This window comes from Eimeria necatrix, genomic scaffold (assembly GCF_000499385.1).
Source record: "Eimeria necatrix Houghton genomic scaffold, Enh_scaff33, whole genome shotgun sequence".
Lineage (NCBI taxonomy): Eukaryota > Apicomplexa > Conoidasida > Eucoccidiorida > Eimeriidae > Eimeria > Eimeria necatrix.
Genome location: NW_013655328.1, coordinates 55,404 through 123,962, shown reverse-complemented (window position 1 = coordinate 123,962; position 68,559 = coordinate 55,404). Strand labels below are relative to the sequence as shown.

The following is a 68,559-nucleotide window of genomic DNA, read 5'->3' as shown; positions in this document are numbered from 1 at the left end:
TAGTTCGGAGCAGGGTTCCTTCATATAGTCACGGCGTGAGCAGATGGACCAGGCAATTGGCCAATGCTGTCTTTCCTGTCTACCGCGCTCGCTTTGTGTAGGGCTTGGCTGATTACCTTCGTAGGACGGAACGTGACTGTCACGGGAAGGTCGGCTTGCGGCTGCAACGTCCCATGGGATGGGCTAATAGTTAGCAATCCTCGATATGCATCCAAGTTTGAGAAACGGAATGTCATTGGCAGCTCACCAATGTTGGATAGGAGCACATCTCGAGATACCCAAGAGCCAATAACAACTTGACCAAAAGCGACAGAAGGGGGTCGAAGTCGAAGCTGAAGTAACGGCACACAAATAATGCAGTACAGGAAATATATCACCCGCACCCTTTTCTGCAGGCAGTTCCTCTGATGTAGGAAGATTTGTGTGAGCACTGCAAATGCACATCGCTCATGCACTAAACTATCTTCATTTCACTAGTTCATCCATTTTGACCTCTGCTTCGAAACACTTTCCAGATATATTGCACAGGAAAACTGGGACTGTCTGAAGGCCGTCAACGCTTTCAATTTGGCAATCTGCGACCAAAGGTAACTGGAACTCTTTGCATGCTGCAGTGGGTCGAAACAGAATTTCAGCCGAAATGCTTTGCTTTGGGAGCAACTTAATCGTCGACGAAGGCGAAGAATGAGGTCTCCAGCTGACACCATTTGCACTGAGAATGCACACAAAGGGAGTAACACAAGGAATCAAAGGAAGCTTTTAATGAACCGAAAATCACAAAAGAACCCATGCAGAGTTACGTTCTGCCGCAATGCGGCAACTTTGACTTTGTGTCAGACGTAATTAGCTCAAAGACCTGAGCTGTCCATCTGGGCTCTTTAAATAGAAAGATAGTGGCTTCTTAGAATGGTTGATAATGCGGATGACTTGGCATGAGCCTTTTCCGCGCAGCACTGGTTGAAGCTTAACGACGCCGTTGTCCGTGCCTTGTGCTTCCAGCCTGCCAGAAAATGAGCATATTGGCATTGGACTAAGCAGATGAGTACTCCTTGATTATGGGTGGCAGGAAGAAAACGCACGAATTTCCTCTTGAATGGAGGGTGCGCACCTCCTGTTCAGGATGGTGCAGTTTCATGGCAGAAGCTGACATGTCAGGATCTTTCGGGTTAATTTTACAGTAGCACAATCATAAATGGAGATTCACACCTGATGGAGGTACCCCTTCCGAAGACTTGTATTATGGCAGCGGGCTGGTCGTTGACGAAGAACGGGATTTTAGCCTGGTACAACTTCGCTTCTCGAGGGCTGAAAGTAATTGGGACTTCTATAATCTCTTCAGGAGACAAACGAAATTGTACTGGTTTAAAGTCGAAAATTGGCGTCGGCGAGAACGAGGATGAGATGGAGCATTCGTGATGGGCATCTGTGTTCGTTATCTTCAGAACAGCTCTAGAAGATATCCGCGGTGCAGGGAGCATGGCGTCATAATGCGCATCCATTGTATCCGGTGTGAACAGTATTCCAAAATCGTGGGTGGTGAATGAAAAGGACACTTTGGGGACTGTACTAGAGCCAACTAGCAGTAGACTACAAATTGCTTTCCCCTGGACATCGCATATTGCTTGCAAAGACTGCAGTGTGGTTGATGCGTCCGGGATGAAGGTAGCTGTGCAATCAAACACTTGTCCCTTCTGGACAAACCCTGACATCAAGGCACGGCAATACAGCTTGAACGCACAACGGGATGTAATGGTTCTGGCAAATAGACTGTCACAAAAACATTTTAGGTTGGTGTGCAAAATCTCGCTTCCACACAGAGTCCAAGCACACATTTGGATAGGCATTAGTTGAAAGCATTGTAAATGCACAATTTTATAGCTCTGTGAAGGCATGTGGAGGCGTAGAGCTGCCTAAACAGTGCTGGGGTGGCATGTTGTGAGCTGAACCTTTCTATTTTGTCATACCATGAACGGAAAATGTTGCAACTGATGTGAGACAAAGGTACGGAAGGCTATTTGAAGGCGTCTTCATGAGGCTTGGTGAGAGGTCGCGACACTGACTAAATTTGTTAATGAGCATTGTTACTTACTTTGCTATAGTCGTGCATCTGGGAATGAGTCAAGCAAGCTCTTTGTGATGAAGCCGGTCTGGCTGCTTACCTGCAGCTGGCTGGATCGTAATACGTTTGGGACTGTCGCCTTTCTTCTGGTCTTTTGTTATCCACTTGAAGCTAAAATCGTACTTTCCGTTGTTGCCTATCCGCAGGATGACCTGTTTAGTTTGCCCCGCTAGTACACACCCAAAGTCGAAACGCTCTGAAGTCCCCTGCAGGGGTCGTTCGGCCTCTGAGTACACAGACAAGAGCACAGCTTTTCTTCATGCCTCTTTTCATGCTTTGCTGCGAGCAGTACAAAGGCAGGAGACTAAACAATTGGGGCGTGCAGAACGACTGATATTGCAAAGAAAAGAACGTCTGCGACCGCTGTTAGTGAAGTGCCCATAGCTCACCTTTATCGACGAGCTTCACGAAGGGGACGAGGCAGTATCCTTCCCCTTTAATATCTAGCCTAAGTGTTCTAAACTTCTGTGCGATCCTGCAAGGAATGCTGACGCTTATGTTCTTTTGCTCCGTGAAGCACAGCTGCACCTTAATGACGGTGGAACTTTCCGGACCCACACTGCCACTAAGTGGCATTATTTTCAGCTCCGATCCAGTGTCCTTCAGGTGAGAGCTAAAAGGGGATACAGCAAAGGCCGAACAAATCAACGTCTTTGTCTCTGAGGTGGAGCGAAGGAAGCTTGTAGACTAGGCTAAGCAAGTGGTGGAGAAGAATGTAGCTAAACAAAGGCGAGTTCCCCGAAAAGCACTTCTGCCCAGGCGGCAATAATTAAATTTAATAGTTTTCTCAAACCAAATTTTTTATTTTATTGGATCTATTACTTGCTCAGACAAATTGTTTGGCGAACCCCTCAGATGCCATGGAGAGCCCTGTAGTGAAAGCTTCCTTCACAAGGATATGCCGCTCACCGATCAAATTGGAAAGTTATCGGAATGGATTCTCTGTTGCGCAGAATGATTGTCTCTTGGACAAGCCTCCCAGTCATCGTAGGCGGAAAGATTATTCGAGGTACTTCAAATGCAACGCGTGGCTCTGTAGTCCTCCCAACCAACAGCAGCATCTGTACCAGTTGCTTTGCTGAGCGCCCGTAGCACAATCCATCCAAGAAACCACTGAAAAGGTACCACTCAGGCTGTTTCGATTTCCATGCCTCGTTTGGTCCACTAATTGATCACGATATGCTCTGCTTAATAGAAGCGCAGAAGCGCCTTTTACGTTCTCACAGAGCTCCTAATTGGATTCTTGCTAGTGGCAAGCGGAAAGCTAGTAGGGTTATAAGGGCCATCGCTTTTTAGACCCTTACTGTTTACATACAAGGTATAGAGAATGCCCAGAGCCTTTCGCTCACACCAAGTTGTGTGGCGCTGTACTCAAAGATGAGTTCGGTCTTTCGACCAGCGAGAATACGGCCGCGGCGCGTCATACATTTGAAAGGCTGCATTGGCTGCATTGGCGAATCCTCGCCTCTAGGAGTTGCTGCGATTTGCTCAGGGCTATATGCTGGTTCGCACTCAAATTCAACGTCGTTGGCCGTTGGGTTGTGCACGTATATGCGGCGTATGTGTCGTACACCAACTCCGATGCCCTCAATCTCAACTACCTGCAACCGCCCAGACGTGCATTTGCGTAACTAGAGGGATGCATCACTCAGTTTACGCACTCTGTGAAAAGCGATATTATGTTACATTTCCACTTTTTCTTTTCAATGGCCGAAAGCCTTTACACCAGTACGCATTGAAGCAAAACACTGCTGCGAGCTGTGTGGGATTCCTGATGAGGCACTCACCGCTACATTGTCGTCGAGTGCAAGAGTAGCGTTCTGTGGGCGGCGTTCAAAGTAGTCCGTTGGCGGTATTTCTAGGTGACAAATCGGTCGAATAGCAGTGGCGTAGACTGGCACCGAAACACGGGATGATCCGTGGAGAAAATTCGGGAATTCGCAAACGAGGTTTCTGCTGAAATCCGTTATATCTTTGGGAGAAAATGTTATTTGCACTTGCTGCGAAGAGAGAAGGAAAGTGCTCTTTTAGTTTCCCGGCTTGCCTTCCAGCATCATAAAACCTACTCTTGGTAGCTCTAGTACTAAAGTGCCATCAGGCAAAAGTGCGCATTGCCACGAAAGTGATCCCCATGATGGTTCACTAGCAGTTGCTATTATGCCCCACATTCTTCCCTTGCTGGGACTCGTGTACACCGACAAAGATCTCACCTGCTGACCCCCACCAGGAATGCAGCCGCGAGAAGGTGCTACTTTATAAAAGCAAGGATCATCACGTTGACTGTCCCGCTCGAAAAAAAATTCATATGGTAAAGACACCGCAGAGGTGTTGTTCTGCGTCCAACACGCACCACAAGTCTCTGCATTATGTGTTTTACACACCATACAGTATTTGCAAAACGCTGGTAACGCAAAAATGAGCTTTACGGCTTGGAGAACATTCACGTCAATTCCACGCACCACCACAAAAAAAAATACGCGCGATTTTAGGAGGCTTGTATCTTCGAAGTCAATCCGTGAGACGTTCAGTTCGCATTGTCGAAAATCGCTTGCACCTGATATGTAAAGTATTAGTTCTTCCGGGTGCGGTGGGTCTTCTTTCCCTATAGTTGCCCCATCTATTCTAGCTTCGCTTTGCTTGCTCTTGCCTTTTCCCTTAGCTTTTGGAGCAGGCTTTGGTGCGGTCATACTACTTTGGAGACACTGCGCATATGAAGTTGAGAAGGTAATCGCGTGGCGAGAAACATTGAGAGGCTCTTCAGTTTTGAATGTAATGGAGACCTCGCATGCTTCGTTTGGAGCGAGCGTCCCTATTGCTGGTGCCAGGACTAATACGTCTTTTAATTGACCCAAAGACTCAGCGTTTAGCTCGAATGAGATGGCCTGCGTTGACAAGTTTCGAAGCGAAAGAATTTGTGCAGCTGTCTCTCCGAGTGGTACTTCGTTGAGCATCAGGTGATTTCCGTCAAGGAGTTCACCATCATTACTCTTCGGGCCACCTTGGCTGAGCGGAGGCGCTGCTGACCAAATAAGCTCTTCTGTAAAAGCTGCGCCTTTGAGGTGAATGTCCACATTTTCGAAAGGATTGGCATAAGTCGAGATGCGAAATTTGTATTCCCATTCTCCTGGCGTTTGCGGCCGGTAAGCTAGCTGAAACAGTTACAGAGCTCAAAATCTCGGCAATAACGGGAACACAAGATTTACAAGCGAGCCTAGGCAGTACACTGTCCTTGATACGTTACGCTGTGCTGGAGAAGTGAAGAAGCGTAATATAAAGGGCAGCTATCAGTTCACAAGACTTGGATGCGTTGGACCTACAGAGAAGGTACGCTCTTCTTTTGGCATCAGAGTGAGTGAGTGGGGCATGGTGAAATCAATGAAGTCACATTTTGGAAGCAGCAGCCGGGCTGTTGCGGGAATTACTCCTTCATTCTTGAGTAGAACAGGGATCGCCACGGTCCGGTGAACAGCGACCCGCCCGAAATCAAAATGTGGCAGGTGGCTCTTTGGCTCTGAATTGACAGTACACACCCTCTGGTTCTGGTGAACTAATAGCGAATAGCTTGGTTCACATGTCTGTACTCTGAAGACAACTGCTACCTCCTTGCACTTGCTGCTGTCAAGAACACCTCGTGATGCCAACGGCGGATTAACGTACTCGCGTCTCTTTGAGCAACAGAAGCTGGAAAGGAGAATGTTATACTTGGGAGAGTTCCTTCGCCACGTAGATCGAACTGGGCCTGCCCAGAGAGCGAGTTCGCAGACTTTTCGACCGCGATTCGCAAGCAGCAGCTGTACTGCTGCAAGGCTGTTGGCTTGAAAGATAGCATCACATATGCATAATCATGAGGAGCAACAGTTATACGCTTGGGTTCCACGTCAAATGGGCAGTCGTCCAACGCCACTTGCTGCACAAAGAGCAAGCAAAATCATTAGAGAAATGTTTTTGGGGGTACCGAATATCTACGCCTCTGAAGAAGAGAAAGATCTGCGGACTCCTCAGCAACAACTTGAACCCTTGTCAACATCTGAAGAACGTTCTACTTGCATTTTTCTCATGAAGCCCTTTAGCGGCCTGTTTAATTTCAAATACTATTTCTGCAGGAATAAGCTGTGGATTGTCTATCCGTATCGCTTCAACAACGCCTGAAGTTGATCCTGGCAGGCCGCAAATGACCGGTCCAAAACACAGACAGTTCTCTTCTTCCACGAAAATTGTTCCACTGCGTTTCTTCCAGATTGCATATGCCTCATCCATCGTAGATACTACTTCCTGCTCGTGGAAGAGCTGCTCTGGCTGCACACAACAGTTACAGCAAAACTTATATGGTGGTAAAAATCTGCACTTGATAGGCCTCTTTTTTGTCAGTGACTTCTCTTGCTGGCATACGGACTCTGCTTGAAAGCATCACAAACCTTTTAAAACGGTTTGAAACCGCTCAAGATTGATCATTTCGGCATTTGCCTAGCAATATGGGCTACGATGCGTTAGCTTTACAGATCATCCGTGCAGTCATGAGTTCTGTCTTCGTTTGACTCTAACTCACTTCGAGACTTATGCTTGGAATGCTGCTTTGGCCTTGAATGAAATAAGTTGCTGCTGGCTTGATGGGACCGTAGGCGTCAAAATCTATTGGTGAAAACGGATCGGCAAAAAATGCAGCGATAGGTCCAATAGAGCTAACAGAGACATTGCCACCTTGATCGACCTTCACACCATTGACCTGATCAGGTGCACACCATATCGAATTTTTGTGACTCTCATGGACTTAAAGAATAAGATGAGAGGCGTAGTAAGCTGCGCCTTGAAGCAAAAACACTACACACGAACTATTTGCATGATGCCTATAAGTCTTACTAACAATGCCAGATTGAGCGAGTGTGATTCATCTCCTTGTGCATTGTATTCGACTTGGATAAGCGCTTTTGTCCCAGGTTCCAGTTGGCCGCGAACGGGGACTACCCTAAAAGGCCCAAATGTTGCCCCAGGAAACTTTTCTGGAGTCTTTCCTTGAGATTTTGGCGGCTTTCCCTGCTTTGATTTCTCTCCCTTTTGAACGGCTTCAGCTCCACGTGTTGGTTCTTCAGGAGCAGTGAAAATGCAATCCTGGTTAGCCAGGAACCACTCGAATGTAAAACGACCCTTGTTCTCCAGCACGACAGGCCTGGAAACACAGTGAGCGACATTGCTTGTCTCTGGCTACTTCAAACACTAAAAGAGCGTTGTCCTCAAGTTAGGTTCTTCTTCTGTGGCAAAACGCTCTCCGCATGTACTGCCAGATACCGCCAGACCAGAAAAAGTCTTTTTCTATAGCTTCTATCCAATCTTAAATTTAAGAATTTCAGGTTCAAATATACGGCTTACAATGCGCTTGTTTTTCCGCTTTCCACTGGGCCAAAATTGAGGCCCCGAGGGGGAGATAATGATATTTCGTTGAACGCTACAAGCGCCATGACTTGAAGTGGCTGGAGTGGAGGCTCTATCTGCCAACCAGAATCACTATCTTGGATACTGACTGCAAGTTCTTCTGTGCCTGTGAGCTCAACTTCATGAGTGCAGCTAAGGCGTGCAACACACGTTCGTTGTTCCCCTGGCCTGATGTCCCCTCTCTGGGGACTTAACGTCAGCAAGTTTCGAAGCATTGGGCTACTGATGCTGAGATCACAAAAATAGGTTGAGCATAGGTTGAGCGACTCTCTATATTTGGGCGAGCAGCAAGCTATTAGGAACGTGTTGAGATCCAATCATAGTTTCTTGTGGTGCACAAGGAGAACACAACGAAGCAACTTTCTGAGCACGTACGTCTCGAAATTGCCGAATACTGACTGAAGTGTACAGCGGCCGGTGTTTCTATTGGGAGTTCCTGTGAGGAAAAGGGATGGGGAGTGCAAGTTTTTCACCACATGTAAGCAGGCTTACTTGACATCAAATTGGATGCTGTATTTCCCCCTGTTGAAGATAGTGTAGGGTATCTCAGCTTCTTGGTACGCTTGCACCTTGCCAAAATCGAGGATACGCGTTTTTGATGGCAGTTCGATTCCCGCATCGATGCAAAATGATTCTGCCGAAACTACCCAAGGAAACACAAAGATTCTCACAGTGCCATGAGTTTTAAAAGCTTGCAGTCCTGAAGCATTAAAAGCAAAGTGGCTCCCGTTTGAAAACTGCCCGTATGTTCCCTTGCGCAACTTCTCAGTGTCAAAGGGTGGTGCAGTGAGGTCAACTTGACTTGTTGCTGATCACTGAGTAATGGGTATTGGAACTATGGAGAGAACAGCTTACAGCAATGCCATGAGACCGCTTAAGCTGAAAAAAGGCTTTGCTGTCTGATGTCGTTGCTGCTCACTTGCCAAGAATTTCACTTCAGAGCCGTTGGCTATTCCCTCAGCATCACTACACTTAAAAGTGAGACGGCACTGCGCAGTAGAAGCCTTCAGAGAAGCTTCGTAGGAAATATCAAGCGGCTGGCTGGAATATGGTTCCAATGTACCCCCTTGCTCCGGGTAAAAGGAAAAGCACTTTATTGGTATTTCTTGAGTAGAAAAGCTCCATCGCACTGCGAAACCAGTCGGGTTCTCAATTAAGATTCTCCTGAGCGTATTAAAGGTCACAAAAACAACCAGTCGTTCTCATGACTAGAAGCCCGCTTTCAAGTACGCCGCCGCAAATCTTGGATGGGTTTCAAGGATTCATGAATTTCGTAGTCTGGATGATACTTATGAGCCCTCACAAATGAAATTTTAGTGGCTTGTTCATGAGTCACGGGAACCAAGAATAGGGCGTTCGGGCTAGTAGCATTTTGCCCAAGAATGCTAATGTGCTCTCGTTTTCGCCAAATGACTAACCGCTTTGCAATGTGGCCCGCGAGTATTCTTCCGAACGCGACGCTGTCTGTTTGCAAGCATATTTTAGGCGCTATGCAGCGAGACAAAAGCTTTACCTCAAGCGGCTGGTGATTGTCTGATACGCTCAAGATTAGCTTGTCTGCAACCTCGCCTTCGTACTTGGGTAGACACCACAGGTGCATGCGTGCTGTTCCGTTAGGTGGAAGCGTTACTTCAGAAGGAAATAATGAAAAAGTAGGATCTCCTGCTTGACCTTTGGGAGTCCTACGGCTCCTTATCGCCTCAACTGAATAACAGCACACTGGTTACTTATTAAAGCTTTTATTTATTGGTAGGTATTTTGTGGGAGCTTACAGGAACGTTCAGTCTTTCTGACGAGGCATGCACACATGGCGATCACCTATTCAAGCAGCGTATTTTGATATCTATTTAGAGTTCGCGCGAATGCAATTAAAATAGTTTGTGCGAAAGTTTTCTAATCACCTCACCTCCATCTGTGTTCGTTCCTCCAGCAAAGCTCCCCTTCACGGTAGTTGTGAACGGCGACCCGTTCTTCAATGTAAGTGAGGTCATGAAATCCAAAAGCTCTGGGGGTACTTGCATAAGGTTTATTTCTTCAGCTGAAATCACCTTGGAGTACAGAGACTTGACATTTGCTGTCGAACGCCCAGAGAGAAGCTCCCCCCAATCAAAGACGCCCTGCGTCGTAAATCAGGTTCTCATACAAGATGATGCCAAGCACGTTTTAGCATCTGCTATTGCCCTCCCCATCTGTTCTTCTTGCAAGCCTTATGGAGGTGCAACGGCTCATATTTTAAGAATTCTCGAAGGGTGGTGCAAGGTACTGCAAGCACGATTCGTAAGTTAAGCTACGGCACAGAGCCTCTCAGCTATTCGTAACACTCTACAGGCGCCCCAAAAGGTTTGTAAAAATCTTGGCACGGTTCCTAGCGTATGTTTATCACCATATTTCTAGAACCATGGTGCGAGAAGTTCGGTCTTGCCATAAGCACTTGTAACAGTGACTAGGCTGGCTGAAATTTAGGTGGAGGCGTGATCTCAAAATCTCTTTGAGCAGGTCGAGGCGCATATTCACCTCGTCGGTTATGTACGTCTTCTTCAAACCACAGTCAGCTGGCCTCTCCTGCACACTACGCTCGAATAATCCTTCGGGGAAATTCAGGAGCCGCGGTACAGAACAGGTGGCCTTTGTTTCTAGCCGAAATACTTCGGGGTCGCCAACTACAGAAAAGTGAAGAGTGCAAACAAACTCTCCCTCTTCATCAACAAAGCACTTAAGGAGAAACCTCTGCTCGCTTTGAGGCTGCAAAATCCACCTTGCTGCCTTCATGAACCCTGGCTCCACTGCCAATCGTGCAAGTAATCCATCTTCTTCTCCGCTGCACAGCTCATTCACTCTATGTCAAGGACTCTTCCAAGGGCATTTGATAGTGAATATTTTGCGACAGGAAAGCACAACTATTTTGAATGCCTGTGGCGTGATTGTTATAATGCGGTACTGCAGAGATATTATCGGTTTTTTGAGGCATTACCTTCTAACTGCGCAGAAGCTTACTAGCTGTTGCTCTTACCCTCTGTCTTGCTTGGATTTTGACCGAGTATTGGTTGATTGTCCTGAGTCTCTTGCTTTCCTCGACTTGTTTCTCACTTCATCTTCTTCAGGCTTTTCTTGCGCGGAAGAAGGGAGAGGTGTTAATAACAGAAGCTTCGATGGGGGTTCCACTTCAAGTGAGCGGGAAGGGTAATGAACGACTTCCTGGATGTCCGGGACCGGTATCGGTGGCTCATTTGGGATAATTGGCTCTCTGAGAGGCTGCAGTTGTTCAAGGAGCGACTCAATAGGTAACGCTGAGCTCACATACCCCGAAGAGAATGTAATAACGCGAGATGGTGCTCCTGAAGACGACTTGCGACTGCCCCTTCTTGAATTACTACAAGAAGAGGCAGGAGCTGAGGACTCTTCCAGTTCATTCTTGGCTTCTTTCAACATTTCGTTCTCTGCAGATGAGTAAGCCGAGATCTGATCCTGTACAAATGATTGTGCCGCTCTGGTCGAGCTTAGGTAGGCTTCAATTCTCTGGCGCGCCTGTTGAAGAACGTGGTACTCTTGCTTCAATGACTCCGTAATTTCTTCCGTAACATGTGAGGGCAACTGAGAATTTTCCCCCTCTGAGGCACTTGGCGGTCGCTTGCGTCTAGAATCCAACGTTGACGCGGACGCTGAGCCTTGGCCACAGTCGAGTTGCTCCATTATTTCACGTTCTCGCTGAAGCTGTTTCGTTAAAAGTCCCCGGTAAAACGCCACGCCATCTGCAACTAAATTGTGCGCTGATTCGCCTTCGCGGTGAGACATTGCTGGCTGTCCGAACTGTGACAGTCAAAGCAAGACAACAGTGGTCAGTTAGAAAGCGCAGTTATGCCAATAGCTGGGGCACTACGCTTTCAGGTATTAGATTTTCTTATCAGTAATTTATATCCGCACCTTGCATGCTTTTGAAAAGCCTTATAGCTGTAGCCTCACCTTCACAATAACAACCATAATGTCTTCATTAATAAGACCTCTGGCAATGGAAACCGCTCCATCTGCAATTGACGGACAATAAGAGCTTGGCTCAACGCGAAAAACTGTCCCAGCAAAGCAGTCAGGCTGTGCTACACGAAGCTTTACTGCTGCCGTGAGACAGTGAAGTGGAAGCCCTGGGTTAGTGCCCTCTGCGCGGCGGTCAGCTTTTCCGGGCCTTGCCTTGTTGTCTGGATAACACAGTAGATATTTTTTGCATTACGGGCTTTTCTACTTGCGCTTAAGATGCTGGAAAACTTTAAATTAGTAGCTGTTCCTTGTGGGATGTTGCTAGTAATATTTTGCCGCAGTTTGCCCGTGGCAAACATTGTAGACAGTTGGAACGCAGCAAGCAACTGCCACCCTACTCCTTTTGCCGCCCATTGCTTCTCCATCGCCTTCCTGAACTTCAAGAAGCTTAATCATCTCCTCAATAACGCTAGCGTTCTCTGCACCAGCCCCTCGAAGCTTATTTTTCTTTCCGGCAGCAGATAAGGCCCAATCTACGCATTCATCAAGGGTTAACTGTTTCCGCATCTCACCACCAATGTAGGAAGCAACATGGCGCTTCCCACTGCTAATTGGGCCTACGATTATAGCACTTTGCCTGAGCATGCACTCACATCCGCCTAGTTATCTGTCGAACCTTTTTCGTTTCCAATGCCGGTTTCATCTTGAGCCCTAAAGTCATGAATAATCAACTATTGGCCTGGCCCTGGATGCTCTGTCTACTTATCTCTAGAGCAGGCTCAATCATTAGATCTGCTAGGCAGGCAGAATTTTGATACAAGACTGTGAAACTCACCTGCAGGGCGGCAAAACTCTATAAGGAAACCCCTGAGGAGCTTCGTAATCAGATTCGTCGCTGCTTATTTCCAGTTGTTGACTTTGTTCGGTTTCAGGTTCCCTCGCAACACCTTGGAGCCCACCTCGTGCGCTATTAGGAGTTTCAATTTTTGTCAGAGTCCCATCTGATTCCCTAGTAGCGGCATTTAGAGCCTTTCTCATTGCAGCTTTGCGCACTCTAGACCAGCAGGGCTTTCCCGGAGGCCTGAACGCAAGCAGTCCACCCGGACTGTTTAACGATGAAACAAGTCATAACACTGCTACACAACAAGTGAAATCAAGAGAAGCAGGGAAAGAGCGTTCCGTCGGCGTTTTGAGGCGAACAACTGTATTTTGTGTGGCGACTACAGTTGTAAGTCCGCCACAACCAAAAAATTGACAGTATGAAATATACCCTTGTGTGGGTAATCTTTATTTAAGACGCCTTGCTTGCCGTGAATATCACCTGACAGGCAATAAGGTGATCCCCAACTCATCGAAACCATCGAATTCGCGAAGCAAAGCATTTGTTTGCCTGTACAAATCGTCGAATTCCAGAGAAAATATCTCGTAGGTCTCGTCGGAGTTATTTCGGAGTACTACTTCTTGCCGCAATGTGTGCATAGGGAGGCTGTATCCAAAATCCACAAGGGACGGGACGAATTCCAGGCAAGGAAGCGCCGGAGCCCCTCTTGCTACTACACATTTCCATTTGGGGTTGTCCTCAATGCAGAAAATCAGTCGAGCACAGACTTCGTCGCCAGCTCTCTCTGGGGAAAAGTGAACCTTCAAGTCAATCCACTGACCTGAAGGCAACTGCTGCTATGGAATCTTTTGAATCGAAGAAATAAAAGGGCGTTGCTCAAGCTTTCTCCAGATACTCACGCAGCATGAGCCACACATCGAAAAATATTTTGCAGCATACTTATGACATCAAAGTTCTAAAGGCGTGCTCAGCTGCAGGCACACCTGGTTCAACAACCGACTGTTTCGGTTCAACTGTGAAACACCTAAGTGCTTCACGTTGGGCCCTATCACCCTTGTCAACCGTGTCCCGATATCGCCACTGAGCAGGCACGCTTTTCTCATTGCGGAGTCTCAACGTCACTGTTTTGCGGAATCCTGAGTCACCGCAGAATACACCGCTGCCACTGCCAAAAACAGTCTTCCCAAGATTATATCTTGTTTCAAGAGTTAGTACTTAGGCACGTGCGCATGATGCAAATTGTGGAGGAAATTGTGACAAACTGTGGCCTGGCGAGTAACCTTCCTTACTCTACCGCAATCTATCCAAGCTTTCTGTTTTTCGAAACATGAAACTCGATTGGGTGGCCAGCAGGACAATAAAATTGTTGCAAATTCTTTTCTCAGGACCAGAAAAGCTACTTGATGCCTGGCGCGCCTCACCCCTTTTGATGCTTTGAAAGTCAAGTGTGTCTGTCGACAGGGAAAGGTCGGGCACAACGAATTTGGCTTTAAGAATTATTTGGTAGCTAAGGTTTCCTGAAACAAAGGCTGTGAGTGGAACATTAGCATCTTCTTCTTTATCCTGCTTGGCTGTGACAGTAATTGTCGTCTTCTCCTTGGGTTGCAGACGGTTTATCACTTCTGGCTCCACACAAAATCCAGTTCCAGATAAATCCTGAAGTGAAAGAGGGAAGTTGTGAAGCCAAATATATAATAAATATACGATGTAAAGGCACAGGGCGCATATTGCAGAGAAGACAAGTGTCATATTGTCGAAAAGCAATTATGTTTGCTGTTGTGACAGGCTGCCAAATTTCGTGTTTGCTGCCAAAACACGTGCATCTGCCAAGCCTAGGCAATTTTTCCAACCTTTTTATTAATCTTGACTCCATACGCCTGGGAAGAAGCATTGCGCAGCTGCACTACTCTTGTTTTCGATTGGCCGACGATAACGCTTCCAAAGTCAAGCACATATTTCCCAGGAGTTGCAGCGAAAGCTCGTTCCTCCCCAATAAGCCGAAAATTAGAAATCGTTGCTGACTGAGAGTGGAATCACAATAGATGCTCCTTGAGAAAGTTCCTTTACCTGGCTTGCAGCTATGTTATCCATTTGAAGGCGGGCTAAAGAACGCACATTAGGCTTGCACGTTGTAATTCAAACCAGTCAGCAGTGAGCATTATAATTCGGCTTATCAAGCTAACTACCAGCCTCACACATAAAGATGAGCTGGAAGTCTGCTTAACGGTCGCCTTGTCATTTTCCCCACCACTAGGAATGTTCAGCAAATCCACAGTACACTGCCCTGAGTTACACCTGGACGTCGATGTCGTAGCCTTGCACCACAGCGCAATCAATGCCTTCAAAACTTTTTCGAAAGCGGCTAAAATTTCCGCTGTTCCTCAGAGAAGCATCAGTAGTCTGTGAAACCTAACAAGCAAGTGACATTTGGCAGCGTACTCTGTTGTAATACTCGAGCATTATTTTGCAGAGGCTCTGCCGATCAATCTCTGCCGCTTGCTGCCAAGTAGGCAAGGCCGTCCCTATTTCGACGGAATCACAGGCATCTGCTTCAAATACATACATCGCAAGAGAGCAGATAAACGGAGCGATGCTAATTTTGTGACGAAGCGATTGATTGCTACGAATCGCTGTATTTCGCGATAGCGACTCAGCGCCCAGACTGCACTCTTTGAAAGGCATCAACACCCACTCTGGTCTAATTTGTCGCAATCACCATCATCAGGTGCTCGAGGGAGTCCCATTAAAAGGCATCGATATGTTCCTCTGGCGCGAAGCGTGACAGCAATAGGGTCACAGTGATCGACTTCCACGAAGACTTGTTCGATAACTTCATCTGGTATTCCTGCAATGGGAAACGCACAACCAAGAAGTTTCACACATATACTTGTCGGTTACTCGATCGATTTCTGACTTATACGAAAGAATAGTGACAGGTTGTATGGCTAGGAGGGAGGGAAAAAGTCTTTTAATGGGACCCCCTCGAGCAGTACTACTTGCCCGCAATAAATTTTATTTCGAGCTTCATCTTTTCATTTGCCCTAATAAGTCCCTCTCTTTTTGGTACCTCAATGCTCCATGGTCTGGTGACGCGTCCCATGTCAACGGCAAAGCTAAGGTCAACGTACCCGCCGTTCATCAAATTTACCTCTGCAGTGACTGGTTTGAGGTATGGCAGCTCGCCAAAATCGAATTCAGTCTGGCCGACCCTTAAGCGCGGAAACGACGCACGGCCTACCACTCAAGGCACCTAAATAACGGCAAAGCCCTAATTTATCAAATGTTCTGATACTAGACTTTAAACAGGTGCATCGATTTTGTCCTTTATTGCGAAATTAGTCTGGTTCAGTTGAATGCCTGCCCTGAAGCTGCGTACCTATGAGGCGCACAGGATATTCAGGTCCATGACTCACGCTGCATAAGGCAACAGCGGAGACCTGGTGATTAGGCAGCCCCCAATACCGGACATTAACTGTTTCAGAAGCTCCTGGCCCAATACTTCCTGTAAAAGGTGCAAAATCGAAGACTTTATGGATGGAGATAGAGGAGCCTTCTGATTCCACGGGTTCATTATTCTCAGCACCTGCAGGAATGACACAGTTTTCCTCAAGCTGCTTTCTTTTTCTACTGCTACATTTTCAAAAGAAAAGTGGACGGCCCGAAGCCCACGGCACACCGTGTTGAAATACGTGTTGCTGTACATTTGAGGTTATCGATTGAGTAAGCGTCTGTCAAGAACCAGCTGTACGTCACCGGTACGCCACTGGTGTTTCTCATGCGTAGAGGAATTCTCTTTGTTGTCTCATTCACAATAAACCCGAAATCAAGCACGTTTTCCTCCAGCTCAATGTTTGGAAACTCTGTCTCTGCCTCCAGTGACACCACGTCTATTCGTGGATGTTCTTTGGAGCTAATTTCTAGTGATCCCCTGTGCGCGCAGCCACCGCACCCCCCAATGCGTGCAATGAAAATCTTTTCTCAAGGTAAGCTCGATTTTTTGTAGGCCCTGGCCCTTCTCATCACTACTTTTAGGGAAGAGCAATGGCTTCTGGGGAAAGTGTTGCTCAGAAACTAAGGTGCCAAAGGCTTGGTTAGGTGCTTATGTGATGCGACTGCTGTGTTATGTCAAAGCTCACTTTGTTCGGGATGAATGCCTGCCATTGTGGTAAGTGTCAAAGGAGACAGTCACTTGCGATGATTCTTGCGGGCCTAATGAGAACACTTTAGGCTCTACGTCAAACGGAGGTGTTGCCTTCCCCTTGCATCGAAGAAGGATGGGAGAGTTATTGCTTATGGTGATCGACTGTCGAAGAATACCCGTTTCATTTTCCAGTCGCCAAACATGCCTTGTAGACAACACAAAAAGCTTCAGCGGCATAGTCTGGGGAACTTCAAGGCTCGGAATAACCAACTACCACAATAGAAAATACATGGCATTTAGACTACTTTCGAGGCTCCTTCATTTTATCAGAGCAAGCTTCATCTTGCAATGTCTCACTTAAACGATAAAGAAGAAGGCGTCGCAACAAGATTGGGCGTGAAAAAGTCTGCTGTTGCGAGGGTTCGAGCTACGCGCACAGGTGTGGTCCCAGCACCCAGTGACTCTTGGCAAATAATGACTTGCGAAGCTCTACCTGGAAATGTGCTGAGGGCTTCAATTACAACCTGCAGCAAGACTTGAACTTTGCAGCTCTTGAAATGAAGGGCAAATACACTGAGGATGACGCCTAATACCCAATTTTAATTTCGCCAGGAGGAAATGCCTCACCTGCATCGAGCTGTCTGGGCCAAGGGGGAACTCGTTCGGCTGCACCATGAATTTCCGCTGTGATTCAGGGGTCTGCCGAGAGTAAGCGCTTCTTGACCCATCTAGAAAGTGAATATGACGCATGCGGCTGCCCCTATTAAATACTTTGAATGTTTTGCGCTTGGCATTGCTAGTGCACACCTGCTGGAAATCAGTGCAGGGCCCGAAATCCTCCAGGACGACGGGCGAACCCACAGCCTGAATACACCAAATTATGCGTATCCAACATGCTTGGAACGCTATAACTTCTTTAAAGTGACGCTGTGTAAAAGCTCCGAGTACTCGGGGAATAAATACGGAGTTGAAGCATAACTATCTTATACCTGTCCTTTCAGGTACACAATAAAGCTCTGTCCATCAACTGCAGACACTGTTAATTGCCCGGTGGCAGCAACTGCTTCACGGAACATTGCCACAATGAAGATAGCCGCTGACGCCCCTCCATTCAAAGTCATTTCGGGGTTTTTGGCCGTAAAGTAGCCGTGCTTGCTCCGAATGCAGCAACGAATCGATGCTGGAATAGGCGAGGTATTTGTCACCTCGACTTGCTGTATCACTTCGTCAAGGCATTTAATCTGTCAGCAACATATGGCAAAAAAGTTTCAAATATAAAAGTAGCCGATGCTATGTACAAGAGCTTTTGACCTGCCGTCCAAAGCATTGTTTATTAGATCCTTTTGGACGGCGGGATGCTAGGATCCCGACATTGTAGATCAAAGAACGTTGTGGGTGGTAGATGAAAGCATACGGATCGCGTTTGAAGCTGAAGTGGTCACGTTCACCTTGCAAAGCCTCACCTTTCCCCATTGAAGCTCTTTGGGCTCAATTTTAAGCTTAGGTCCAGAAGCGCAAGCGTGCACTTCCAACTGGAATGGAGTGTCTAGCCCTGCTATGTGTACCAAGCAATTGAAATTTATGTCACCAGGCGCAGTAGGGTAGAAAATTATTAAAACGGAGACTTCTGAAAGGGGAGGAACCAATCCCTTTGACGGCGCTGCCCTTGCGTTGACGTGTTCTCCACCCTGTTGCAAAGACCAAAAATATACCTACAAATTCACAGTGCGAGTGGCGTCCTGTCTTTGTATCACCTGAAATGGTACTGGAATTCAGAGCAAACAGACTGGCAACGCCTTTTTCGACGTTGTAAAGCCTAACCTCCAGGGTGACAGTAAATTGAGCAGAAAGACGTGAAGTATTTCTTATAGTGAATGACTTCGTCGCTGCAGTGTGTATAAAAACGTCTTCTAGTACAAGAGAGCTATCCGGCTCCAGAGCAACGTGTGGAGTCTTGCTTGAGCCCCGAAGAGGCAGTGTAAGGTAGTCTTCAATTAAGCCAGGCAGACCAAAGGCAACCTCTTCTAAGTACGTTTGGGCCTTGGAGGGGCAAAGGATGACGTTGAAACTGCCAAGTGCCCCAGCTGGGATTGTCAGAACATCGGGGCTAATCTTGATATCGCAGTATGTATCGTCGGTTCTCTTGACCACTTTCGCGTTGACCATTTGCGTCGCACTGCTGGTGTTTTCTAAGGTGATAGAGCGCACTTCTTCAAACCCAAAGGGGATGATTCCAAAATCAACACATGAAACGTCAAAGTTAATCTGAGGAGGGATAGCTCTGCCCTGAAACCAGATAGACCGAGCTGGAATAGTAACCAGATAGACCGAGCTGGAATAGTACACGCGCGCACTGCAGATAGTGACAGCCATTGCATTCTCATGCAAGAGAAGTGCAATGATGGGAGCTCTGCAGTTTAGTTATATGCGTGACCAGTATGTTGAATCCAAAGTGGGCCTGCTTATGAACCGAAGTTTACCTTCAGCTTTAACAGGATATCTTCTGGAGAAGACTCAATCGCCCATGGCACAACAACTTCGAATTCACCCACAAATGCTGGCTTCAGAGATATCTGTACTCTTTCAGCCTTGTTGATGGAAATGCATCCGCCACTAGGAATAAAATTAATTTCTGTGCCCGCAGGGAACAAGCCTACGAGCGGCTTTACCAAATATGTTGCTGCAATATCTCCCTGCCAGACGCAAAATTAGACATTGGAATGTGCATTGCTATAGTTGTAGCCAGACAAAAATGCTCCAGACGAAGTGGTTGTCTCAAAGGCATTTTACGCTGATGTAGGGTCCGTGGCCTATCCATCTCGGAGCATTTTAGGACTTGTCACCACGCTGCCAGCTTTTGGACAGCAGCAAGGAAATCCCTCGAAGTGGCAGACGTACTGTGTTCACGATTTCGACGTCAAGCGTCTTGTTTGTATACACAGCAACGTCCCCAAAATCTAGTTCCGCTTTCGTGAACTTGGCTTGAGGGCCTGTGCCCGTTCCACAAAGCTGCATCTTGAGACTCTTTTCTCTGCGTTCCACCACAAGGACATAATGTAATCAGTAAGTAATCAAAATGGAATCACCATTGCTTAAGGTAACCCTGTTGTTCATTCGTTATACCTCGTGCTCATTCGTTATACCTGGAAACGTTGATTCTCAAGCACTCAGTTGCCCAAGCTACTGCCTCAGTACTACGTTATTTCACTTAGTTTTCTCGAAACGATATGGAGTGCAAACAGAACAGTTCAAGAAGTCACCTCCCAATAATATTCAAGATAGCCGTAGAGTTGTAAGTTGTCGCCTGGATTGGCGTGAACTGAACGCGAATATGCAGCGTAGAGTTAGCCCAAACTCTCCCAGATGCCGGCTTTATTGCGAACGAGCCGGAAGACACCGTTTCAAGAATTTCATCAAATTCCTCCAGGCGTTCTTCGGAAGCCCCGAACGACCATCGAAAAGGCAGGTGCTCGTTGGAATTGTTTTGTATGCATAGAGATCTTTCACTGGTCAAGTTAACAAATGTTGTGTCAAACTTAAGAAGGGACGTTGAAAGGGTAACAGCAGCCTCAACCACTGTGCATTCCAGCTGCTTCACTTCCTCGCGACCCTAAGGCACAGTACAGCTCGTAGACCACACCATTCGTATGACAGCGGTTGCACGTCTGCTAAGATACCGCAAGGCTTGCCGTCATAGCATGGTGTGGAAAAAGCCGTGTATTGGCTTTCCGTTTGCACTCAGAAACACACAAACATTCTCAAGAGTGTGCAGAGCACCTTAGCTTACATCATCGTATTTTATCTCCAAGGGCGTGTCAAACGTCCCGCACCGGCATGATTTCACTGAGAAAACTACCTGCTCAAACCAATTATCACATCACATTGATGGTTAAAGACAGTGCTGCATGAATTTGCTTGGCTCGCATATGCCAAGAATAGTTCCGACCAACCTTAGCGTTGAGCATTTCCTTCAAGTGCCCAGCACAAGGGGCGCCCAAGTGGTGTGGCTCTAATGTAACACATCTAGGTAGCCTACTGGGCTGCTCTAGATTAGCATTACATTCTGTGAGAAGGTGCTTACCTGTTGTGAGCCACCTATGGGGATTGGGAAACAACCGGGCTGAACTTCGAATGGAGGTGATACTAGTAGTGTTACATTGGAGTCTGCATTGCCATTGTTGGTCAGAAACATCGTTTTCTCCTTTCGTTTCCCCACGATTGCGGTTTCCAAAGAAACCACGGGCGGAATATTCAAGGAGCACAAGCCTTGGAACGCCCGCAGTGGGACTAGAAATGTTTCCCGCTGTGTCATAACGCACACAATCATGGGAGTATCTAGTGAGACTGAATGCGAAGCGCCAGGTAAAATGTTTCCTCGTATCTCCCCAAAGCTCTGCCTCTTGAAGTTTCGGCGTGACTCCCGAAACCTGGCAATGCATCGCCGAAATGACGTGCAGCAGGCAAGTTTATCGGTGCAGCCGTTTGCGCTGAATGTAGGAAGGCCGCTTTATATACCTCTGTTTCAAGATGTAAGTCGCATGCATACGTTTTCTTATCGCCAGCGCGGAATGTTACCTGCACGGCCTTCACATGCTGTGCATGCTTGTCAGCAAAAAGAGTCTTTCCAGGCTTTTCTAGCAATTCTGAAAATTCCGTACTTCACTTTTATTGTCTGTGCTCACCAGAAAGTAAGTACTCATTCCTGGGGCTACCTGAACTCCAATCCAACAGCCACAGCGGTTGCAAGACAATGAAGTGCTTTGACTGCTGTTTTCACGTGTATATAGCTACGGATGAGAGATGAATGCTGATTTGAGCGTGGACCGAATTAGGAAGCTGAAGTTTTCTCAATGCATGACATCTTTTTGTCACGATTGCTAATCCGATTGTTGTTCCATGTGTTTATCAGCTTTGGTGTCGTTTAACGACACAGTCTCTTCCATTTCAGAAGGAGGACTGTCCGTTCCAAAACGCAAGATGCTTGTCTTTTTGGCGCGAAAAACAGCCCATGAATTCAGCGAAGCCACTTCACGCAAAATTTGTGTTCCCAATTGGGAACACAAATTTTGCTTGAAGTGGCTTCACTGAATTCGTGCGCTTTCGAAGGATTAAAGGCAGTACTTTAGAAATTTCTTACTGCTGTAGAAGCCTTTTCTTCCTTCATTGCCGTCACTGAAAAGTGTAGCGAGTCTGGAGTGAGTGCCAGCACTCGACGGGAAATGCGATCCTTGTTCCTATGAGCAACAACTCAGTAGGGCCCTCGTGAGCCGCTAAATGTTCATAGAGTCTTCTATTTGGCGTTTAACTTTGTATCAAGCGCTAGACTGGCTTTTGCGCATTTCAGTTTTGCTGAAGCTTTACTGAGCCAACCTGAGTTTGAAAGCAGCATGGTAGACTTTGGCAGCTTCGAAACCCACAAAAAATACGGCTGGAGGAAGAGCCTCAAATAATGGCGATCCGATTGGAATTGCTGATTGTCCGAACAGCTCATTTCTCTCCGCCACAGCTACAACCTTGTGGAAAAGGGGTTGCAGGGAAGGCACCGAAGGCAACAAGAGGCGGAATATTTTGGCTGATGTAAGTGCATCAAGCATGCCAGCTCCTGCGTGAGAGAGAAACTGCTGAAGAAAACGCGCCGAAGAGGAAAACAAACGAACCCTCTACAGCAGTAATGGAGAGCCAGCTTTTGCGCTTTGCGCCATTATCTTGTGTGCAGTTTCAGTCGTTGTATAGGCTGGTAGTGTGAGGTTCATTCTGCGCCTTTTTGAAATCAGCTTACTTCGATCTTCTGAGGAGACATCGCCTGCGGTGCAGCACAATTTTCACAGTCTGAATTGCCCTTGCTTCGAGAAGCTGTGCACGTATTTACGCCGGTATTGCCCAGATGTTGGATTTTGTTTTTGAATGATACCATTTTCGTTGGCCCACATGAAAGCTGATGTTCTTCATTTTCCACGGCATTTTCCCTGACACTTGAGAGGAAAAAAGAGTCTTCGTCTCCCAGATTCTTCATGCTGAAGGCCTTCGAGTACTATTTTGACCGTTTGTATGATAAATCATACACGCATGAGCAGTAAAGAGCCTGTGCGTGGATTCTGGCCAAAGACCCCTAAGACAATTGCCTGTTATGCTGTTTTTCCTGCATTCAACCAAGTTTAAGGGGAGACTGGAGTTTCTCAGTACTCCTCCTCGAACCGATTTAAGGCTGACCGCTTCTAGAATGGTTTTTGGTCTAGTTGCGATGGCCCCTCAGGCATTTCCTTGATCAAATTTTCTTTTCCAGGCAGCTCGAATGAATGCACATTAATGAGAAGTGAGTGCTATATTTAATCTGCTGGAGAAAGGACCGCGTTCATAGTTAGGGTTCCTCGATTCCCCTGAGCTGGGACGCTTTGTTGCTGCGAGGTCACCCCTGACTCTAAAAGGATAACTCCCTAAATTGATGAAAAAGCAAGGTTTGGAAATCTCTTTTGCGGCTAGGAAGCAAGAAAGCTGTGCTTAAGACCTCACGAACTAGGATGCCAAACCAAGGAAGCAGACTTCCCAGAAGCAGAAACCAGTTCTTGCTGCGGCCTGCAGGCAGCCATAGTTTCTGAGTCAGACCTATGACTAAGTATCCGTTACTTTTGCCCATTTGTTACAGAGTTATGAGCTGAATAGCGGTTCAGCACCACTTCCGCGTTGGTGCGCAGATCTTTGCAGCGCGTTATTCCCCACAACCAGCAATGTCAGGGGTCTTTCGAGGCACGAAATGATGTTTCACGTGAAGTGACGACAAATGCACTGGAGTGCTATTTAAAGCCAACAGTCAGCGTGCCCCTTGACTCTATGTGCTCTGTGGTAAAGTTAGCGCCGCTTTACTGGTGACCGGTGAGCTAGTCTGCTGGTCAGACGGCTGTCGAACTGCAATGCAACATAGGATCCAATACTAGATATTCAGAATTAGCAGAAAGTGCTATGTAAGTATTATGCATGCAGAAAAATTTTCAGCCCTTGATTGGCGGCCATAACCCCTAAGGAAGTAAGGGCGCATATGCGCAAGAGCAGGTCACCTCCTTGTGTATCCTGTTAAAGGAAACATACTTTGCCGTCCCAATTTCTTTGAAACCTCCACTTCTTACATCGAGTCCCCTTTCTCCGCCGTTATACTCTCTTAGCCACAGACAGGAGTCCACGCCTCGCTACTCAACAGCACGCCCCCGAACATTAGACCTCGACACTGCTTGCACTCAGTGAGGGGCTGCAAGTAGTATCTTTGGATCTTTGCGCCCCCTAAAAGGCTACAAAAAGAGCTTTTAATATTTTCGAAGAGATGCCACATTATTGTGTCGAAATCTTGAGAGGTATTTAGCACACTGTCTCTTGCTACGAGAGTGGTGGTACCTAAATGTGGCGATAGCTGGATTTTCGCGCTCCACGAGAAATTGCACTCTACAATCAACTATAGGAATCAGAAAGAACCTTTCTTTAATTCACGATATAGAATTTTTGTGGGGTTCACGATTTACGCTGCTGAGTGCGACTTAGTAGGCTAAGGTGGCGTTAATCTCCATGTGTTGAAGGGAGTGTTCCCACCATTTCACAACAGTTCTGATGGGAAATCTTAATAGACTACTAGGTTGCAGATGTCTCCATGCATTTAGCATTTTATGCAGCTATGAGATCCTCTAGGTTTCGAAACTGAGACTGGTTTCCACTTTGGACCAAAGACAATCGTAAGCTCCAAATTTTTAGTTTGAAACCTGTTCGTTCTGCTCCTCGGACTCTTTTACATTTCATTTTTGTGTTTCATTTTCTCCAAAAATCGTTTTCACTCCAGTGTTTTTCCCCTCCTGCGGGGCAACTAAACATCCTGTACACGATGCTGTAGATTTCGATCTTTCCCACCCCTCTCTTCGATCCCCCCAAGCCTCCGCCTCCTTGAGGGAAATTCCAAGCTACCTTTGTGTGTTTGACAGCTCCTGTGTGCCTTCGTGTGTTTGACAGCTCCTGTGTGCCTTCGTGTGTTTGACGGCTCCCGTGCGACTTTCTCCCCGTTGCGTGCCTCATGCGTGTAGCCCGAGGTATTCTCATCCATTTGATAACCTCGAGCGAGCTGGGCCTGGGGCAACTCCACGAGGATTTCCTTGCTTTCTTTCCTTCGGGGGCATCCAGAGTCCACAGAAAAGTGTGGTCCGCTTTCTTTTTCCAGTAGGTCATTACCCAGCTGTAGGGCACTTGGTGCAAAACGTGTCGTACTCCAGCCAGCTTGGGAAGCGGCCTTTACTACAGCATAAACAGCGCTGGCACGCGAGTAAGAGGGGCTCCAATAGCAGCACTACGCGCAATGTGTACTCCGAGAATGCTGCTCTGCTAGGCTGTCGGACCGTTTAGCCGATAAATGGTATCTGTGCATAACAAAGCATTACAATCTACCAGGGGCTGCTGCCGGTTAGAGCTCAAAGATCTGGACCTCTGTTTGCTCTCTGGAAAAATTGCGGTGGTTTCGCTTCATCACCAATTTCCTTGGCAAAATAGTTGCCTTACTTACACTCGCAATAGGGTACTCGACTGGCTACTCTTACAAGCAAAGCAAACAAAATGGCAACAAATGAATACAACACTTGCCATACTCACAGGCGCCCTTCAACAAAGGTGTCTGGTACAAGCAGCATTAGGTGCTCCCTAGCATCATCATACGCCATGCGAATAGTCTTTTAATACTACAACGAAGTGGCTCCCTGTTTCTTCTAGGTTTTTGTCTTTGAGTTGATCCAGCTCCTTGTGTCAAATGTGCGGACACGAGGTTTAACCTTAGTATGCAGTGCGATACTGCCTAGATCTCTGCGGGTGAGCAATAACATTTTCTGGGTTTCTTCGCACCCCTACTCTACTCATAAACGATATGAAAAAGTTCGTTGGACTGCTATCTCGCGCACAGAATGTCCCACTCAACATTTAGGTATGTCGCCACCAGAAACCCAATAGAGTTAGGACGTTTCAGAAGCAGGCCTCCTGGAACATCCTAACAATCCTAAATGATGTGTACAGGATTGTTAAAGCACAGTGGATGGACGGGCGAAAGACAAAAGGCGCAACGACGAGACCTTCCGGGATAGGCAGAAGACCCCACCACCTGGAAAAGTTTCTGAACATTAAAAGCGTCGTAGCAATGAACTCCAAACTGATCTTTCTATTTGAGCTACATGCTTCGGCGGTGTGCCGGGGATGGCGCACACGCGAGAAGAGACTGCTCCCCATGCATCTACGTTAAGGTACTGAGACGGTATGGCACTCACCTATGGAAGTTTTCGCCGCCTTTTTTCCGATTTTCTTGTTGCTCAAAGAGCTTAGTCATATGAGGGATGAAAGTAGAGTGCCAAAGCGCCGACAATGTCAAGGTCAGCAGCTGTGAGAGATTTCTGACCATTCGTGGCCTTTCAAGCAGAAAGCCGGTGCAAGAGTCAATGGCCATGTTTTTTGCCAGTTCAAGGGCCATAAAGTGACTCTTCAGTACTTTTCACCTGAGTGTGCGTTTCTCCAAAGCATCTCTTTCGACTTGCGATTAACAACGTGTTCAGCTTGCCATTTTGTCTAGGGATGGCGTGCTGAAAACAAACAGTCCATTATGTTAAATTCGGTGCATAAATGCTACCGTTGGTGTAGCTGGGATTGGTGGTCTTTGTCACAATTTAGGGCTTAGGGGAAACTGTGGCAGTGAACGAGACGGTCTTTAAACAGCTCGACGATGTGTGCTGGCGTCGACGCCTTCTTAATTGGGACAAAGTGGGCCATCTTGCTGAGGAGTAACGGTAATGCGAATAGAGCTATCAAGTGAAGCAGTGAAGGGCAGGTTAGTGATGGGGTGCAGATCTAGCACTGCTCGCTTTCGTGTTTGAAAGTGTTTGGAAAGCTTGACAGTAAACACACGGTTCCACATATGGTGTTGTACAGGCACGCATGCTTTGCCAATGATAGTATTTGCTGGATGCAGGGAAGGCCCTTTCTTGCCCGCAATGCCTGGCTCTTACTCAATCATGGTGATTGTGAAGAACACGGTTGAGGAATTTATGGAACTGCGGCATGCAAGTTGGCTACAAATCGTTATTACGAAGGCTCCCATGATGAGCGTTGAAGGAATAAATCAATTGGCCGTTGCGGAGCTTGCTTGGAGTGATTTCTCCAGATCGTTGCCTTGCTGCACGGTACAAGGAACGGAAGACCTTGCACTTTGTGTAAACGGAAGTCCATGTCCAAGCGGAAAGGTGACTCTAACTCTTAATCGCGGATATTGGCTTTGGCATTGTAAATGACTACATTTCCGGTGACGAGAGACGCGTGTCTCGGGACGGCATGTGCTACGCAGACGTAAAGAGAGTGTAGTGATCTTATCAGGCCGCATGTGGGAGAACAGTGGGCGGAGGTATAGGGGTTCTGCGTAGACAAGCATGCTTGATGCGTATGCGTGGTGGTGCGCTGTATTTGCTCGGGCGCCTCCGGGTGTAATGGGACGTTTGGAGTCGCTTGAGCATGAGCTTAAACCCAAGGAGCGCACCCTGAGAAGTGACGGGAACCATATACGTCTCCCTGAGGACAGAGGACGTATGATGTTGAGTGTGGCGAGGGAGCGCAGCCTCAGCAGTGACGGAAACCATAGACAGCTCCCTAAGGGCAAAGGAGGTAGGATATTGAGTGAAGCGGCTAGCGCAACTCCAACCTGGCTGCGTTCGCAAGTAATGGTAAAGCGCCGGAACTCGGCGAGCAGGTCAAGTCAACAAGCAGGACGACCACAAAGGTTTAGATGTGTTGAGCTGCTGTGAATGATTAGGCGCTTTGTGTTCGGTGTACGCCATAATCTTCGCCTGGACATAGTAAATGGCCATTTGTCATGAGCAGTAATCAAGGCAGAAGCTCTATATATAACTGGGGGAATCGGTATATAGCTCGAAGGGCTTCGCGGTGTCTGGGACCTGCAGAGTTATGCAGTCAATAAAATGCTGCGTGAGGTAGTGTGCAGCTTGCATGTGAAGCATCGCTCTGTAGAAAGGAGCATGCTTGCTAACGATATAAACAAGAGGTTGACAATGCCGGCGTAATCAGGGCGCAGAAATACACGGCAATAGTCTCCAGTCACCAGGAAAGTGCGTGCTTGTGTCTCGTTGGTCAACACCTCTAGCCACGCAGGAAAAGCGTATGTCCTTTCCCCTGCAGGTTTTACACCCTAAGAGGGTGTAGCCGAGGTCTATGCTTTTTTTCTTGCAAATTTGCGCTTGTGGACCTTTTGGCAAAGCTGGGGCTTGAGCAACGTGCTGAGCATTTGCTGAAGGAATTGGGCTTGCGTAGTGAGGTCGGAGCTGTGCATCAGTATCTCACCAAGATAAGTGATAAAACCGTGTCCTAATAGAGATTGGAAATAGAAATTGATATGAACGTGGCAATCAACTGGAGCGCTGTTGAAGCCGAGGAGCATAACCTTGTAATCGAATAATCCAAGGACTAAAACGCCCTCTTCCACGGTTTTCCTAGGCCATTCGGACTTGGTGGAACCGGCCTTGGGATCGAGTACAGAACTGTATTCAGCTTTTCCCAGCATTTCTAAAGTGTTCTGGGGGTGAGGGGGCTGCAGAACAAGTTGAGGAACAATTGTAATGGTACTATTGCTTACCTACCACCATTCCCATTTTGCGCCCGCCTGAAGCATCGTTGTGTTTGTCAACCATGATGATCGGAGTACAGATTAAAGAATAGGTCAGACATATTCACCTACAAGAACATAACTTAACTTAGCTATTTCTCGTCCGCTTGTGTTTGCCTGTGAACCTGAACTGATCCGGTGGCATGTGGTATATAGAGGCCGCACTAGGCAGATGGCCCCTTAAAAAAACAAGGTGGTCACATTTTAAGCGCTTCAGTGGTAGTCCTACTGCTGTGCTGTCTAAGAGCAGTTCCTTATGCTCCTTAAGGGCCGTGAGTGAGTGTCCTTTAGAGTACTGTCTGCTCCTCTGATCGTATCTGCTCCTCAAACCGCGTACCTCTAAGGGTAGCCGTAGTTGAGGTGAGCTCTCATCGTCCGTCTCCCTTCGAGGGATACTAGTGGCAAATTGTGTGGTTGTCTAGAAGGGGCCAGCTACACTGCAAGGCGATAACGCACAATAAGGGCCCCTGCTGCACTGTGTAGAGCTAGACGACTGCAACCGCTCGGGAAATTCAATATGGTGTTTAAGTTACGCAATACCGCCTTCAGGAGCAGTGTTGCCTTGCGCCTGACGCAATAGCTCTTGAAAGAGGATACTAACATTGGCCCTAAGGTGTCCCTTGTATCGCGTCTTGCCAGGGTGGAGGGCTCACGCCACGATGTCGGGATTTTTTCCATTTCTTCACCATCAAGAACATCATGCATTCAGTTCCTGCCATCAAAAATAGAAGTTATTTGGTGAACAGCCCTCTAAGCGGCTTGCTATATTTCTGTTTGGCACTGCAGCGTCAGCCATTCTGTACTGCTTTGGGATCGAATTTGCGTGAAATATGCACAGGTAATTCAGAGGGGAAATGTAGGAATTGAATGATGTTTTCTTGAGTGTGGTGCTCTCTTACGATTAGCACCAAAACGCAACAGCAGCATTTCTGCGTAGGATGCCACGCGCCCCATATCGCAACGTATCCGACACCAAAAATCAACTATTTTTTGCGATAGAAAAATATTCTTGCTCCGGCACGCGTATTTTTAGTTGGCACTTGGCGCAGGTTTAGAACCTGCGCAAACCAGTGTCGGTAGCGGTCTGGACTGTACAAATCTGAGACAAGCATCCCACGCTGGCTCGAATTACTGGTTAGACGCCAGCTCGAGATTCGAATTCTGCTCGCAAATATAGACTGAAGCTAAGTTGTTTTTTCCCACACATATCAGGGATATACATTTGAGATGCCTTAGTTAGTGGCGAGATCTCCTTGCTGGAGAGCAGCGAAGTGGTTGGTTACTCTTGCGTGCTCGACGACTCGAAGTTCGTGGCCATCCTCTGATGGCCACGAACTTCGAGTCGTCGAGCACAATCCATAGGCTTTTCCTCAGCTACCGGGGAATCTTTGATATATTCTTTTGAACACATGCTGCTGTGTTTTTAAAGGGCAAATTCACCTGTGTGGTCAGCCGACGTGGTTGCGTATGCCAGGTCAGGGGGCTGTTTAGTTTCTGAAGGGGCTGTTTGTGCGAACAGCAGCAGCCCGGCCCCTTTTATTGAGGAGGGAATGCTTCCATTTGCTCAGAGCGTCCCCGGCTACACTTCGAGGTATGCTGGGGCCGGCGAACGCGGACGGCGCCGCGATGCGCGGTATGAAAGATACGACGTAGCAGAGAGGGCGCCCGCCTCCACAATATTTTTTTCCAAGCCGACGAAGCCTAAAGAGAAACTTACACTTGACTTCACTCCATCAGCTCTGGCGGCTGAAAGTGGACTTCGCAGCGACAGCTTTGACGTACATTTGGAAGAAGAGGCATCAGAATGTTTCCGTTTGTATGATAGAGATGGAGATGGGCTTGTCCTTGTTACCGAGGTAACGGCGATGCTACGAAGTCTCGGTTTCGTGGTTCTTGTTGAGCAGCACAAAGTATTCGAAGCGGAGATGCGCCGGCTGAAGGTCACCTCAATCAATTTCGAAACATTTTTATCAATCGCACGTAAAGGGTTTCCGAAAGCCGTAGATCCAGTGGAAATCCTTGCTGCGTTCAACTTGCTCGATCGAGAGAAGAAGGGAAGCGTCAACACTGAAGAATTGCATCACCTAATGACGACAGTTGGAGACCCGCTAAGTGAAGCAGATTGGCAAAAGCTGCTCATGAGGACTTTGACGACGCGAGAGAGCGCAGCACCGGTATCCATCAAAAGGAACACCTTCCTCACGTTAGTTTGCGATCCAGTTGACGGCGAAAGCGAGTGGGCTGCGTCCGCACCGTTGCACCAAGCTCGGCGTATGCAGCCGAAGTAATCTCTCTGCGTCCCTTCTTACTCCATACTTCTGCGGTGCACTGCTGCAATAGCTGTGTCGCAGATTTGGACTTTTAGACAGCACATAAGTCACTGGCTTAGCATGTATCTGCGTGGGGCGGTGGTTCTGGGCAGCAGAGAACACGAAACTGCGCAGAGGTGCGGCTCGCCCTCAACACCAATTAAACTGTTACTCCGAACTATGTAACCTGCGCCGCGTCAACACGGCGCAACGCAGCCTTTTCTAGTGGATAGAAACCTCCATTTCTACAGTACAACGGACGCCGCGACGCCAGTTGTGTCCAATTAGCTTGTTGCACCACCCGAACTGCGTTGTCCAGTCCCAGGCAGCAGCGTACATCATGCATGCTAAAAGTGACGGTGACACCCCCGCTTACAAAAAGCTTGTGATTTCGTACTTGCGGTTTGAATGTGCGGGACGCGATACCGCTCACTCCCACATCGAAGAGAAAGAAAGCACCAGCCGCATGTAGGGTACAGGGGCATGCTTAGGAAGGCGCATTGAAACATGGAAGCGTTACTAATCCGCGAAGTAACATGAATTGAAGCGGAATTCACAGCCATACTGGCCCGTGAATCAAGCTGGCGAGTCACGACTGCACGTGATTGGGCAGACGGTTGAATACGACCACTCCACATGAAAAACAGCTGCGCATTTTCAGCTGCTCAGCACAAGTAAACACCGCCTAAGGCACGCGCCGTTGGCTCCTTGCTTGCATGCAGGCAACTCTCGTGTGCATTAATGCATTAAAACTATCTATTTGCCTGACACGCTGCTGCTCTTGCTGCTTTGCACTTCAACTCCGTCTGTTGGCCCTGGTGGAGTGTGTGCCAGCTTATTCTTGTCGACGTCGCCGACCTTTCGTTTAGTGCTAAGTTGGTATCTCAAAGTCGTACCCTGAAGCACTGTGGTTTTCTTCGTTAGGCTCAAAGAGCTCTGCTACCGCGAGCTGCTCTACCGGGAGCGGCGGGAAGTCTTTTGCATCGGGAATCTGCGAAGCGCCAGCTGGGTAGTTCTCTTGAAAGCCATCCGGTGCTGCCTCTGCAGGCAGGGCTACAGCTGCAGCAGCTGTCGACAAAACTGGTTTTGCAACACTTTGTTCTTTGAGACGAGGGCGTCCAGCAGACAGTTGCCAGTCTCCTAGAACACTGGAAGGGTTCATACCGCTTTCATCGTCGCCGCCAGCAGTTGCAGTGACTTTCACGCTCCCATGCTTCTCCGCGGTTGTAGTTGAGTCCAAGGTAGCGGATACTGGCCTGTCATCATCACCAGGCACCGATGTGGCTACGTCCAACAATTTAGGTAGAACGGGCGGCTCTGAAATCATGCTTTGGTTCTCTCCAGCAGCAACTGCTCCACCCTTTGACTTTTTAAGGGTGTTCTCACCCCGCACTCGTTTTCCAGTTTTCACGCGTCGCCCAGAAACGCGTTCCCTTATGCCTTTAGAAGCCCTATGGGGCTCCTGGTCCACGCTTTTCGCTACGTACTCGCCGGCTCGCATATGTGGCTGCACATACTCTTGTTGCAAGTTTTCTTGCCTTGTTGACTTGCTCTCCGCTGACGTAGCTGCCATTTGTAACGGATGGCGAGGCGTTTCCTGTGGTGTCTCCTCATTGTGCACCTCCGGGGATCCACTGTTCGGAACACATGTTTCAGTTGCCTTAACGGTGTCCGGCGGCAGCGTTAACCTCTCCACCAGTTTCATCTCTTTCTTTCGCCGCACAGGAATTCCTGTTTTGCTTTCATTTCGGCACTTTGTACGTCCGGCTACAACAGAGCTTCCAACCAAATTCGCCTGGGATGGAGATGACAGATGGAGTACGTGCTGCTCCCGCGGCAAAACCTGCCAAAAACGAATACAGTCGAGCAGCCATTGTGCGGAAATGGTGATGGGGCGAGCCCCTGCCTCTTCTTGCAACCTCCAAAGACCCCTAGCCTGCCAACGGCGCAACGCTTCCTTATCTTCGAGCAGCCAGATAGCGGAAGAGTTGTCTCCTAAGGATCCGCCAGCTGCAGCAGCCTGCAGCAGCAACAATCCCAATAGAAAAGTCCCTCAAAATGCTCCTAAGAAGCTGTCATGGAGGCAGATATCTGTGCCTGAGCTAAGGATACTGTAACTGAACAAGGGAAGTTGCAGAAGACAGAGCCGTCAACTAGGTCCATACCAGTGACAGCAACTGTTGCTTGGAAAGGCCAGCTGGACGGTAGGGTCCGTAGATACAGACAGAAAGGCCCCTCAACAGCCAGCGAGACTCTTCTCTGAGCTCTACTGGTGGAAAGTCAGCCCGCTGGAACTGACAAGGATCTGGCCACGCCTATCGCAGCAGCGGCAGGAAAAGACAAGCTTTGTGTCAGCACCAGCACCCACAGCGCTCCAGGCCTTCGCAGCTGCATGCTCTCGGATCCAGCGAAGCTCGTATTTTCTCACCTTCTTCCTCCTGGCTTCCTGGAGAAACTCCTCATTCAAAATGAAAGCACCGCTCACCAAGGCGAAATAAAGCTTTACTGTAGGTCTCTGAGTAGCACAGCCAATCCACCGAACAGCAGCACGCACTTTGCGAGCAGGACGTACATTGACACGTCTGCACACTGAAGCTGCGACAGCCTTGCCTTCATGAATGACTAGAAGGATCACCGCGTCCATAGCTTCACAAACCCACAAAAACGGCAGTAGATTTGACCCAGCAACACTGCTGCACTCACTGTCAATTTATTACTGCAAATAAGATGGGTGATTTTTTCAGGGTTCTCCGGTTTCCAGTCAAACGCTGTTGAGACTCCTCCCAGAGTTCCTAGTCGCCGCACAATTCCTGGCAGTTCGTTCTGCACGCCGGCTCCCTCTGGAAAGCCCGTTGTGGAGATAAGAGCCTGCAGGACCCATCAAGGCGACATAATGCATAAGCTCGCAAAGCTTCGTCACTGACAAAGCGCTACTGTCACACAGTAATTATGGAGGCCTGTTCATTCGCTGAGCCCCTGACAATCCTACCCGCATGCTTTTGTACGCAGACTGTCGTTTAAGTTCTGCATCAAAGCGGGCCCTGACGGCCGACATTGAAGACTCCCATTCCCGAAATTCTGCTTCTTTGCTACACTGATCATCAGCCCCGCTTGCTGCTCGAAGCTGTTGCTTCTGCTGCTCTTTTCTTGGTCGCTCTTGAGGCGCAGGCAGTTCTGCAGGTTTGTCTGTGTCCCATTTTCTCTCTGTGCCGACTCTATGACTGCACTTCCTTTTTCCACCCTTTACTGAGACACTACTAGTCTGGTGCTCCCGCTTAGGGGGTAATTCTCTTGAATGTTGCTGCGCTTGCTCCGCAGTTTTGGCAGCGGTTGCTGTGAATGAAGAAATAGACGCAGGTGCAACCGCTGTATTTCCAGTAGAGCACGCGACCGGCGCCGGCCTTTTCAGTCCAGAGACGCGAGGCGCACGAAGGCCCTTGTAGATAGCTGGCTTCATACTCTGGAACGGCACCGCTTTCGTACGGGTTCCCGACTCGCTTGTTGGTTTTTTCGTTGCAGTTGCAGCAGCTGGGCCTGAATCAGCAGCAGCTTTGTCGTGATGCGCGCCTGCTGACGCAGTGTCTTCTTGCTCTTTGCTTGTACATGTTCTAGCTGCAGCTGAATCGGCACTAACTGTGTCGTGCTGCACGCCCTTTTTGAGGCCCGCAGCAACTGTCTTCAAGGCAGACAGGAAGGCTTCTAGGCGTTCACCCTGCTGAGGCTTCGTGAGGGAAAGAGCACACGCAAATTGTGAAGGATGCATCTCTATGAGCGCGGACCCGCCAACCTGTGAGTAGAAATTTCAAAAGCGCAGCGCACTTTCCAAAACAAGCTCCACAAACTCGCCTAGAATCAGAAGACGAGCACCTTTTAGGGCTGCTTACGCATTATTCGATTTTAAAAAACGAAGATAACCGAGAGAAACACCCTAAATTTGTTCTTTCTGTCACGTACTTCTTGCAGCTTTACAGCGACAACCGCCTCGCTTAAATTTGGGTCCAACTTGAGAAGCCGCGCCACGCCTGCGTAATCCAGGTGACCAAAGTCTGTAAAACGCAGCAACATCGAGGAGCCTATGGATCTGATTGTAAGGCAGTATTTACGAAGAGACGAAAAGCACATAGGCAGGGCGCGACCTAAGCATGCATTGGGCAGGACAGACACGATTAGCATCGTGTCTGTCCTGCCCAATGCATGTGCAAAGTGAAGCAGGGGAGCGGTTACTGGCTCGGCGTGGAATATGCTAAAGCGAGGACCACACGTTTTAATACATATGTGTGCACTAATTTGGACCGCCGGCGCTTCTTACCCTGCAAGTCTGCTTCCGATACTTCGCCATCGTCCAACGCCCGCCGCAGAAGAGCTTCTGCAGCGGACCTCATGGCAAATGGTTTGGTTAACCTGGCGTAAAGACTACCTAATACGTGCTAAAAACAAAACATCATGACCGCCTTAGGGCAATACACAGAAAAAGAGGCGCTGTCCACACTGACCAGTGAAGATTGAGGCAGGGCTCCACTCCACACAATCAGTCCACCAAAGTGGGTTAGACTTCAACTTGCCAAAGCTATTCTGAATCTGTCAGTCCCTATATATCGATATTTTTTATGACAGGGGGGCGTGCCGCAGAACGTACATTTTCGCCAGTCGACCTCCCTGAATAACCAGTGGCAACCCCACCAACCAGCCCCACCAACTTGCTGGATCATGCAGAGCCAGCGAATTGAAAGCTTTTCACTGTAACAAGAACAAATCCAACATCCATTCCTGTCTTCTGCTTGAGCTTTTGCAGCTATTTTTTATGTTCTCCGAAGTAAAGAAGGGCGGAAAATGGCCGAAGTAAGCGGTTGCACTCTGATGCAGCTCATATGCTCGGTGCCGCTCCAGTAGTATTGTGCATGTAACTTTCCAAAAAGTGACATATTTCCCCGATACCCTTCGGGGTGATTCTGCGCGAAGGCACGGTTCTCATATGCACTCGCCAGGCGATGACGACAATGCTCAGTGTCACAGCGACAAGACCCGGCACACACACACAAAAAGAGCATCTTTTGCCCTACAGTGAAGTGATTTAAGAGCCTTCATGCCCCATATCAGTGACCCTAGCTGCTTGCCTTGGGGCCCTGGGTCTCCTGGTGCCCCTTCGGCAGCTCGTGCAAGTGGCGTCACTCCAATAAGGCAGCAATGCATGTACTTCTGCGCAAAAAGGCCTGCTTAACCCGCGGCGCTCCTTTAGTCTAGGTTGTCAGTGCCGCTAAAATCCAGTAAAATGCGAGAAAGCTCTGAATGTAGGCGGTGAGACAAACGCCCCTACCTCTGCAACCTAAACTGTGTGTCTGATCGCAAGAGGAAAAAACACCCTGTCTTTTCGTTGTACGGACGAACAACTCAACTTGTTCAGTGTCATATCTACACAACGAGCCCTCCAAAGGGCCTAAAACTGTAGTAATAGCAGTGCTCTACGGCATTTTCCAGGCATTTTTTTCTCCTGCATGTAGCCAACAAGCTTTGGAATGCACCTCATAATAATGAACCGCACAGCGTCCCAAACACCTTCCTGGACGAATTATGTGTTCGTGTGGTAAGCTTCTGTTGAGTGTATTAAAGCAACGAGCTACCCAAATCGGCATTGTGCTGTCGATTTGAGAAGCGTGGGCCTGGGCTACGGCGCTACGGAGGTGCCCCAGGATTCCAGCGAGGAGCCTAGAGGGACGACGCTCAGTCTGCAGTCGACAGACACCGCCTCCTCCGTCTTCCTGGTACGCTGTCATCCGCCATCATTTTTCTTGCATTTTTAAATTATTGATTTTCATCGGGATACTGTAAGGAGCCGTTCTCAAGCTTGACTGAACTGAACTAGTTCCACTTCCCACAGACAGCCCATATTCGTGTAACAAGAAATTTCATTACGGGGAAAAATTGATTGGATTCTTCAATCTGTAAATATCCGCGGCAAATTTGCTCACGAGTCATCAGTCTGCCGTGTCTGAGGCTCTTCTGGATTAACGGGCCACCGGTGATGTCCTTAGAGAAGCGGCATCAACTACTCCTGGGATAAAAACCAGAGACTAGCATTTTAAACAACTGAAAAGTAACCAAAAATCAGTATGGGCATTATTACAAGTGCTTTGCAGCGGGAACACCAATGCATTTTGCGCTGCGCATTCAACAGGCAGTTGCAAGCAGGGTCCCTTGAGTGCTCACTCTTCTTCACTCATTATTGTCATGCATGCGCAACAGATTTACCACCCTTTCTGTTTCTCGGCTCGTTATGCTGACGGGATACTTGTCACAATGGCACCAACGACAGGCTTGGGCAATCACTGCAGGCTTCAATGCAGAGCTTGTGTCCCTCTTTCGTCCTTCGTCATACCCCTGGGTTAGCGCATAGAGCTTCAGAGCATAAATTGGATTAGCGGCACATGATTTTATGCTATTAATATGGTTTTGGAGTCAACGTGACAATTTTTGGAGGTTGTGGAGGCCAAGTCCGTTGCATAGAGTGTTCCACTAGGCAGCAGCAGGAGTATCTCTGATTAAGTAGCGTGATGAGGAGGTTCGAGGGCTTCTTCCTGGCTCAGATCGCCAGTTTCAACCCAAAATACACTCATTAACACCAAGGGCAGCTCTTCAGGCAGCGTTCGCCCTGCTGCTTGTACCCAAGCCTACACGCACGGGTTGCAACTGCGAAGCATAAACTTTGTATGGCTAGTGTGCTCCGTAATTTCGCGTGAATGCTCAATGGTGTTTCCGCTTGCGTGTACGTGGCTTCACATCGTTTTAAGAGCAGGCCAAATAGCAGGATCGCCATGTTGAAGCTTGTCCATGTGGACAGCTGAAAAAAATATGAAGGTTCACAATCGCTTTCCGATGTTACAGTTTCTGCGCGCAAAGTGGTTTTGGAGAAAACGTACAGCTGAGGCAATACCGCAGCGAAGTTCCGGACCTGAGAGTCCCAAATAATACATTTGCGCTGCGTTGCTGAGCTGGCTGGCCATCTCTTTGGTGTGCTTTGCTAGGGTTCTTTCAGTCTGAAGGTGGTGGCAGGACTTCCATATCCAGAAACACCTCACTCCGCTCACCAGAAGCGGGTACTTTTGGGTATATGGCACGCAGGAGAAGCTCTAGGAAGGCCTAAGGATAACAACATCTGGATGCTCGTACATCATGCTGCTCTTGTACCAGTAGCTGAAGCGGCACTCTAGCTCTCACCTGAAAACAGGTCCTGTGGGCCTTTAGGCCAACAAGTTATGCCACATAAGATGGAGCAGATCAACCCCCGCATGCCAATAAAAAGTATTGAACATTAACAAAGCAAGTCGCGCGGCACAAATACCAATACGAATATTGATTGTGTGCGACAAGAACCTAATTTCGAAGTGTTCCACGCGCTGCTTCAAATCTGTCTACCGGAGGAATTCTTCTTAGACTCTGTCATCGAACATTGCATCCCTAGGCCAACTGCCATGCCCAGGGACGCTGGCATGAAGGTGTCTTTGCAATTTTCGCTCCTCCCCACTGCAGCATAGCGTAGCAATAGGCATTTGCTGTGCTTTCTGAAGCGCATACCACGAAAATCTTTGGTTTCAGGGGCGCCCCAGCTCAATTTTACTGCGAATGACACTTAAGTTGTGCGAATCTTTTGCCAGGTGGTTCCGCGCCTCTGTCCACAGCAGCACTGCGTGTGTGTAAATAGTGACTTGTCTGCGGCGAGAGAGCATGGGACACACGAAGCAAACGCAGCCAACCAGCCGCAGCAACTCGCCAAAACCGTAGAAGCAGTCATTAAAGGAATATAAAATACAGTATGGGCGTCTGGAGCTCTATGCTTATTGTCAGATTTAGCGCTCCGGCGATTATGGCCTCGGGGCGCTAGAATCGTGAGACTGCGACAGGCCTCGGTTGAGTACGGAAACCCAAAAACCTGCAGGATACAAACTCCAGAGCTAATCCTAGATCCTGAACTATCAATTTAATCTAGGCGCACGGAGCGGGAAGCTATACACTGAACCGTATGCACAAAACGCCAGACGACAGGCGATGCCCTGCGACGCCGTTGATGAAGTGAGCGGGTGGAGTGCGTCTCGCAGGGTGTCCCTTGTAAACACAGCCAGTCAAAAAGTTTTGCATGTTTCGATTTTCCGGCTTAGATACTTCATAAGCAGCGCAGACGCTTCAGCCTGAATTCTCTAGTGACGAACACCAGCGAAGTTTCCGTCCAGGTGGAGCAGCGCAGCGCCGTCTCCCTGCGGGGTCTCCTTTGCGAGTGACCTGCTAAAGCGGAAAAGTACGCTATCACTTGTTGGCATTTAAGCCTTTAGGGAAAGACACCGAGTTTGCGAAGAAGTCAGTCTTTACCTCACGGTGGGTCCACGCGGAAGCGAGACCAGACAGCAAGAGGGCGGGGATATGTGGTTTCGTCCAAGGGTTCGGTTGTGTCTTCAGATGAAATTCTCGAACGGGCTTGGTATCAAGAGCTTCCTAACGATAATTACCGCCAGCAGCCTTACCTTGCTGGTTATCCAGTATTGCAGAACCAGAGTAAGTGCTCGGAAGGCCTCAAGCTGTGTTGAGTAGTGTGGGAAAGCCCTTGACTAGAACTACTTGCAAGGAGCGCTGCAGTTTAGAATTTTATGCGTCCAGGACCCATGGAATTACTATGCGCTGACATACACGGACTTCTTTTCCTTTGTCGTTGGGCTTATTGGACATCCCGTCATTAGTCGCTTCTTTACGCCAGATGAAGCTTTCTGGAATACACCTGCAGAGGTAGGCCGTCATTGCTCAAATGAGCAAAGTGGACGTTTTTGGTAGTTGGGTTCGCATATTCTCGTGGTTCTCTCTGCACTAGAGGGGAACGCATGCAATTCAGTTGACGCATACGCCTAACGATCGATAGCCGAGTGCCCAGCGTAGAGGATGTTGGGTTGATGCTCCAGGTTCCTGGAATACAGTCTACGATTAAAATAGGACACGACAAATATGGGCTTCCCTACTTGACTGCATCCAGCCGTGAGCTCCCTGCACTCACAATTGCCTTTGCGTACGCTGCTGGCTACGATTTTCGGCTGATAGCCAGGAGCTATTTGCTCTTCAGATTTACGACTGAGGCAGTTAGTGTTTGTTGTGCTTCTCAGGGGAGGATCTCTGCTTCGGTCAGGGATATTTGCATGCAATGGGTAGGTTGTGGTTCTTCGCTGTTCATTTTGCACTAGTCCTTGCCACCGGCCAGGGTTTGACAACTGCTTTAAGAGTAATAACTCTCGATAAGGAGATTAGAGGGTATACTGTGTACACAGAGAGGCCCGTGCAAGTCGAACTATTGAGATTAGTGGCAACAGGAAAGTCTGCAGCCGTCCTTGGAGCTTCAATGACCGACACTGACATGATTACCAGGTAAGAGTTTATGGTTTAGGCGGCTGTTGGGCATTGAGCGAACATTTAGCTGTAGTACCTGTCTCTGTTCATAGAAACATCGGCCTTCAACTCTTTCCACGGCAAAGGCTTCAGGATTCACGTCTACGGTGTTCATGAGGTCTGAGGCCTGATGCTCAAATCCTGTGAATTTCGGGCTTTCAGGACTGTCATATCCGAGGAGGCACTTTTGTGGAAGCTACGGAAACTGCCGCGTCACGGCGTGACTTGCTTAATTGCTTACTCTCGAGGCAAGCCAAGGCTAAGTCACAGGCTGCAGGATCCTATGCTGCTCCTTTTCGGGGAGCATTATTTCGGCAACCTCACTGCACCATGCAAAGCCCTTATGAGGTCCGTATCTGGCCATGAGCAGTTAACGGTGGTATGTGAATGCTTTTCAATATGCTTCTCAGGGGTAACTGAGGCCTTCAGGTCACTGCCTGCGCGACCCGTCGAGTTCGTTCTTTTGGGACACACGCCTTCCTTGCCGTTTACTGTCTTTGATGTAGCCGCTATCTCCACAATTTATTCCATGATGCTTAACAGGGGACTGACGAGGGATTTTGTGAGAGTCCACCTCAAAGAGTCGCTGGGCGACAAGTGGAAGGTAAACACCTGAGGATGGGGAATGCAGATTCTGCAGTCTGGAGCATAGAAGACGTTTGCCTCTGGATACCGCGCAGTATACGCCTGGTGACTGGTTGATCCTTTTCTGCTGCAGTTGTTCGATTTCGGCTTTCCTGAGGGGGTGCCCCCTCTTAATCCTGAAGGCAGCGGCCCCAGCCTCTACGACCTCGAGGGTAACTCAAAGAAAACCTAGGTTGTTGTATTGTTTATCGACTGGCAAGGCCAGTAGTGACAAAGCGCAAACTCTGGCTTGGATCGCCTCTGCACCACTCTCTTGATTGTTGAGGCGTATTTTCTGTGGTTCAGGCAAGCCAGTTGCATTCCCTTCAGTGGAACTAAAGGACACTGAATGGTCAACCAGAGGCCCCTCGGCGTTCCCAGAAATGACAGAAGGGCCCCACTCCCTCAATCCGGAATTTGGGGGCCCCATGCACGACAGAGATCCCAGTCCCAAAATGACACCAGAGCGCATGCACCAGTTCAAAGAGGACATGCAGAGAGCGGAGGATTTCTATGACCTGAAGCACCCGAAGCCGTGGACCACAGAGCAACAGCCACAGCACTCTAACACCTTCAGCCTCAAAGTGGTAAGCTGGCAGACTGCGTTTCTGCATGCGCGCTGAGTCTCTGCATGCAATCTCACGTTGTGAGAGTAGGCACCTGCTGCATGCGAAGGGCCTCGCAGGGATGCTCGTGCGCACGTGCTTAAACTGGCGTTTCCGTACATTTGCAACGGCATGCAGGATGGCAGCAACGGCTGGGCCGTATCGGGCAAACTTACAAAGACCGGAATGCCTCTTTTGGCTGGCGATCCCCATGTTGAAGTTAATGCCCCAGGTGGGCTACTAGGGTCCAGATTTGTAGGTTTCGTGGGGTGCTTCTGCTTTTAATATCGCAACCCCGTCTTACAGCAGCCGGAACTCTTGCATAGACCGTGTGACCAATGCGCCTAGGGCTCGATGCACACGCTGCACATGATGTGTGCTTGTTTGGACACAAGGATTCTGGATGCCAATGTGGCTGAAGTCGGACGGCAAGCTAGACGGCTTTCCTGTCCGCGGCGTGGGCGCCACCGCGGTGGGGATTACGGGCATGTTCATAGGTGCATCAGAGTTCTGTAGCTCTTCATGCCCCTGCTATGTAGTGTCTGCTATTCCTCGCTTGTCTTGTCGATTCGCTCTACGCAGTGGTCGTATCGCCAAAAGACGAGACTTTATAGTTCGTGGTGGGCGGTTTGCGGCTTGCGTCGCTCGCAGGTCATAATGACTACGCTGCCTGGACTCAGACAGTGGCACACACTGACATAGAGGATCTCTTCTTAATAGAGCTAAATGAAGAGGGGACCCACTACTACTATGGCGGCAAACAGTACCCGCTGAAGTTCATCGAACACAACATCTATGTTAAAGTGAGCTTGAATCCAAAGTGTCTTGGTTTGAACCTAGGCTTCTTGGCCTGATACTTCTTAGGTTATGTTTAGGAACTCGTGGGTCTCGATGAAAGGCTGCGTTCGGGTTTCCATCGTTTGTGGTCAGGGGCGTCCAAACCCTATCCGGCATATATCTCGTTACAGCCATCACGGTCCTCTGTTCTCTGATGCTGTCCCTCCTCTTCGCAAGCGCATTGGAAAAAACCAGGCGCTTGTTCTTGCTTCCGTGGCATGTAAGTGTTGAATACCAAGGACTTTTCAGCTGTTGTGCCCTGAACACATATTGGAGCGATACAGGTTTTAGCGCAAAGTTTCAATTGCAAGCATTTTTCTTGCGAAGTCCTAGAGACAACGTGCCCCACTCAACTAGTGAACAGCCTTCACTCCCTAAAAATGCGCGCAAGGCGGCTCAAGGTGTGATTGTGTTGATTTGTGAGCAGTGCGTGCCCCGCTGCCTGTGGCTTGGGCTGAAAAGATGCTCTTTGGGAAGGAGTGGAAAGACTACATCGAAATGGTCAGCGCATGCCATGTATGAGTACAATTTTTCAAGTCAGGTGCACAGCACCTACGCAGATTCTGGAAGGTGGTTTTGTGTTGTTCACTTTTTTTGGGGGATGCAGGGACAGAATGCCCAGATGAACGAGTTTGTTTGCGTCTGGGCAACGAAGGACGGTGCTATAGGCGCGTCTGTGACGGGAGCAGTGCCTGTTAGGCCTTTCTCCACTCTTCCTGAATTTAGGGATGGGTCAGACCCTAAACAAGACTGGAAGGTCCGCGATCATTTGTGCCTAGAACCTTACCGCATGAAGCAAGCGTGGCTGCAGAAGGTTGTAATGCGTTTAGGCTGAGACGCGGCCAAATATTATACTTTAGCAGTGCACTGAGGTATCTCGCCATCGCAGACCACATGTGCGTCAGCTAGGACAAGAGAATTGTGGCAGCAAAATCCCAAAATCCCTTGAGATTGCTCGAGCAAAGGCTGCGGAGTTATGGGTGACCCTTCGGTTGCAGGGAGTGCTCCCTCAAGAACAAATTCCGTTTGTGATGAACCCCAAAAGCGGAATCATCGTTGCGGGGAATTCAGTGCTCGCGAATGACCCGAAAAGACTATTCGGAGAAGTGTTTGTTCCAGGGTGGGTTTAGTCACGATGCTGCCTGGAGTTTCAGCTTGATCTCTTTAGCCGGACTTCGGTGGTTTGAGTTTCTTTGATCACACCTTGGGAGTACAGCGTTGCAGCTATCTTGACAGAACATGCAGCTCTTCATGCTCATGGCATGTGTCTAGAGGTTTTCTTGTCCATTCTTGCGTTGAGCGTGCAGACACCGAGTCCGTCGCGCGCATCAGTTGCTGGCTGATCTGAAGAGCAAGAAAGAAATAGAAGTTCAGGATCTCATCAAGATGCAGGTAGGGCGAAGTGTCCACATGCAAGCCGCATTCTCAACGATGCAACATGGTAAAAGTTAATGCATGGTTCTTTAACTCACGCGGTCCAGTCCCAGAGCTGCCGCCCTCATCCCACAATCAATTTTCAGTCTCGAGGTGAATTGAGTTCAGATGATGGTGTCTAAGCGTTTTCACAGGAGGACCAGTACAGCGAACACGGATGCGAGTTCAAGGATTTTGTCTTGAAGGAATTCCTACATCGATTTGATCTTAAAAATGATCAGGAGGAGGCCACTGCCCTTTGCGCGGACGAGGGCCTCACTCCCTATGTGGCTAGATTGTCAGCTGCACGTCAGAGCAGAAGTTAAAGGCTTGCCGCTTTTGGATTGAATTTGTTTGGCCCAGTGATGATCCATTTGCCACAGAATTTCCGGAGGGGTGCGGCTGTTCGTAATTAAATATGGAGTGTTTACATGGCTTACAACGTGGGGGGTATGTTGAAAAGTTTGTGAGTTTGCAGACTAACAGCTGCCATGGAATCTTGGGACTGCTCTATGAATGCCACTTCCCACGGGGCCTCAATTTACGAAGTTTGGCTCCAAATGGTTTTGCAAGGAGTTTTTGCTGCCAACAACTGGACTGATGAAGCGCTTTTCTCGCTAGTCGGTGAGCCAATAGTTGCGTATGGAATTTGGAGCACATGCCACCAGCTGGGCTTATGTTATTCAGGGTGTATATTTTGTGTTATGAACCAGGAGGGTGGCTTCATCCCACCTGGTTGCCTCGCACAGAGGCCCTCAACCACTGGCGCATCAACCTGCTCGCGGCACTGAAGAACAGGAGTACGAACGAGCTAAGTTAATAGGACTCAGAGTTTAGGGTTTATGCTTAGTTTCAGTTCCATCTGAGCAGTAAGCTGCTTCAAAGTAAATTAGGAGGGGCTACTTGCGTGCGCTTAATGGGCAGCTGCCATGTGCAGATGTTTGGGCAAAGATGTAGACACGAAGCTTGTGGCTTGCCCTGAACTTGGTGCCGACACGGCATGAATCATCGAATGGCTTTTGCGATGCTTTGTTGCAGAATCTGGTTTACTCCCCGCTGAATACCCTCTGTCGCGTTTGCTCTGCAAGTCGGCGACTGATACTGTGAAGTATCTAATGGGACGGCTGGGCCCTGATGTGAAGGACTGGCATTGGGGGAAACTTCGCAGTCGTTATATCGACCATCTTTTCGTCAAAGATGCGCCCGCCCTTAGACACCTGTTAAGTGTTGGGCCACTAAAGTGGGGAGGAAACTTCGGCACGCTCAAGGCTCATCACTTCGAACCGCACAGTACGATGATGATCACAGAAATAGATTTGCAGGCGGGGGCAATTTGCTTTTAAGGGCAGGAATCTCATTACTCGGACTTAAGTATGGCTGTGGGCGTTGCAGTTCTTAAGGCCGATGATCCACTGACTGGGAACTTCCATCGGGGAATCGACACAACTTCTCTCAGAGTAGTGAGACTTTGATTAGTTCATGGCCCGAGTTTCGGGTTTTTTTTGAGTTTCAGGGTCCCTGAACGCATATTTTGTCTTTGCTGTTTAAGTCTTCTGACAGTTTGATTCACCCATGTGTTGAGATAATAATCGGGAGCCACGACTATTCTAGATGACCGTTTAATAGACTAGGTATGTTCTACAGGGTTGAGAAGCGCATAAATCACTTGATTACGTCCTTCAGGTGTTCGACTTGAGCAACTGGGAGAATTCTCTCTGGGCGTACTACCCAGGTGTCTCGGGATGGCCCGGCAGCAAACACTATGGAGATACAGCTGAACTGCTTGAGGATGGAAAAGGTACATTGACAAAAACTCTTATAATAGCTTGCATCCGTGCAGTGATTGGCTTCTCTTAGTGTGTGCGCTCTTTATGTATACCACGTTCATTTCAGTTCTGTCAGCCTTCTTTTATTCCGATGCACTGGCATTATGTATACCACGTTCAGTTCAGTTCTGTCAGCCTTCTTTTGATCCGATGCACTGGCATTATTTTTGTCTTGATGCGCCTCTTGAGTGAAACTGCTTTTCGTCCGTCCCTCGCTTTGGCTCATCTTCTTTTCCTGGCATGCACCTCCCACGTTCCATTCTCTCCTACCTGGCTTGGATCTGCTATCGTGTGTCTGTCGCCAGCGGAGGCCACCAGTTTTCCCCCAATTTTCTTTCAAGTCTTAGCTTGCCTTTTGCGTGTCTGTGTGTGGTGTCTCACAGAAAAGCTGATGCCGATTCCATGGGATGAAGAGAAGATTGAAGCATCGCTTATAGCTACGAAGATTCTAAGCCCCAAGCAGGAGCGGCAGCAGCCACCACAGCGGAGTCAGCAGCCTCCGCGGCAGCAGCAGCAGAAGCAAGAGTTTTAAAGACGCCATTATATATTTTGGTGAACACTGCAAAAGAGTCTATCTGTCGCACAAGGGGAGCCTTCGCCTCGGATGCACCTGCTGTGTGAGAAGGAGCAAAACTCGCGAAGTGGAGACGGCTGCAAACACAGAAGGTAAATCAACAGTGACTGCGCTCGTCTGTTAGCTGGAACAAGAGGTTCCACAGCGGGCAGTAGCAGCAAGGGCATACGCTCCATATAACAAAATCGGCCAACTGGTCACCCGAACACATTTAGAACAGTGCCGCTCGTGTAGTTTAAATAGGCTTATGTACACACCGGAAAACAACGTATCGCATTTCTGCTTGAACCAAACTCATCTGTCGCTGCTCGGGGCCCTGCAGCACCAGCGGAGTGTAGCTGGTGTGCAGACTGATTGCCTGGCAGCGCCAAGAAGCGAGGCGGCAGAGAAGAGACAAAGTGAAAGTACCAAACTGCAGCAGCTGCACTATCAAGCAGAACACAATAAAACCTGCATTGATATTGCTTTGCCCAGGCTTTTCTTTGTCTACCCAGCGCAGTTTTTCTAGATGCAGCCGTCCTGCAGCCAGAGTTTTCCTTTTGCGGTTTCAGCGTTTGCAAGCCGGATAGTGATTGGTGTGTTTGATCATACGTCATCAAACACACAACAATCAAAGCCGCCCCGATTTATGAGGGTACAGTGAGCGTATATACGGTGTCGCTTCATTGCTCTGCTTACCCCTGAGAGTTCAATGCTTGTTTCTAAGAATTAGGCTTAAGCTGAGAAAGACAGTTGCAGCTCATTAGAGGGCCTAAGGCACCCTTAACAGTTTTTGGATCAGCCTTTTAGTCTGTCACGCCTGTAAATACTTGAGGACGCACAGATGCGTAGAGTGTGTGAATAGGTTTCACTGAAGATTCTATGAAGGCAGAGTATCACTGAGCAAAATGTCGCGTTGTTCCTGTTGGGCATCGCGACGTATTAATCCTGTCGTGATACTGCTTCCATGGACATAGGAGGTAACGATACTATCTTTGTGCGCCGTTGGGGTTTTTGGTACGGCTTGTCAACGTGTCTATGGGGAAACTTCCGAGTGAAATTTCCCAGGATTTGCGTGTACTGACAAAGTTTATCACTTTTTAGCTTTTCCTGCCTAATTCCCATGAGAGAGGCTCTTCGTTGCAGAAAGGAGCGGCTTCATGCTAGCCAAAGACTTGTTGCTTGCTGCTTTTCCTCTGTTTTATCTCAACAAAGATGATATTCTCTCACCTTATTTGCGCTGCACTGCTACTATATTCTTCATAGTAATGGCTTGGAATGAAAGAGCGTCTCGTCGTAGCCCCCGTAGAGCGTTGAGGCAGTCTATGAACGTTACTCTTAGTCTTAAAATAACTGCAGTGGTCCGTTGAAGCGTAAGTATTGCATAGCACGATGCATGTAGAGTGATCAGTTGTTTTGATATCGCAACATCTCTTTCCCCAAGGAGGTACATGGATAGGGATGCAAGCTTACGGGTGCTCTCTATGTTCAAATTTCTCGCTGCAGGGTATTTGGATGCAGGAGGGCCTGTTTGTATAGTGTTGTATTCTAAGGAAGTTTTCATTTCCAAAGGTACTTAATGGGTGGAGTCATATGAAGCTCGTCACCAGGAATGTATTCCGTGGAACTACAATGCTGCAGAACAACCTGCAGTGGTTGTGACGTTTAGCAGTGGCCAGAGCCTTTTATAGCTATCTACCCTATATGGCTAACAAGCTCTATCGACACCGTCTTACAGTTTAGCAGTGGCCAGAGCCTTTTATAGCTATCTACCCTATATGGCTAACAAGCTCTATCGACACCGTCTTACAGGCATGGTATGAAATTAAGAAATGCGCCAGTGAAGAGGCCGCGTCAGAGTAGCAAAATGAATCTGATTCATGGGCGGACGACGGCCAGTCAACGCATTAGAGGGGTTGACTCAAGGCACAGTGCCGCATGTCTTCAGAAAATCAGCGAGCAACGCTGATATAGGTTCTGACAGCAGAATCGAAAAGGCGGCTCCGAAAGTTGTGAATGTGAAAGTGAGGTAAAACCGTGCTCAGTATCAAACTAAAGGAACGTACGCTGCTTAGCAAGGCGTATTTGCGTGAGATTGATGCTTGGGATCACGGTAGAGTTCTTGTGCCCCCTTCAGAACATCAGCGCACTGGGAGTATTGCCGTTTTTCCTCCGGCTGCCTGCCCAGACGCAGCTATAACTGGCAGTAGATTTCCACACTTCCCTCAAACTCTAGCATATCCCAATCCGAATTTGAGCTGTACCCACTCGTGCTCAAGTGACTCCTTGAAGCACAATTCTTTTTTGCTAGTCCAGGCCAAACAAATTTACACATAAGCATCGCGAATATTTTCACTAGTGCTTGCTTGCCCCACGAGGAACAGGACCCTGAGAAGCAAGGTCCGCTACTACACCAAACGTCTAACTGCCAAGGATCGAACCCGAGAGCGCTCCGCTCTCAAACGTAAGGAGCAAGTACAAAGAGTCAAAAGCGTTCCCATTTGCACGTCCCCGTTGACCAGACTATACCCAGTTGGATGAGATTAAGAGTCAGTAAATGAACCCAGTGCCCTGAATCAATGCATTGAACGCAAGCAAGCAGTTGCTGAATGCCATTGCCCATAAATGCACATAACAAGCAATGAAAAGTGCCGTTTCTACATCTCCCTTGAGATGAAAAGGAATAAATTGGGTATGAAATGCAAAAAAACTAATTTTAAGCTTAAAGTGATAGAATTATCCCGCTGTCTCGCTTGTAGGACATCTCGGCGCAGCGTCAGGCTGAGAAAAACCTGAAGCCCTAAACATTAACCGCTTCTGGTTTGAGCTAGACATGGGCCATGAATTTCGTTGAGCCACGTCTAAACGCGTCTTATGCGAAACAACGTTGTTTGGAGAGTCGTGTGAATTCTAATAGTTGCACTAGCGGCGTGGCTCCTTAGCAGTCTGAAAACAATTTAACGCGAGGGAGCCCCACCAGAGGAACCTCTCCACTAGCCGGTGACGCTACCGCTGCCAAGTGAATTTTGCGAGGTACGCATTATTGTTGGAGATAGTTTTTAGCTCGATGGTCTCCATCAATTCTCCGGGGATGCGTCACTCTGTTTGCTTAACCCATGGTAGACAGGGCCATTGACCGCTACGGCCGCATCCATTCTCAGCGCGTCGACGAAGTATCGCTGTGCCTGTTAGGGTTTTTACCCCTGCTACTTTGTGCTACAATCACCGTAGTGGCCACCTTTGCCAAGTTCAGCCTCACACGCCCGTCGGACTTCTGTAATACTTTCCTATATTTTTTGCCGCCGCCCATCTGCGCTGAGCACGGTGGTTCAGAAGGCAAATCAAAGACCAGCAGAGCGCGCAGGGGCCTAGGGTTCCCCGGCACGGCTGTGGCGGAGTTGTGGAGGCTCCAAGCCGCTGCTAAGTGCGTGGGGCTTCGACAAAACCAGACCTGCAAGAATACAGGACCGAAAAGGGGATCAGGCTGCATCTGTGTCTGAGTTAGCACTGAGTGCAGCAAAATTCTCCCAGCGAGAGGCTTCGAGCGGCGATAGAGTAGTGTTTCCATATGTACACTTGCTCCAACACCGACAACATTCACGCGACATGCTTTCTCCGGAGTGACGTGACTGCGGCGTTAGTGTTTGTGCGTGACTTTATCGACTAGCCGAACGATTCCACTTCTTAGCGCAGACCAAGTGGACAGCCAGGCAAGGTTCGGGTGTGCGTCCAGCGTGTTCCCGTTTGTTCGTCTGCTGCCCTTCTCTGTGCTTTTTGGCTTATTGCTCCTCCTCGGGCGGAATGTCCGTGCGGTACGACTTGAGAGGAGACGCATCAGGAGAACCTTTGCGCGGTGGATGCAGTGTACAGGTAGCTGGGAGTAACGCTGTAGACACATCGGGAGAGCACTTGCCCCGCAGCAACGCTAACGCTTCCCCTTCTGAGTCCCTGCGCTACCATGGGGTTTCTCGGAGCAGTCTTTCTTGTTTGGAGCAGTTTCTGCACTTGGCACCAGTGCGTTGCATTGAGACAGTAGCTCGGTTTCTCGACGTGGCTTCTTTCGTGGGCCTTCTTACCCTCAATTCTTCTCTGCTGCGTCTTTGTGACTCCCCTGCACTGCTCCCCTGCTGGACACACTTTGCCCTCGTGCAGCGTATTCTTAGGCACGGGGAGAATGTGCTACTGCCTAGATTGTCGCCCAACTCCCTGCCACAGCTCATCAGCAAGGGCGGCGGCGGGGCGGCGGGGGGTGAAGCAAAGAAGGGACTGAGAGACGATGAGGCAGAACTAGTGAGCCCTTGCCAGACCTTCAACAGGAGGCTGCCGCGTGTAACGAGGCCGGATTTGATGCGAATAGGAAGCCTCAATTCAAACTGGCGCAGCAAAAGTTTCGAGACGGAGCAGCGGCACGTTATCCCATCTGCAGAGGCTCTTGACAAGGCTTACGTCTTGGCCACACCCCCGCTCGAGTCCTCATTCAGCGACCATTCTGTCGCTCCTGACGCTCCTCTCAGCCTTCAGGCCTGTGCCGCTGTGGGGCTACCCGCGGGATTGCAGCCCCCCGGGGCTCGGGCATTTGTGGAGGGGTCACCCTTATTTGCTGTCTTCCCTAGTGGTCGCATCTTTGTGGTTCACGCAGCTACCAGGAGAGGAGGATCAAAGGGCCGCTGTATGGAGGTCAAACTGCCTGTGTTGCCAGCTAGGATACCTAGAGAGCCTGACCCCCTTATCAAGTTCGGGGGCTTCGCTCCCAAGGGTTGGCTGCTAGGCGACGACGACTTCACGCATACCCAGCCCCTGGCGCCAGCTTCTGCCCCTGGATCACATGCTTCAGGTCCCCGCATTTCGCAGTCGCAACGGAAAAGGCAGCTGCGGCTGCAGAGGCAGCAGCAGTCCCACCGTCTGCATGTGAGCTGGGTTCACATTGCCCCTCACCCTCTCTATCCCTGCCCAGGAGAAAACACCTACGATGAGGGCCTCCAAAGAGCAACTCTGCTAGAGGGCTCCTCCTGCGTGCTCCCTGCAGCGCTGCCGCCTCAAAACTTCACAAGCGGGTCCCCTTCGCAGCTCCCAAGCGCCAGCCAAACGGAAGCGCGCAATATAGCGACTAAAGGCTTGGGACACTGTCCACAGGTTAGGCTGCTATCTCTTTGTCTCCCTGCCATAGAGGTTGAGGCGTTGCCACCGGTCGGTCCGGCACGACGGAGTTGCAGAGGCACCTTGGAGCATACTCAAGGCGATGATGCGCCAGCAGGAACTGCATCATCGTCAGTAGCTGAATCTGCAGAGCAGCAAGAGCCAGGAAGGATAGCCACAAAAACTTTTGAGGCTTCCACTACTGGCTGCAAGGAACCAGAAGCAGAAGCAGAAAAGGCGGCGAAAATTGTACCCTGTTTGGCAAGCCCGTCGACTTTTTCCGCTACTGTGCGCCATCGTGCTGTTGACACGGAAAGCCCTGTACGTGAGGCATTTTCTTCATTCCCTGCCATGCCGTGTGAGCGTCCCGTGGGTTTTTCCGTCGCACAGCGCGTGTGGCCAGTGGCTCTGTGCTCTTACTCTGCCAAGGGGCCACGCTTCCAGACTCACTTTATTGTATGCTGCGCACTACGGGATGAAGAGACGCTGAAGTCTGCACGCTGCCGGTTGTGGTATAAGGAAAAGGGACAGAAGTCCAACCGGCGCGGCAGCACCGGTTATGGTGAGCCGCTTGGGGACATGCAAAACAGGGAAGAGGAGGAGGAGCAGCAGCAAGCTGCTGTGACGCGCGCAGGATCGTCCTCGTGCCAACTTGGGGGCTCTCAGCAGAGGCAGCACACAGACTTCGGGGCCCCCAGAAGTAGTGCCCAAGACGCGAAGGCCATCAGCTTCTCGCTCCAAAAGCATCCTCAGGCTATTTTCGTGGGTCTGGTAGCTGTAGGCACTTCAGAAGGAAGAGTTCTTTGCACTCCTCCACCCCGGTGTCTCATCCGCCGCTGTTACTGCGGCGGGGATTGTCTAAACGTTATCACGGGAGAAGCTTCAAACAGCAGGGACGGCGGTAGTCCCTGTGTCGTCCAAGGTGCGCAAACAACTACAAAGGACGCAGCCGACATAGGTGCTCTGAACAGCTTCGCTTTGCCGCAGCCACAGAAACCGAAAACACATGCAGAAAATGGTCTACACATTAGCAGCTACAGCGGCAATAGTAGTGGTAACAGCCGCATATCCTGCCCAACAGTAACTGCAGCACGAGCTGGTCGAGGAGTGCCGTTTGTTGATGTGGGTAGTTTTGGAGACGGGGGTGGCGCGGTGGACTATGTTGAGTTAGTTAGGGGAACCCCCTGGGCTCCGCGTGCAGAACTGACAGATCAGCCCCAGCTCCTAGTCCCTACACAGCAGAGGGACTTCTCATGGCACTGGACGAGAGCTCCCACTTCCGCATCGGAGGAGCGGGAAAACGGGAACCAGGGATCCTCAGGTCCGCCTGGCGGCACAGCTGCAGGCGGCGCAACGTGCGGAGGCGTGGAAGCTGAAGCACTATGGCTATTTGCATGCAGCAATGCAACAGGGATTAAGATATTTAGATTTGTGTGGAGTATGCAGCATGGTGGGGCGAGAGACGCCGGCCCCGGTAGGGAAGTTTTGGCCCAATCGGGACCCCCACTAGCGAGAAACTCCTGCAGAGGGCTGCAGGAGCTCATGGGGGAGTGGAAGTGCGTGTTGACAATTCGCGGGCATTGCCAGATCATGTCGCTAGACCTAAACAGTGGCATTCTCGCTGTTTGCACCCCCAGGGACTCGAGGGTTTGCTTCATTTGTTTCAAGGTAAAACTACTTACATGAGTGTTTCTTGCCCTATTTCTCGAGCTGTCTCTCCTTCAACACTGCGGTTTCGGGACTCAAGTGAACAGTTATTACAAATCCAATTAACGTGGTGGCACTGTTTCGAAGACTTGACTGAAGCATGCGTGCATTTGTGGGTGTGCGTTCTATTTGTTCCGTTGTATATTTCAGCACACCAATGTGCAAAATTATTTATTTATAAAAGATAGTGGGATCGTGGGGGTTGTGATTACTGTATTTGTCATATGCATGCGTATTGCCTGGCCATTACCAGCCCGTAACTGCTTACTAAACCGAGTGGGTTGCTTTGTTTTGTGCTGTTGCAGCACCTACTGCCTGCTCACATATACGTTGCACCCACGAAGGACAGCCCTGTGGTGTCTGCAGAGGACCTCGCGAAGTTCGGTCGCTTTGGCCTTCCGCGGCCTCAATACGTGCCTTTAGGAGGCTATCTGCCGGTGCAACAGCGCCAGTTTGCAGCGTCGTTGCAATCGCCCCGAGAGTGCTCACGCCTGGAGCTGCTGGTGGCAAGAAGGCCCTCCTTCCTCCAGCCCCTAGGAGGACGGCGATGGGTGGTCGTTGACGGATCAGTAATTAGGGTTGTGCAAATTAAAGTCAAAGACCTCAGCATGCAGCGGAGAACCAGTAGAGCTGCGCATCTGGAGCAGCTCCATGCAACGCTTATGGGCTCTTCGTTGGATCAGCTGCGGCAGCTGCGCCGTCCTGCCATCGAGGAAGCAAAGCTCCCGTGGCTGCTGCTTGCCCCTCCTGCCCCGGACCTGCAGACAATGCGACTTTGCGTCTTCTCTCACCCGCGCACAATATACCAATGTGCATTTGACGGCATTCGGCGGCTGGTAACGGTGGACCTACAGGAGGTGCTGATGGTGTGGGACCTGCAGCGGTACACGAAATTGTTCGGAGTTGATCTGATGGCCAGCGGCTCCAGACACAGCGGAATCCTTTCAGACAGCCAGGAAGATGACGAATACACAGTCAACGGGGAGCACATGGGACTTGCCAACGACGAAGTGGGCAGCGAACAAGAGCATGGAGCAATTGGACGAAGCAACTCAAGACGAGGAGACCACGGGGCACCCAGCAACGGTGATGTAGGGCCCTGCAGCGCAAGAGTAGCGCGGAAGGCCAGTAAGCTAAGCCTGAAAAAGCAGTTCGGCAGCGGGTGGATGCAGAAGCAGGTCTTGGCTCACTGCAAAACCAAAGGTGAGCTGCCGCATGCGCCCTCTCTTTGCTCTTCACGGCAATGCACTGCCAGTATGGAGGCTTGTCGCGGCCGCGCTAGCCGTCAGCTGGGAGAAGGAGTTGTCGTAGGGGGTGTCTGGTTTAATGCAACCACCCTTGAGCCAGCCGTGCAGTTGCAGTTACTCTACGACACACAGAAGGAAGTAGGTGGAAGCTCTAGGATTGCCGAAGGTCGCTTAGAGACTGGCACAACTTCGCAGCAGCAACAACAGCGGCAGACGGCTGTTGAGGGCAGCGGAAGCTTACTGCAGGCCGCAGAATCCAGGCCTGTAGTGGATAGCACCAACTGGGGAACCACCTCAGGGCTTAATGCAGACTCAATGAACCCTTCCTGTGATATAAGTAAAGAGCGGCAGGGACACTCTATGGGAATGCCTGCTGTGGATGAGGAGCAGCCGCTTGATCCGGAACTGGCGGCAGCTGTGGCTGTCTGCTATGCAGACGACTTTCCGCCTCTCAGCACCCCGTTCCCCCCGAAGACGGAGAAGGTCTTTGCGAAGAGAGACCGCGCCTCCCCTAATGCACAGGGGACGACAACCTGTTCGAGCTCTTCGCCGGCAGCTGCTCCTCAGTCAGTTTGTTCATCACCTGCCCCTGGAGAGTACAGCGAAGTGCAGTCCAACAAAGAAGTTATTTCGGCTCATGGGAATCGAGGGGACCACTTGGCATCACTAGGCCACTGCGAGGAATCTCGCGGCAAAGCGTGTCTGCCTAAAGTGCTGCTATCGCAGATTCCATTAGAGCTCGAGACAAACACGAGTACAAGTGCAGCTGCTGATGGTATAAAACCGAGTTTTGCAGCTGTGGTTGCTGCCGGCAACTCTTCGTCTGAGGCTACCTGCCAGCGCACAGGCTGGGCCTCGGGACCCACAGATCTTTCCTTCCTCATTAGCTTGGTTGGCGAGGAAGGAGCGAGGGCTCTGCATGACTCTGCTGCGGCAATTGGTATGACTGCAGAGGAGCTCTACATACAGCAAATGGAACAATGGGAGCAACTGCAACAGAGAAGCAGCAAGAATGCGCATGCAGAAGCCTCCAGTAGCGTCGAACCCACAAATTTGGAGGTTGAGGGACAGAATACTGAAGACAGTTATGTCGGCGACACGGTACCTGGAGCTCATCCAGGGACGGGTTCTTCCCCACACTTGTGTGGTGGCACACCACACCAGAGGGAGCAGCAGCCGCCTGCAGCGCTCCCCTCAGCACCCTATCCCGTCTCTGATGTCGAATCTTCAAAGGCATCCAAGGTGTCAGGCTCGCCGGCTGTCGCTGTTTTGGTGGGTTCGCCTCAGGGTTGGTCTTTGGATAGATTTGAGCAGTCGCTGAGCCCATCGCCATGCTTACACCCGCTGGCAGGGCAAACGGTTCACGGCTTAGGGCCTCACTCTGAGAGTCGAATGGTAGGGCTTCTCGGCAGACAGCGTTGCATAGCTCGCTTGGGTCCCAACGCCCAGCGACGACATGTGACGGCAGTGTGCGTCAGCGAGACCTGTTTGGCTCTATTGTTCAAGAACTTAAAGACTTGGCAGATATGGACGTTCGGTCCCACGGGCTCTCTGGCTAAACCGGCAGCTGAGACGGCTACAGGGTCGGCACTGTAGCTGAAACAAAGACCATTTGCGCGTGTGACTCATCGTCAAGCTAAACCTTTTGGAGATAAACGCTTCATGAACAGATATCAGGGTTCCGGTGGAAGCCAGGGCCTGCCTTCTATTGGCTCCACTTGATGTTGTTGTCGGGTGCGGACTTGATGATTTCAGGTTTGTCTGCCTCCGTGTATTTCCATCTCGTTGCCGTTTGCCTTCCCTTTATAGGCGCAGCGTTTGAATGACTTGCACGGGCAGCGCGCTACGCTCTACACAAGCTACGAGCGCTTCAGTAGCAGCAGAACAGATGCCAGTTGTATTATCTACGTGCCTGCGGGCATGGCATGGATGGGCTATATTCGCCGAGTGTTCAGGCAAATCCGCCACGTAGGTTTTTTTGTAGCATCATACTATGCTGCCATGTGCGTGGATCTCGTCGGAAGGGGCTTCACACTGCATGAAGCCATTCGGTTGTGTGTTAACACTCCGTCGACTGTTGTTTACCTTCGACAAATTTTTAACTTGTTACATTTGTGTTCGTGTAGCAAGTGCTCATATGGTGCCTCCCCTAAGTTTAGTCGTCTCAGTCATACATTTCCTTTGTCAAATCAATGGTGATGGCTCCCTTTACGCCAGAGACTGTTGACTTACAACAATTGTGTCGGGCTTCTTCGGCTTTTAGTTGTCTTCCTAGTTGAACTAGAGGCACTCTTCACGCTTCCACGTTTCTTCTAAACTCCACGGGACACTGCCGCTTGTCTTCATCTTTAGCTTCTCAAAAGTTCCCGTGGCGTCATCTAGAGATTCCTTTAAAGCGGAACACTCTTGCGGAAAACATTTCAGTTGACAAGAGGTGGGGGTGGCGAGGTGGGACTGACTAGTAAGACTCTAAGGATTTTTGTTAAGAGAACCAAGGGAAAGTGCATGGGGCATATCGAGGTGTACTGCGCAGCACTACTATACTGCGCAGAAATAACATTGGAAGGTCGTAGCATTTAGCGTTATATGAGTGTAGCGTGGTTAGAAGTATGGATCATGTGACAGTCGAGGTGTACTGCGCAGCACCACTATGCTGCGCAGAAATAACATTGGAAGGTCGTAGTATTTAGCGTTATATGAGTACAGCGTGGTTAGAAGCATGGATCATGTGACAGACCAAGCTTACGGTACTCTTCAACTGGGCCACGGCCCAGGGTTGGCAGCGACGCAATAGGTGCTGCCAGCAGCGGAGCACACGGAGAGGGGAAGGTCTCCTTAGAGGAACGAGGAGGAACAACAACGTTTTTCATTACGGCTTTATTCAGAGGAACAACAACGTTTTTCATTACGGCTTTATTCAGTTCTTTGCCGTTTAGATGAAAGCGTGCGCCCTCGTAAACAGCTGGGAGTACTGTATATGGGCCTAGCTCAGTACATTCGGGTGCTCTTCCGGGAAAGCTGTAGTTCTGCACATACTAACGTGAAGATATTGTCCACGGGGTCCTGGGGTCTTTGGTTCCACACGCATCAAACCTCATTAGTTATGCACCTACCGAACGGGCGAGCAATAAATGGACGAAACGCACTGGAATATTCAGCGCACGATAATTCAGTCACGGGGCAGACGGCAGCTCCTGCATTCGAAACACGCGCTGCACAGTAGCCATCTAGCCGAAGGGGCCAGCAGCAAACAAGGGGGTCTTGAGGAGAGAAAGGGGCCCTTGCTGCAGTTGGTTGTATTCAAAAAAAGACGAGGAAACGGGAATCCGGAGTGGGGACCGCACGGAGAGAGACAGCTGCTGCTGGGTCAAAGGGGAAGTGCTGCCAGCGGTACTGCTGCTATTACTTCTGCTACTGCTGCTGCAGCTGATGTGGTACATCCGTTGAGTAGTTACGTATGCTACGGGAGGTCTCATGAGTGCGTTCAACAATATGGGGTGAAGGCAGTCCGGCTGCTGCTGCTGCTCAAGCTGCTGCTGCTGCTGCTGCTGCTGTTTCGGCTCAAGCTCCGGACGACTAAGGCTCGAGCATACCTCCTTACATATTTCCCCTCAAAAGCCAGGCAGTAATGCCGGCACAGCGCATAAGCAAAATTAAGGGAATCACCTGCGTAGAGCAGGAGATTCCCTTAATTTTGCGTGTGCGCTGGAGCATGAGGTGGCGCATCTACGGGAGATCGTGCTGCGAATGGATTTGGAAAGATAGGCATCCACGGTCTTGCAGGCAATCATATGAAGGCAATCATATGAAAAGGAGGGTCATGTGCGGACTTAACAAAGAAAGAACTGTCACTGGATCACTGGGGACGCCAGCTAGAGTGGCATATATGAGGCGATTTGCTGATTCTTTGGGCCTTTCTGAGGGAAACTCGAGCGGAATTGACATGAGCAGCGGCACCAAGAAGGGGATGAGTTCTTCTTGGGGACTTAGTCTGATTCACTGCATGGCATCATACACCTCCGTAACTATGGTGCGCGGAGTTGGAGTCGTTTCGCGTATGAGCCTCCTTTCAAGACCCATGCGCGCAGCGGCTTTAAACTACAACACGTTACCACTTATGGTCATCACGTATTATGCCTCTTATTAAAGTGGAACTAAGTTTCACCTCTGAGATAACATGCAAAATCTCAATTCAGCTCAACATCTACCAGTGGCACCCAGAGTTCTTTTCTCTGTTACGTGGCTTCCACCGGGGTCACCACTGATTCCCCGCAAGATTTACATTAGAACGACTCGAGGTCTGGATTTTCACTTCACTTGTGGTGGCACACTTCGTGGAAAGCTCGTCACTAGGCAGCGAGCTTTCATATGCGACACTCAAAGCCTACAATGCCCCGTTGTGACGATCGCAGATTCATGCGGATGCTCCACAGTTGTGCTGCGCAACTTTTCCCCTAGCACGAAAATCATCCCTCCTCGTAAAACGTATACTGATTAAGAGTCATTGGTTTGCATCAACAGGGATAATGACGAATGCTGCGACGCCAGAGAGCGACTTCGCATGCTTCCATTGGGATCATCCCAAACAAAAACTGGTGAGCAGAAAAGTCCGCAGTTTTAGTCTCCAGTTGAAGTAGACGAAATCCCGTGTAGGACAACACCTCCCACAGGACAGAAGAAATAAGACCCATTATGCTGCTTGCAACTGTCAGCAGCCCTATGGATGCCCTGCGGAGACTAGGCTTGTGACTCTTTCTCTAAAAGTTAAATGAGTATCCACAAGCCAGTAAGCCAGAAGCAACGCGCGCAGACAGAATGGCGGTGTGGGAGTGAAGGCACATTTCTTCTCTCTCGGAATAAGCCACATGAAAAGCCGCGCGCACACCCTGGTATGCTACGCTACTCAAGCACACAATCACCAGGTTCCCGAGTTGAAACCTGAGATGGAACACCTATTATAAATTCGAAAATGCCGCAAACTTATAATCCACGAAATCCACGCAGCAGGCAATAATCCAAGTGTAACCAACTAGTCGTCTTCCTCTGGTAACGCCAGCAACCTCACATAAGCTGCCACACCCCCCTCTCTTGCCCTGCGTTTGCTGCGACCCACATGAAATTTGTCACCGGTGTTCTTATCGCTTGGCATAGACTTTATACTGTTGCTCTCGCTGCTTGCTTCCAGGACCTTATCCTCCGCTGCTTCATCTCCTGGCGCCGAAGAGATTGCAATGTCGGCAGTGTCTGATGACGCTGCAATCCTGTTTTTTCTCTTCTTCTGGCGTGTTTGACCGTTTCCTTCATTAGCAGTGCAAACGGAGGACCTGTCTAAACAGCCGCAACACTTGTACCCCCACTTGTCCTCTTCCTTAGAATAGAATGAGCCAAAAACAGAAGTATGGCCAAGCGTCAGAACATCCTCATCATATAATGTACTCTTTGCTGGTTGCTTTAGCCGCTGCTGAGCCTCTTGCTGCTTGCGATGAAGAGCCTGCAGCCTCGCTGCCTCTCTTGCCTTTTGTCGTAGCTCTTCTGCCGGCGAAACTGCTTCCTCCTTCTTCTGCAGCTGCTGTGCAGCTTTCGCCTCGCCTCTCAAGGCCCGTCGCAGCTCTTCAATCTTAACTTCCTCGCGGCGACGTTCTTCAAGCTCTCTTTCTTTCTTCTGTTCCTCTTTAAGCTTCTGCTCAGCCAGCCATACCTGAAACCAGAAGTCAGCAAGACCAGCCAAACTCTAAACCTAAGTGTAGAAATGCAATTCCCAGCGAGTACGCTTACTCAGTTTTAAAAGGCAGAAAACGCCTCGATGCACACACGAGGCCTCGAACGTACCTTTTCCTGGTTTTGGTAGTTCCCCGGGTGGAATGGCTTGTGGTTGATGAAGGCCGCAGATTTTTTCCCGATATTACCTATCCACATTCTCTAAATGACCATAAGAATCTACTCAGATGGTAGCATGAATGCTCCTTGGCTGCAGTACATGGCGCGCATCCGCCTTCCAGTCATGCGAGGGCCTGATGCGCCCTGTCCTTACTCCGCCACGAGACCTTCAGCCTCAACTAAATTCATTCTCAGATAGTTCGTATTAGTGCTGCGCTGCTGTTGGTGCAGCGAGCAGAAGACCACACTTGGTGACACCTTGTTGACAGATTGAGGACGTGATGCGCCAAGTTCGCGTTGGTTGCCACGATGTACTAGCAGTTCAGTAAAAGCAAAGCTAACTTAACGCAAAAACGACAATATTGTTCTACTTCGTCCTCATTTGTTTGTGTCGAGTGCGCACGGGGATTGTGGCGCAGGAAACAGTTGCTGGGGCTGAGAGGAATTGCATGCTCAGCGCAACAAAAAAAGGTGTTCGTCGTGGATCTATTTGTTTTGGCAATCCCCCAGCCGCCACATGGCTTTTCTCGCCATTTTCATGACTCTTGGTTAAGGAATGAACGTCCGCTTTGCAATGAAGGTGGTGTTGCATCGTTGCAAAGTAACACCGGCCTCTCTTTATCTTCGGCGCACTTGCATGCGTCCAATGAAATGCTTCGAATGCCCGCTCATTCTAACAGCATTGCCAACAAATATGGAGATTTATTTGTACTCATGTGACGCTGCGGGTAGACTTTTTGACACTTGGGGCCAGGTCCCGCTGCAGACAGGAGTTAATCCTGCGCAGTATGTTGTCGCTGCCTTGAGTGGAACCGCAGACTTTTGGGGAAGTGAATAATACAGTACTAGCGTAAAAGCGAACATTCACCTCAGATAGCTGGAAGTGTTCCACGTATGAAAGGTCGGAAGGGCGGCGACGACCGCCTTCCATGTCACCGCCAGAGCGGCTGTAGTAGAAGATTTAAACAGGAGGTGCTTTAACTGTGGTAGAAAGAGAACTCAGCTGAAGTTACTGCTACTCAATGCGGCGCAGCCTCTTAGCGCGTTGTTGTTCAGTCTTAAGAGGCTGTGGCCGTGGCGGGTGCTGGCCTATCATTCCTGATGCACTCGCTCTACAGCTCTTGCCTTGTATCTGGGATGTCTTCAGTGATGTCTACGAGCCTACTGTGCTTCCGTGTAGATCATAGAATGACAATTGGACATGACCTGCGGTCAGTTCTGGGCCAGCATGGTAGGAGGTCGCAGGTGATGGACCATCCAGCGCCCTCCCTTCAGTATTCCTTGTCCTGCGCTCAATCTTTTTCTTTTTTTTCTCTCTAGTTTGGGAGCTTTGTCTGGAAAGTCAGACAAAATCTTCTGCCTGTCGAGAGAGCCCAGTATCTCCCTATACAGGCTCCCCTGGCAAGGGCTAATAGAGTTTTATCCGCTGCAGAACATGAGCAAATTAAAGGCAGACAGGCGCTGAGCCAGGCCGCTGCAGCCAGTCTGCGTCATAAACGTTTATTGGAGTTCTTCTAGTATGAACGAAAGAGCGTGCCTCGAGGGAAATGCATTTCTGTGAAGTGACAGCGCTTGCCACGGCTTCACTCGGGACCTCCTGAGGTCTAGCAAAAGGCTCATACTACACAGTTTTGTTGTCAGGCAGTATGCCGTTAGTCACCTCCTCTCGGCGAAGTATGAAGGCTGTTCATTTTCCCAGCATTTCTTTGATGGTCTGCCCCACCTTCTTTTGCTAGGCATCGGCGCAGGCCTGTGAAAAGTGTCTCGTTGCACACTTCATGAGAAGGCCTGCCGGCCAAGCAGCGGCTATTCTGCTGTCCATCGATTCGACTCATGACGGAGTCGAGGTAAAAGAGACAGAGCCTCAACACTTGGGAATACAGGTCTCACCGGCACGTTACTGTTTTGCTACTATCGGATGAATTTCCAGCAGTCTACGAAGAGGCGCATGAAAAGAAAACGTACTTTGGAAGGATCGCTATGGCGACTTTGAACAGAGGCCAACCCGCAGCTAGGATGCAGTTTGGCCGTGGATATCTTTGGCTAGGCCACGGATATAGATGACCTGTTGTGACAAGGTGATGGCAAGCAAGAAGGCAGTAATGATCATCGCGAGAACTCTAATATTTCAGCACCAAGTGTGTCTGCAACGTACTGCGAAAACTTGAGAGGACAATCCGCAGGCGCTGAATGCTTCTGGGGCCTCAAGCAACTGCCTTGGCTTAGCCATGTTCTCAGCGAATCACTGAACAGGAGAAATGATGCCTAATATTACTAATGCATAGATTTCATCTCCACAAATGTACTAAGAATGATGAACTTGTAACCGACATGCAGAGAACCGCACGGGACATGACAGAACGCGAACGCCACAGGTGCGCCGCTTGCACACTCGGAGCACTTGCTGAAAATATTGCTAAGAGTTTGAGACCTATGTGGTTCGTTGCCTTGCTCTTCAGGAACAGTGGCCAAGCCGTTCATACCTTGTCAGCGATTGGAAGACTAAGGGATAGTGTGTACCCTGCAAACCAGTAGAAGTGCTACAGCTGTCAGGCTCCTTTGGTTATTCAAATCTCGCATTCTAAGATCTCAGACGCACTTCCACAGCGGCAACTTAATCGAATGGTGGTTCACCAGCCCTGAATGCTCTTGTCATAAAACCGCGAAGTTAGGCCCAGCGGATAAATCACACTGTGTATGGATTAGCAGGCGGAGTGGTACACAGTTAATGCTAAATCCCTTGCGACACAAAACGCAGGGCAGAAAGGCGATACACTTCAAGAGAGCATTCGATGGACAAAAGAGATGCAAAAGCAACGTAGAGAGCTGCAAAAGCTCGCAGCCTGTGAAATAGAGCAGCATTCTTTCGCTTGCTGCAAGCAGTCGAGGGCGTAGGTAGAAGATTCTGTTGTACGCAATTGTGCTTAAGAGCCACAGATACCAGCATGGCTTTTGCAATTGCTAAGGCAGAGGAAGTCGTCTTCGGAGACACTTCGTCGTGAAGAGAGGCTCTGGTGCATAGAAGATACCCTCCAGCATAGCTCCCCTTACGTTTGCTTCCTAGGCAGTGCCCGAAGAAATTGTGGCAGTGATTCTTTCCGGTTGCATGCCAAAAAAGGGGTAGCAGCGCGGCTACATAGCCTGGGTGTACAGACAAACCTTTGTTTTGCGCAGAAGTTACTGCACTCAATAAGGCAGAAACGCCACAGGCGGTAGCTTGCCTGCAGGACATGCGAGTAAACCCCGTTGCTGAGCGAATTGCCGCCTTCCGCCATGCTGTCTTCCAATAATATTTAGAAAGAAGAATATCTTGGCACTTTTAGTACATTGTGAGAAGAGGAAATAAGACAATCCGAGAAAATCGTCAAAACATTCGATCTTGGCAGCTAACCAACGTGGGCGTCTTCATCTTTCCATAAGTGCCGCTGGGATTTTGAGCCAAGATTGGGCCACAGAACGTCATCAATTCCATCAGCGTACTTGGCGCACTTGGCAGACAAGTAATTCAAGTTTCAAGTATGAAGCCCTTTGTTCTTTCTTTTATAGCGTTCATATGCGTGCAAGTACTACTCTATTTTCCTAGAACTCGTTATTTAGTTTTATCGTTTCACCTCCCCCAAGAGTTAGCAGTAGTTTGATAATCCTCAGTTTTACTAGGAAAGCCTGTATATTTAAAACTTCTTCTCCAGCACGTTTTTGCTCCTCTGCTACACTTAGCTCACGCAAGAGAGTTCAAGTTCTGTTTCTGTATGTTTCAGCTCAAGCTCCACCGCGCTGCAACACTGTGAACTAATTTTCTCGGATACGTCTTGCGCTAGTTTGGCTTGCTATTTTGATGGTAGCTTGGACCGTGCTTTAGTTTCGTTCTCCTCCGAAAGCAACGACGACTGCCCGAAGTTTGTCTATCCTTAAAATTTAGTATGTAGCCATAACAAAATGAAAATTTTGGGCTACTCAGGGTCGCACGATCAAACAACGTGCAATTTGAATAATAATGCTTCGTGTGTTGGAGTGAAAGGAATCAAGCTTAGCTCTACCATACGATCCCCAAGGTACTAAATAGTTTCAGTGAATATTGATACACTGTTTGCCACTTATAGCTGATGTGGGCTTAAGATGGTTGCCTTGGATCGTGGGTTGTGAATATTTGGAGAAGCCCAAGTACAGGCAACACCACTCCACAGCGCAGTTCACTTTCTCACCTTTGATATCATCAACGTGCTTGGCTATGCGCGCGAAAGACAGAAAAAGGCACACTTCAGCCAGGATAAATTGGAACCGACTACAAGCACGGTTGTCTACGAGCGCACTTTTCGTACGTAGACTGTGTTTCCTTCAGTCGGCACTCCCTTGTACTGAGGAGCAGAGCAGAGCGAAGGTTCCAGGTTCACTCCAGCGAATAAATGCTTTGTAGATTGCGTTCTTTGTATCCGATGCTGTGAGTTATGCTTTAGATGTCGTTTCTCAACGGGTGGAAGCCTGCAGGATATCCATGGGCGAGTCATTGACTGTGCTGATTTTCTTGCACTTCAAGTCAGATAGTGTGGATGAAAACGACTGCCCGTCTTATCGCTTCGCACTGAGACACTTCCTTTCGGGCTATTTCGGCAGCTCGCTGATTTCAAGTCGGTATTTGGAGGGCCCCATTGTCGTACAAGTGGTTCTATCGGGCTCCAGTGCTTCGAGCATTACTTTACACAAAGAGACAAGCGAAGATTTTAATTGCGAAAGCCAAAAGATTGGATTTCAGTCCTTTTGGCCTCGTCAGATCAGGAGTGGGTGGTACTCTTCCGCAAATTCTGAATGTTTACCTTCTGTTGGTAGTGCACTGAGTTTTAATTAACCTGGGTTCGCGCATTAACATATATCGTGGGGAAATCGGCTCCTTTTCTGCAAGGAGTTCAAAACTCACTTCGGTGGAAGCATTTGCAGAAAAGGAGCCAAGGTGGAAGCATTTGCAGAAAAGGAACCAATTTCTGGGGAAATTGGCTCCTTTTCTGCAAATGCTTCCACCGAAGTGAGTTTTGAACTCCTTGCATACCCGATATTGTCAACTACAATTTGCCCGCAGTTGGAATGCCGAAAGTTGAACTTGGACTCTGCAAAGTGTGTTATAGATGCACAAATGACACCATAGACGAAGTCAGAGCATCACTGCTGTAGCGCTTAGTGCAATTCTTTGTGGGTGGTTGCACCAGTTTTCCACAGCTATACAGTTAGGTTAGAGTGACTCCCATGTGCAGCGCCACTTTGTTGCCAAAGTGTCGATAATGGGTCATTGACTCCAAACTCCTGCTCTCTCAAAAGTGTAGGAAGTGATGTCATAAATGCTTTTGCTATGTCGAACACCATCAACACCGGCAATCCGCGTGTAGACTGTGCAGAGTTTCTACTTATCCCTATGCCTTTGCTCATCTTCCCTAAGCGATGTCTCCGACCTCGTCACAATTTAAGTAGCACTGGCCAACGGTACGCGTAAATTGATTCCTTTTGGCTTGAATGGAGCTTAAGGAGAGATTGCTCGACGTCGAGGCCGACCATGCAGCACTGTTTCTGCACGGACGGTAACAACCCACTGTGAAATGGAATTGTACAGTGCCCCAAAATCTCCGTTGATTGGAAGTTCCCAAAATGCTTGTTTCCAACAAATAATATGTCGACACAAAGAAATTTCGGGAACACTAGATGATTTGAGAACACGGATTTCGAGAAGACTCTATGACTAGGATGTGGAGACGACCAACCTAGGACGATCACGCAAGCGTGCTGCAATTCAACTTGTCGGGTACAGCGCGTTTTGAACACAAGAAACCAGCTGCATCCTATATTGCAGGCGAATAAATTGACTACGTGCAACGACGAAAACCGTCCGGTGACCCGGAATCGAACCAGGGACCAACAGATGACTGCGTCCTCTACAGTCTGCCGCTCTACCAACTGAGCTATCACCGGTCGGTGCTTCCTCCCTCCGCAAAGCCACAAAGGCTTTTTGTTCTGCGGTCCTCTGTCTGCCTTAAACAGTTCATCAGTTTCCTTTTTTATGATGAAGGGTCAGCCACTGCAGTGGTTTCATAACCTCCGGACGTCTGTGAACCCCTAGCGTCGCGCTGCTGCTCTCAATCAGGGTTCAAATGCGCATTTAACTTGAGGTTTACCCTGCCTTCAAGAGGAGAAATAATCCGTTCCTGCTTTGAAATGCGAAGACCACTTAAATGTAGGCCTCTTTACAGCCGGTCAACGAAGGTAGACGGCTGCTCACAGTGCTTTATCGAAGGGGACGGGAGTTACCCAAATACTCTCTCTTACGTCCCGCAACGAGAACGTTGCCTCATGCGGAGCCCCCTTGTTACTGAGAACTATTGAATCAACTTGCAACAGACTTGCGATGGGCTTAGGCGTAACAGGCACTTGTAGGTGCAAAATATGTTTTTAGCGAAGTAAATGAGTTGCAGAGAGCCTTTAGCCCTTATTTTCCAACCCGTAGCTCTCTATCCAGACCCCTGAGTTGCCCCTTTAGTCCAGGTGCTCGTCGGAAGTGTCGTTTAAATCTATCCACTCTCTTGTTATGTGCGGAGTGCAATTCCTTTGACCTACCGAAAGACATCGATTGCAAAACTCAAAAGATATATTGCAAGTGGAAAGAATATACAGGAATTCCCCGACTTTCAAAATGCAAGTGTACTACTGGGGGGGGAGGGGGAAGGGCAGGAAAGCAGATGGGGAAGTAATAAAACTCGGGGCATTAAGGCGAAGGCCTTTCAGAATTGCAAAAATGTACTTCTGCATTGTGAGACTACGGGGAGCACCTACAGAGCTACCGATGCTCTGAGCCTACCTTGGGGGCTTCCAGCCTCCACGTCGTACCTTCGTCTTTCGCATTGCTAAACGCCTTGTCGCTGCATAATAAACGCAATAAAGAGAAGTCAGATCCTTTGGCGAAGCCACACAGGCGGAAAAACTGGAGCCATACTTTGCGCGCGTACGGAAAGGGCTGCATCACCATAAAACAACGAAGCTTCTGTGCAGGATCCAAACGGAAGCGCTAGACTTCTCATACGTAACATGGTACTAGATTTAAGACACAAACTAAGTGGCGCCTTGCTTAAGTCATCGCACATGTAGCATGTGGGAGGCTTACACTGCCGCCCAACAGATCTTTTCGGTCTGTTCATACGTGCATTGAGTCCCTCCACAGAAGCTCCCGCAGACAAAGATGCCCTGACGTTTGCTGCAACGACGGAGTCCTTCTTAGACACGAGAGAAAGAACGAACCCTTTAGAGCCCAATCTACCAGTGCGTCCTGCCCTGAAAGCGCATACGCAGCCAGTTGAAAAGTGTAACTCATTTGCATTTGATACACGGCGTCACAGTTCCAGCTGCTGCAGCCAGAAGCAATGATGAAACACAACTTCCAAGCGCTCATAGGAAATGCCGATGTAGCGAAGGCTGCCAGTAGGTCCTAACCTGTGAAGGTACTCAACTACCGTCGGCGGAAAGTCCACATTAATGACAGCCTCTACTCCATTAATATGTAGGCCACGCGCTACACTATCGGTCGCCACCAAAATTCGCTGGCCGCTTCCTTCTTGGAATGAGGTGAGGCATTTCTCTCGAGCCCTTGCAGGCAAAGAGCCATCGTAACCCTGCAAAGCGTAACACCCCAAAAGTTCAGCCCATACTTCAAGCACGAAATTGAGGGCCTTTCGTTGCTGAAAAAGCAACGAAAAACGGTCTGCATCCAGAACCTAAATCATCTCATCCCGCCGTGGACTGCGGGCGTGAGAGGGGAAAGTGCACCCCCTAAGACAGAAAGAACCCTCATGGCAGGCAGTTGAATGCTCGTCTCTGAACCAGTATTAGAAGTCGCTGTGCGTCACCACGCTGCAACGTTTCGACTTGAAACAAATACATTCAGGCCGAATGCTGAGGCACTACGGCAAAATGTAATAGACGCAAAGATATAGACTCATCTATTTCCCTTCATTTCCCAACTGAGCCGCAGATACCTCTGCAGGAAGGCCAGCAGATTTCAGATGGTGGTAGCAGGCGCGGCAACTGTCGACAGTGTTGCAGAAGACTAAGACTTTCTTGGCACGAAGCTCTGGATGGGCCTTAAGCTGCTCAAGAAGCAATAAAAAACGATCTGCCCCAAGAACCTGAATCATCTCATGCCGCAGCTGGGACATCGGGGGGAAATGCGGGCCCCCTGACACAGAAACGACTCTTGTGGGAGGTAGTTGAAGAAATTCACAAATGTCTGCCTCTACTCCACTATTAGGAGTTGCTGTGCACGTCAGCAAGACTTTCTGCCGACCCCGCATCCTCTCCTGTCCCCGGTCTTGCATCGTCTCTGCGTTTAAAAAGTGTGAGCGAAGAAGTAGCCTCTGGATCTCGTCTCTAAAACCGCCCAGCCACGAAGCGTCTGCCTCGTCTAAGATGCAGAACTGGACATCCTCTAGGCTTGGAAGGCCGCCAGCTGTTGTTTGTGTACTATTCCTAGTCACTCCCGCCACTGGTCCTTTGAGTTCCCCGATATCCATGCGCGTTAAGCTCAACAAGCGCTCTGGAGTCCCAATCAGGATATCCACAGGACGCTGCCTCAACAGCCGAAGCTGCCTCCCAAATCCGACGCCCCCAATGGTGCTGCCAACAGATAGTCTGTTGCGCTTCGCAAGCGCGGCTGCGGCAGAAGCTACCTGGGATGTCAAAGGCCTCGAAGGGCACACAATTAGTGCGCGGGGGCCTCGCGCACCGTGGGATATTTTATGGGGCTCCATATGCTCCCCAAGGGACTCCGCGAGGGCCCTACAGTCCATCAGGTCTGTGCATTTCATATT

General features: G+C 49.2%; 10 protein-coding genes across 10 annotated transcripts in view; 3 read left to right on the top strand and 7 right to left on the bottom strand.

Moving 5' to 3' along the window:
• Positions 1 to 20: 20 nt before the first annotated feature.
• Positions 21 to 1,026, bottom strand: ENH_00045220 (hypothetical protein, conserved; the record flags this gene model as incomplete). The annotated part of the gene is made up of 3 exons (XM_013585436.1): positions 21 to 332; positions 493 to 712; positions 857 to 1,026. 3 exons carry the CDS (start codon positions 1,024 to 1,026, stop codon positions 21 to 23), a joined length of 702 nt encoding a protein of 233 aa, XP_013440890.1.
• Positions 1,027 to 6,139: 5,113 nt separating this feature from the next.
• Positions 6,140 to 9,735, bottom strand: ENH_00045210 (hypothetical protein; the record flags this gene model as incomplete). The annotated part of the gene is given in 8 exon segments (XM_013585435.1): positions 6,140 to 6,415; positions 6,666 to 6,842; positions 6,977 to 7,283; positions 7,484 to 7,774; positions 8,039 to 8,246; positions 8,466 to 8,675; positions 9,453 to 9,675; positions 9,679 to 9,735. Coding segments are annotated over 8 exon segments (1,749 nt in total).
• Positions 9,736 to 9,925: 190 nt separating this feature from the next.
• Positions 9,926 to 11,338, bottom strand: ENH_00045200 (hypothetical protein, conserved; the record flags this gene model as incomplete). Its single annotated transcript, XM_013585434.1, has 2 exons — positions 9,926 to 10,364; positions 10,557 to 11,338. 2 exons carry the CDS (start codon positions 11,336 to 11,338, stop codon positions 9,926 to 9,928), a joined length of 1,221 nt encoding a protein of 406 aa, XP_013440888.1.
• Positions 11,339 to 16,850: 5,512 nt separating this feature from the next.
• ENH_00045190 (Hydrocephalus-inducing protein like protein, related) lies at positions 16,851 to 22,510 on the bottom strand (the record flags this gene model as incomplete). Its single annotated transcript, XM_013585433.1, has 12 exons — positions 16,851 to 17,021; positions 17,125 to 17,361; positions 17,487 to 17,738; positions 17,961 to 18,185; positions 18,214 to 18,783; positions 18,978 to 19,190; positions 19,396 to 19,528; positions 19,758 to 20,107; positions 20,579 to 20,800; positions 21,635 to 21,731; positions 21,868 to 22,118; positions 22,277 to 22,510. 12 exons carry the CDS (start codon positions 22,508 to 22,510, stop codon positions 16,851 to 16,853), a joined length of 2,955 nt encoding a protein of 984 aa, XP_013440887.1.
• Positions 22,511 to 29,721: 7,211 nt separating this feature from the next.
• ENH_00045180 (calmodulin, putative) lies at positions 29,722 to 30,459 on the top strand (the record flags this gene model as incomplete). The annotated part of the gene is made up of 1 exon (XM_013585432.1): positions 29,722 to 30,459. The coding sequence occupies one exon, from the start codon at positions 29,722 to 29,724 to the stop codon at positions 30,457 to 30,459; it is 738 nt and encodes a 245-aa protein (XP_013440886.1).
• Positions 30,460 to 31,351: 892 nt separating this feature from the next.
• ENH_00045170 (hypothetical protein, conserved) lies at positions 31,352 to 34,862 on the bottom strand (the record flags this gene model as incomplete). The annotated part of the gene is made up of 7 exons (XM_013585431.1): positions 31,352 to 32,500; positions 32,646 to 32,795; positions 32,909 to 32,995; positions 33,184 to 33,348; positions 33,470 to 34,267; positions 34,435 to 34,526; positions 34,790 to 34,862. The coding sequence occupies 7 exons, from the start codon at positions 34,860 to 34,862 to the stop codon at positions 31,352 to 31,354; spliced, it is 2,514 nt and encodes an 837-aa protein (XP_013440885.1).
• Positions 34,863 to 38,520: 3,658 nt separating this feature from the next.
• On the top strand, positions 38,521 to 45,734 carry ENH_00045160 (penicillin amidase domain-containing protein, putative; the record flags this gene model as incomplete). Its single annotated transcript, XM_013585430.1, has 22 exons — positions 38,521 to 38,580; positions 39,124 to 39,249; positions 39,420 to 39,492; positions 39,780 to 39,876; positions 40,060 to 40,245; positions 40,441 to 40,501; positions 40,616 to 40,694; positions 40,828 to 41,108; positions 41,265 to 41,358; positions 41,522 to 41,623; positions 41,778 to 41,929; positions 42,057 to 42,183; positions 42,391 to 42,464; positions 42,571 to 42,720; positions 42,962 to 43,083; positions 43,271 to 43,355; positions 43,532 to 43,674; positions 43,855 to 44,000; positions 44,415 to 44,666; positions 44,769 to 44,836; positions 45,060 to 45,174; positions 45,586 to 45,734. 22 exons carry the CDS (start codon positions 38,521 to 38,523, stop codon positions 45,732 to 45,734), a joined length of 2,742 nt encoding a protein of 913 aa, XP_013440884.1.
• A 3,822-nt stretch (positions 45,735 to 49,556) lies between these two features.
• ENH_00045150 (hypothetical protein, conserved) lies at positions 49,557 to 55,441 on the top strand (the record flags this gene model as incomplete). Its single annotated transcript, XM_013585429.1, has 2 exons — positions 49,557 to 52,559; positions 52,904 to 55,441. 2 exons carry the CDS (start codon positions 49,557 to 49,559, stop codon positions 55,439 to 55,441), a joined length of 5,541 nt encoding a protein of 1,846 aa, XP_013440883.1.
• A 3,433-nt stretch (positions 55,442 to 58,874) lies between these two features.
• Positions 58,875 to 59,761, bottom strand: ENH_00045140 (hypothetical protein, conserved; the record flags this gene model as incomplete). Its single annotated transcript, XM_013585428.1, has 2 exons — positions 58,875 to 59,543; positions 59,675 to 59,761. 2 exons carry the CDS (start codon positions 59,759 to 59,761, stop codon positions 58,875 to 58,877), a joined length of 756 nt encoding a protein of 251 aa, XP_013440882.1.
• Positions 59,762 to 66,645: 6,884 nt separating this feature from the next.
• Positions 66,646 to 68,559, bottom strand: part of ENH_00045130 (DEAD/DEAH box helicase, putative) — a gene marked incomplete at both ends in the record, with an annotated part of 4,107 nt that continues 2,193 nt past the window's right edge. Inside the window, 4 exons of the mRNA XM_013585427.1 lie at positions 66,646 to 66,740; positions 66,897 to 67,027; positions 67,187 to 67,365; positions 67,729 to 68,559. The exon at positions 67,729 to 68,559 is cut by the window's right edge and continues 2,193 nt beyond it. Coding sequence (XP_013440881.1) covers positions 66,646 to 66,740; positions 66,897 to 67,027; positions 67,187 to 67,365; positions 67,729 to 68,559 — 1,236 coding nt within the window. The remainder of the gene's footprint in view (positions 66,741 to 66,896; positions 67,028 to 67,186; positions 67,366 to 67,728) is intronic.